Source organism: Humulus lupulus, chromosome 3, assembly GCF_963169125.1.
Source record: "Humulus lupulus chromosome 3, drHumLupu1.1, whole genome shotgun sequence".
Taxonomy (NCBI): Eukaryota; Viridiplantae; Streptophyta; class Magnoliopsida; order Rosales; family Cannabaceae; genus Humulus; species Humulus lupulus.
In genome coordinates this window covers 39,120,685-39,192,773 of record NC_084795.1, presented here as the reverse complement: position 1 = coordinate 39,192,773, position 72,089 = coordinate 39,120,685, and the positions used below count along the sequence as shown (strand labels likewise).

Below are 72,089 nucleotides of genomic sequence, written 5' to 3'. Positions count from 1 at the left end.
TGATGAGGATCACACTAGCTTTCGGACTGACACAGGACTTTACTGTTATAAAATAATACCCTTCAGTCTGAAAAACGCTGGTGCGACTTACCAGCGACTGGTCAACCACATATTTAGGGGGCTAATTGGAACAAACATGGAGGTCTATGTCGACGACATGCTGGTTAAGTCAAAGAAGGAAAAAGGGCATATAGAGGATTTTCAAGAATGTTTCAACGTCTTGAACAAATATCAGATGAAGTTGAATCCCCTCAAATGCTCCTTCGGTGTAGGATTAGGAAATTTCTTGGGATTTATAGTAAACTCAAGAGGAATCGAAGCCAACCCCGATAAGATCAAAGCCCTGGTCGATATAAAATCGCCAGCAATGATCAAGGACGTTCAAATTTTGACCGGAAGAATTGCTGCTTTCAGTAGATTTATTTCCAAATCAAAGGACAAGTGCGTCCCATTTTTTTAATCTACTTAGAGACAACAAAAAATTCGAATGGATGGATGAGTGTGAGCAGGCTTTCCAAGCATTGAAAACTCACATGGCACAACCACCAATTCTGTCGAAGCTGGTCGATAAGGAAACTTTGTTTGTCTACTTGGTGATCACAGAATACGCTGCTAGTGTTGTCTTAGTAAGAGAAGAAGAAGGCGTACAGAAGGCTGTTTAATATGTAAGCCAGGGACATGAATATAAAGTTTTGACATCTACAGTGACTCTCAGCTGGTAGTAAATCAAGTCATGGGAGAATACCAGGCCCAAGGTTTAAAGATGGTTGCTTATTTAGACAAAACAAAAGATCTATTAGTGCAGTTTGACAAGTACACCCTCCAACAAGTACCTCGCGATCAGAATTCAAACGCTGATGCTTTGGCCAAGTTAGCAAGTGCGAAGGATGCTGATACTCTAAACATAGTGCCAGTTGAACGGCCATCTGTGCCAAGCATCCAAGCAGAGGAGACCACTCTGGTCATCCAGGTGGCAGATACGTGGATGGCACCATACATAGAGTATCTGACGCAAGGCGTGTTACCAACGGATAGAAATAAAGCCAGGAGCCTTCAACGGCAGGCTTCTAGGTATATTCTGGTCGATATAATCTTGTACCGAAGGGGATACTCAATGCCACTCCTCATATGCATTTCGAAAGAGAAGGCCAAGGAATTGATGAAAAAGGTACACGAAGGCTTTTGTGGGGACCACGCTGGGGGGCAAAGCTTGTCAAAAAAGATCCTGAGGTATGGGTATTTTTGTCCAACAATGAATGAAGACTCGATGGAATTCGTGTGGAGATGCAACAAGTGCCAGAGGTTCTCCAAAATCCCACGAGCAGCCCCTAATGAGCTGAAACAGATGCAAAGTCTGTGGCCGTTTGTAGTTTGGGGTATAGATTTAATCGGATCTCTACCCACAGGAAAGGGCGGCGTCAAGTATGTTGTGGTTGCCGTCAATTACTTCACTAAATGGGCCGAAGCTGAGCCACTCGTAACCATTACAACCAAGAAGGTGCTAGATTTTATGGTCAAAAACATCGTATATCGCTATGGATTGCCAAGGAAAATCGTCTCAGATAACGGCACGCAATTTGATAGTGATTTATTCATGGATTTTTGCAAATGGCATGGGATTATCAAGACCTTTTCTTCAGTCGCTCATCCCTAAGAAAATGGACAAGTCGAAGCGGTCAATAAAATGCTAAAGGATACTCTGAAGAAAAGACTGGAAGAAGCTAAGGGGGCATGGCCAAAGCAATTTCTTGAAGTCCTTTGGTCGTACAAAACTTCCCATCGAACAGCAACAGGCCATACCCCATTTTCATTGGCTTATGGGTATGAGGCTATGTTGCCTGCAAAGTTAAATCCGCCGTCACATCGAAGAATAACGTACGACCAAGGTTCTAACAGCCAACTATTGCTGGAATCCCTGGACTTGATCAATGAGAAGCGTGAGCAGGCCCAACTCCGAGTAGCTGCTTACCAGCAAAAAGTCGGCCGGTATTTGAATTTTAAAGTGAGTGAAAGGAAATTCAATGTTGGAGATCTAGTACTGCGAAGAGTTTTCTTAAACACCTGCGACCAGGGTGTTGGAGTACTCTGACCTAACTGGGAAGGACCATACCAGATTGAAGAACTCCTCCATCTAGGCATCTATAAACTTGCTCGCTTAAATGGAGATCTTGTTCCTCGCTATTGTAATGGAGAACACATGCGCAAGTACTATCAGTGAACAATTCTTCTTAAAGAATTGGCTTGTATCAATTTTACTTTATACAAGTTATGAAAAAGGGTTGGTCATTTTATCTGACTAATCGCTTATAAATGTAAGATCTTATTGATCACTCGTACAGACACGTTTTGTCCTTTTAATATGAGAAATATAAGGGATTGTGCGCATTCTTTCCAATTATTGTATTTATTACAAGTATTTTCTCATTACGTGTGTTGTTTTGTTGTATTATCGTCTTAATTCCTTTGCTCCGAGCAGTAATGTTCGAACAGGTTTTGGTCAAGGCAAGTGACTAAGGACCTAAAGCTCCTCAATCACTTTGGGGGCATATAAGGCATCTAGTAAGCAAAGCAAATCAAAAGGTATGTAGACCCATGAGCAAAATAAGTGAAAGCATGCTAGGGTACTTAGAGTATTTTTCAAAAAATTTGCATTTTGTTAAAGCAAACCAAAGTACTATGCTAAGTTCGGTCATGCGAACAGATGTTATAATAAAATGCAAAAATTATAATATCTTAAGGAAACCTTTTACACCGCGAGCAGGTACTACTTGGATGTAATTGTTCAATTAAAAGTAAAAGCTGCCCATGCAGCAATAAAATTTTATAACTAGAAAATTAAAGTGTCTTTACATCACGACCCATAGGTCGTGTAGTCAAAAGATTAAAAGAAAAAAGGAAAAAAGACTACGAGGCTAGAGGGTCTTGAGGAGCGTCCTGGTCAACAGCAGCGCCAGCTTCATTGTCTGAGCCATCTATCCCCGTTGCCAGGGAAATCTCTGGGGAAGCAGGAACTTTATCCCTCTCTTCTTCCTCCAGGAGAATGGTACACTGGGACATTAGAGTCCGTCTTAAGCGCTCAGACAGGTAGCTGAAGTTGGCCTTCTAGTTGTGCTTCCAAAACTCGTAGAAGCAAAGATGGGTGGCATCCTTGTACTTCTCCAAGTTCTTGGCTTCAGTCTCCTCAAGCTCCTTCACACACTTTTCCAGCTCTTCCGTCTCCTACCTGCTCTCAATCAAATCAATCTCAAGCTGTTTGGATTGTTGGTAGTTGAGTTTGGCGCTTTCCTTGAATTTTTCTTTATCTTCTTTGGCTTTCTTCAGAGCGTCCCGACTCTCTAACAACTCCTCGATCAATGTGGCTTTTTTCTCGAGCAGTTCCTCTTTTAGCTTGGTCAACTCCATGTTTTGCTCGAGCAGCTCACCATTCTGCTTGGTCAGCTCATTGTTCTTATCGAGCAGGTTAGCATTTTTCCCTTCAAGCGCTTTCGTAGCCTTAGCGAACCTGGTGTCAAAGTTTCAGGTCTGGGACACCATTACACCCGCACGGCGCCAGCCAGCAGTCATGGTCAGCAATCCCTACAACCAGATGAAAAGAGTAAGGCAATGGCAGAAAATTAGACGCAAATTATTCAGCAATAAAAAGCATCTTACGCTGACTATCTCATTCACCCCTCGATTAAGTATTTGGTCGGTATCCATGGAGATGGTACCGTCGATGGCCTCTTGACTGCGTTTGTGTTTGGAGAGCTTGTATATTCTCTCCCTGGCTGAGTTGACCACGGAGTTGGACAGGGAGCCTTTGGGCTGAGTGCGGTGTGTCCGGCTGGTAGGGTCCTTAGGAGTGGGGTGCTGGTCGACAGGTGTTGGAGGAGTGGAATGTTGGACGGCCGGAGGCACTGGAGCCGGCTGCTCGAGAGGATAGGGAGGTGGAGTGTTTTCCTTCGAAGGAACAGTGGCTGAAGGATCCTCGGTTCGGGCCTTCTTTGAGGCGGATTTACTGCTCTCTCCCCAAGTCCTCTTGCTATCTTTCTTCCTGCCTGAGGAAGCAGCAGTAGCCTTGTATTGCTCGAACATGTCCTCAGACAACATATCTGCACAAAAGGGTTGAATAATACGAGTAGTGAGACAAGATATATAGATGGAGCTAAAAATGAAAGTAAATATATTATAAGTAAAGTACACTTGCTACAACTGTTGGTCGCTACATTACTTACTGAACTACTTACTGCCTGGAAGAAATCTGAACTTAAGTTTGGAATATACTTAAAGTTTCCGTCCCCGTCAAATAAGTGACAGGGAATTGGCAAACTATCTAAGAATGATAAAATAGTACATTCTCATCTGAAGACTCATCGACGGGAGTGGAAGGTTCGATGGCTTTCTTTTTTCCCTTTCCCAGTGGGGCAGGGGGAGCGGCAGCTTGCGAGATGCTGGAGGGTTCCCTGATTATCACTCCAGTCGTCCTCCTCCTTTGAGGTTGTGACATGTCTGGGTGCTGCTCGGGAATCTCCTCACCAGTAGCACTTCCCGATGTTGACTCCCTCACATCCTGGTGAGGTGCCCAAAGCCCGAACAACCTAAGGTTAGCCTCTGTGACCAAATGCTTGATGCTCTTCTCCACATCATTCATGCTGGCCAATAGGGTTGATTGAATTTCCATGTCTGGTGTGGGAGCCGGTCGTAGCCATGGGCCTGAAAGGCACTAAAAATCTAAGGGAAATACAGAGAGAGTTAAAGAAAAATAAATGACTAGGGGAGTAAAAACATTAACTCCTTGAGTGAAGGCCAGATTTTTGGCAACCATGTCTGTGGTCAGAAAGTACTCAAGGTGGTACTTCCCCACATTGGAAATAAAGGTTGTGTCAATCAGGAAAGTGCGGGACGTTTCCTGGTGACAGAAGTGGAAGAACCCCGTGTTTTCTTGGTTGGGGTTGGATTTTAGGTCGAACAGATAGTTGACCTCGTGTGGTGTGGGGACAGGACATTTCTTATGGCTGTAAAGGATATAGAGTGCAGAGAGCATTCTATATCTATTACGGGTTAGTTGAAAAGGAGCGACCCCGAAATAGTTGGCCACTCCTTGGAAGAAAGGATGGAAAGGTAGGATCGCTCCTGCCTCGATGTGATACCTCGACCAGGCGTTGAAGGCGCCTCCAGGAAAATTCGCCCATTGGTCTTTGGTGGGTTGGACTAGGGTTACCCCAGAAAGTCCATATTTTTTAATATAATTTGAAATCATCCTAACCGTTACTCGGCTAGGAGGGGCGACGTACCATTCAACATCTGGTTGAATGGCGTTTTGAAGTTGAGCTTGAATTTGGATGCTAGGGTCGGGGATATTTCTTTCTCGACCACTGGTCGACGGAATTTCAGCCTGAGGAGCAGGCTGATTTGAAGGATTGGAAGGTTTCTTTTTCTGGGCGTTAGATTTTACTCGACCCATATTTTGGAGGAGGGTCGATGGAGTGTTTGAGGTGATACGAGAAAAGGGAATTTCAGGTATTAACAACGACGGTTTCTCCTTGTCCTCGAGCAATTGGGCTAGCAAGTCGTCATCAATGGGTCTCTCACCTCCCCACGGATCTTGCATGAAAAGCTACGAACATAAAAAGGGGGAGATGAGAACTTAAAGCCTAAAAATTTGTGTTGAGAGTTGGAATAACGTTGCTCGCATATAAAGTTAAGCTTTTATACGGCCAGCAGCATTCTAGCAAAAACACTAAGTCTCTTACGAGCAGTTTGAGAAACAGATTAAAAAGCGAAAGCAAAAAGTTTTTTAGAAAAAACTTTTTCAACTCTAATAGAGCGGGAAAAACCCAGTTTTTCAACTAGCTTAAAAATCAAAAAATTTCTTTGATTTTACGCCTTAAATCTACTGTCTCGACTACCAAACTGGCTCTTAACTCCTATAAAGCATTATTTCACTACCCTATCAAGCATCGATCAATATGCCCATTTACCCCAAAACAGTCTCAGCCAAGAACATTCAAAAGTTCAGAGATAAAAACAGATGTAAGACGGTTTTGCACGGCATCTCGAACAACGGAAAGATTCGAGAAACTTACTTGGATAAAAGTTAGAGTACAAGAACGAATGTTTCGAGGCGTCTGAGCGAAAATTTCTTAAATCAGCAGTGAACACTTCAACATTTTTTGAGTTTTCTGAGCTCTGAAGGTTGAGGTTATTTAAGGTTCTTGAAGAAGAGAAGGTGAGTGAAAGGTAAAAATTAAAAATGTGATCTAGGGGTATTATTTATAGTGATCGTAGCGCCGTAAAAGAGGTAATCATGGAATTACTTTTTTCAAAGTATAGGGAAGTGCAACAGCCGTCAAAAAAAATTTTGGGAAACCAAAAAGACTTGATTAGACATGATTGATTACTTTTTTCAAGAAAGTAAGGGCGACTCTAACAGATTTGGTGGGGTAAGCGAAGAGTCAGTTTCCTAAGTTTACTTTATGCTGGTCGCAGTAAAGTAAAATTGGGGGGCAAATGTTTATCCAAAAACGGCTGCTTATGACGTGGCAAGTATTTCTCACACGTGGATGACATGTGGCAGAGTCAAAATAAGGCGGTGATGTTCGACTATCGACCAGCTATACATTGCTTCATCAAGCCTGACTATTAGATACGACCAAGTTGGTCGTATAATTCGGTTTATTTGCTTCTAAGATTGTAATCTTGTAATAATTACGTTGATTATTTCATCTTTATTGCCTTGATACATGAATATTAAGAATAGTTAAGGCCCATTGGCCCTTGTAACCCCCCTTGAGCCTATAAATATGCATGAAATAGCTCAAGGAGGGGACTTTTGGTCTTTGAAGCTTTTTTTCTGAATATTAAAATAGCATAGAGTGAAATTATCTATCGTCTTGTTGTAATTCTCTCAAGGTTTTTGAAACTCAAGAACCCTAGTTCTTTGATCATAACATTGGGATTCAATATTAGTAATAGCACTAAGTGGACGTAGGTCATTACCATTCATCGGGGTCGAACCACTATAAATCGTTTATGTTTATTCTTTACCATTAGATTACACTCTTAATTGTCATCTCATTTCTTGTTGTATTTTTGACTCCGTGTCATTGGCCAAATCGTGGGTCAACATATGTGTTAGTAGATTTTCCTTGCTGGGCATTAGGCTCACCCCTTTTTCTTTAGTGTGATGCAGGAAACTAGATACAAAGGCGGAAGCATTCTTGGTGGCTTGACTTGTGTATTGAGGACGAATGGAATGAATGGGCTGCGAGTCGATCGAGGATGACGTTATTTTAGTTTTTTTTAAATTATGTTTCTATGTATTTTCCACACTTAGTTTTGTAAACAATTTTATTTAGTTTTAAATTATATTTTATGTTTTAAACAATGGGTACCCATACCAAAATTCTATTTTACTTTGTATTTTCACAATATTATGTTGAGGTTTTAATAAAGTTATTATTAATTCTTATGTATATGTTCTTCAAAGTAATAGCTATGTTTAGTAGTTCTAATGGTCCAAGGTCTTAGAATAGTTGGGTCATTATAGTTGGTGTCAAAGCAACGGTCCATTTACATGAAGTTCTCCTTGATACACACGCTCAAGCTCCGAATGTTTTAGTTATTATGTTTCTGTGTTTAGCTAATGTTTTAGCCTTATGTTTCAGTTAAAGATATGGATGGAGCTTTAACATATAACGATATCCGAGCCATTAAGGCCTTAAAAAGGATTAGAGAACCAAGAAATATAGTAGGAATATTGGAAAGAATCACTCGGAGATTACTTTTATTCCATAGTCAAATAGTTCATCTTCAAACAACTAAGCAAATAATGATGAAAGCTACAGAACAATATATTTTAGTAATTAGGCTTTTTAAAGATTTTCCTTTTGTAATTGCTGCTTTGGAAGAAATATGGGAGACAATAGATGTTGAAGATGAAATACTAGTGGCGATGAGATATTATTTTCTCATAATTAGGTTTACCTCTAAGATGGAATTCCAATTCACAAGAGAACAAAAGAATAGAATCTTTACGAATCTTCCCCGAGGAATTTTTGAGGTTCACGAAAATGATGATTATGAAGAGATAGATGATGACATATTAGATGAAGGATCTGATGTAAAATATCCTGATTTTTAGAATAGATTAGTTTCTTTATTAATTTTATTTATTATTTTGCCTTTATGATTGTACTTAGTGAAAATTGTTTTTCCAAATTAATATCATTGTTATTTTGATGACATGTATGAGTTTGATTTGATTTTACAATCATAATAAATAATAAATTTAATAAATAATGACTTAGTTCGGTGAGGGTGAATACAAATCAATGAACCAGGGTTCTATATTGAGAGTTAGGGGGCTATAGTAGTGGGAACGATTTTACTGATCCCATCCCTCCCTCAGTATGGTTAACTTTGGAACAACGATGAGTTTTAAGCCTGAGGATTAAGTCATATAGGATAATTAGAAACACACTTAGAAAATAATAAAGATGGCTTTTTTTTCTAAGTTTAGAAACACATCCTAATTATAAAGAAGGCTTATATAATTTTTCATAAGAAGTCATACTTAATAGGTCCGAGTTATGTTTGCTTAGATTAAGTTTTTGCTTTAGAGCTTATTAAGGTAAGTTCTAACATGTTTTTCTCGACCGTTAGAACTCTGCTAAAGATGTCGCTCAGAAGATCTGCTCGCAACAATGTCAATGTCTCCAACGTCGCTCTTGAGACGAATGAAGCCCCTCCAGTTCGAAGAAGGAGAAGGCGTGCAACTAATGCTGCTATTAATGAAGGTGTGTCGTCACCGCCGGTTGACAACGCTGCAGAAATTTCCAGGCTACGGTAGTAAGTTGAGGAATTACTGCAACAACAGCGACAACAGGCTCAGCCTCCGCCGTAACCACAGCCTCAACAAATGGCGCAAGCACCCCATCAAGTAGGTCCTTATGGGGGATGGCCAATGGCGAACTATGTGCCATACCTAGCTCAGCACATGGAGCCAATCTATGAGCAATTTCGTAAGCAACACGCTCTGAACTTTGAAGGGACAACAGACCCCTTCAAGGTAGAAGAATGGCTTAGGAATGTAGAGTCGATCCTATCACATATGAACCTCAGCAACGCGGGCCGCATATCCTGCATTTCGTCTCTGCTCAATAAGGATGCTAGAATATGGTGGGACTTAGTTCAACAAATTCACGATGTCGCCACCATGACTTGGACCAGATTTGTGGAGTTGTTCCACAAGAAGTACTACAACTCAACTGCCATCGCTTCAAGGGTCGAGGAGTTTGCTAGTCTAAAGCAGGGCAACTTGGCGGTAGTAGAGTATGCTCGGTAGTTCGACCGATTAGCCAAGTTTGCACCAAAGATGGTTCCAACCGACTTTCTGAGGGTGACCAAGTTCATTAGAGGACTTAGACCAAATATTGAGCTAGGGGTTAAGCTAGCAAACCCGGGAAATCCTACTTATGTCGATGTTATCGAAACGGAAATAGAGGTGGAAAGGCTTCAAGCGAATGTTAGTAAATAGGAGGCCAGTAAGCCTGAGCCTAAACAGCAGAGTCAACCTCAGAATGGTCAGAACAACCACAACAACCAGCAGTCCAACAATAGTAAAGGTCAGAAGAGACGGCATCCTGACAATAAGCAGTCCGACAACGATATAAGGGCATGGACAAATAATGGAAGTAATAGGTCGGGTTATGTAAAACACCTGCAATGTGCTAAATTCCAAAAGAAACATCCTAGTGAGTGTCGTGCAAACACTAAGGGATGCTACAACTGTGGTCAGGAAGGTCACCGAAAGAAAGAGTGTCCCCAGCTCAAGCCAGAGGGAAAGAGAGACGACAAGATGGTCCCTGCCAGGGTTTTTGCCTTAACCCAAGGAGAAGCTGATGCTAGCAATAAAGTGGTTACAGGTCAGGTTTCTATCCTCAATAATGTATGTTCTGTATTATTTGATTCGGGGGCCACTCATTCGTATATCTCGTTAGGAATGATAGAAAAATTAGACAAACCTTGTGAAAGATTTAGAACTAGGTTTGTAACAGAATTACCTTCGGGTGAAATAGTCATATCATCACGGGTAGTACGAGGTGTACCAATCAAGATTGAGGACATAGAATTATAAGGAGACCTGATAGAACAGGAGATTAAATACTTCGACGTGATACATGGAATGGACTGGCTAGCAAGGCATGGCGCAACCATCGACTGTAAATGCAAGAAATTAACGTTCGAGACTTCTGACGGTCAGAGACTATGCTTTATGGGAAAGGTTTCAGGTCTACGCACACCGCTTATTTCGTCACTCAAAGCTCAGAAGATGATAGAAAAAGGATGCCAAGCATTCTTAGCCAGCATCACGGATGTGGTAAAAGAAACACCGCTAAAAGTTGGAGACGTTCATGTCGTAAAGGAATTTCCAAAAGTATTTCCTGACGACTTGCCAGGGTTGCCGCCGACTCAGGAAATTGACTTCACAATCGAACTAGTACTGGGCACCGAGCCTATCTCCAAGGCACCATATTGGATGGCACCTACCGAACTCAAGGAGTTAAAGACGCAGCTAGCTACAAGAAATCTTTGACTTGGGATTCATTAGACCGAGCCATTCTCCATGGGAAGCGCCGATTTTATTTGTGAAGAAGAAGGACGGGAGTATGTGGATGTGCATAGATTACCGCGAGCTGAATAAGGTGACAATTAAGAACAAGTACCCGCTACCCCGGATTGACGACTTGTTTGATCAATTCCGAGGAGCGACCATGTTCTCAAAGATTGATTTACAATTCGGGTATCATCAGCTCAAGGTACGGGAAGAAGACATTCCTAAGACAACTTTTAGAACTTGTTATGGGCATTACGAGTTTCTAGTAATGTCTTTCGGTCTTACCAACGCTCCAGCTGCATTTATGGACTTAATGAATAGGGTCTTTAAGGACTACTTGGATAAATTCATCGTAGTATTCATCAACGATATCTTGGTGTACTCGAAGGATAAAGTCGAGCATGAGAAAAATTTAAGGTTAATCTTGTTGCGACTAAAGGACCATCAACTATACGCAAAATTCAAGAAGTGCGAATTTTTGGCTTTCACAGGTAGCATTTCTCGACCACATAGTATCCAAGGATAGAATTGTTGTAGACCCATCTAAAGTAAAGGCTGTGAAGGATTGGCCAAGACCAAAGAATGCATCAGAAGTAAGAAGTTTTCTGAGACTAGCAGGTTATTATCGAAGGTTTGTAGAGGGTTTTTCTAAGATAGCCACTCCACTTACCAACCTGACCCGGAAGCAACAAAGGTTCAACTGGACGGATAAGTGTGAAGAGAGCTTCTAGTTTCTTAAGGATAAGCTATGCTCAGCACCAGTACTTTGTGTATCGACGCCCAATGATAATTTTGTAGTCTATTGCGATGCGTTGAAGCAACGATTGGGTTGTGTGCTGATGTAGAATGACAAGGTGATAGCCTACACCTCAAGGCAATTAAAAGAGTACGAACAATGCTATCCAACACACGATATGGAGTTGGCTGCAGTGGTCTTTGCATTAAAAATCTGGCGCCATTATCTTTATGGAGAACGGTGTGAGATTTATACGGACCATAAAAGCCTAAAGTATTTCTTCACTCAAAAGGAGCTCAACATGAGGCAGTGCAGGTGGTTAGAACTAGTAAAAGATTATGACTGCGAAATTTTATACCACCTGGGAAAGGCAAACATAGTTGCTAATGCGCTAAGTAGGAAGAATTACGGAAGTCTAGCACCATTAGCTGGAATGGAAAAGTTGCTACAACAGGAGATGATCAATGCTGGAATAGAAGTAGTCATTGGTATGGCTAACTTGTCCATCTAGTCAAGTCTGTTAGAAGATATACGGATTGGGAAAGGGCATGATGACACGTTAGTAGGACATATGGATGCAGTTAGAGAAGGGAAGGCCACAGATTTCTCAATATCAAGTCAAGGGTTATTGAGATATAAGGATCGGGTATGCGTGCCAAATGATCAAGGGATTAAGGTGAAGATTTTAGAAGATGCACACAATACCCCATACTCAGTTCACCCAGGGTCGACCAAGATGACTCACGATCTTAAGGCATGTATTGGTGGCCAGGAATGAAGAAGGATGTGGCGGAGTACGTGTCTAAATGTTTGTTATGCCAGCAAGTGAAAGCAGAACATCAGCGACCTGCAAGTTTATTGCAACCACTTAACATTCCACAATGGAAATGGGACGAGATAGCCATGGATTTTGTGACAGGTTTGCCACGAACGAATAAGCAGCACGACTCGGCTTGGGTAGTAATAGATAGATTAACCAAGTCAGCTCATTTCCTGCCTGTCAAGACTTCATATACAGCAGAGCAATACGTAGACATTTATGTTCAAGAAATAGTAAGATTGCATGGAATCCCTAAGAACATAGTGTTTGATAGAGGATCGGTGTTTACACGAGGTTTTGGAGAAGCTTGCAGTAAGCCATGGGTACCAAGTTAAGTCTTAGTACAACATTTCATCCTCAAAAAAATGGTCAGTCCAAGCGTACCATACAAATTTTAGAAGATATGTTGCGCGTTTGTGTACTTGATTTTGGAGGATCATGGAGTAAGTATTTTCAGCTGATAGAATTCTCCTACAGCAATAGCTACCAGTCAACGATCAGGATGGCACCCTATGAGTTGCTTTATGGAAGGAGATGTCGATCGCCATTGCATTGGGACAAAGTGGGAGAAAGGAAACTACTTGGACCCGAAGTTGTTAAAGAAGCTCAGGATGCAGTAGCGCTGATTAGAAAGCGTATGCTCGCTGCTCAGAGTCGTCAGAAAAGTTATGCGGATGCCAAGCAGCGTGATATGGAATTCAAAGTCGGAGATCAAGTCTTCTTAAGAATATCTCCTATGAAAGGTGTGAAGCGGTTCGAGAAGAAAGACAAGCTTAGTCCTAGGTTTATAGGTCCTTTTGAGATATTGGGCAAAGTGGGAGCAGTTGCATATAGATTAGCCCTACCACCAGCTCTAGCAGATAGTCACAATGTGTTCCACATCTCGATGTTGCGTAGATATGTGTCAGACCCATCTCACGTCCTCAAGTATGATACGATAGCACTCCAGAAAGACTTGAGTTACGAGGAACAGCCGGTTAGCATCCTAGATAGAGGGATGAAAGAATTACGGTCTAAGAGTATTCCGATTTTCAAAGTCCTATGGAGAAATAGTTCTGAACGGGAGGCAACGTGGGAGTTGGAGGAGGACATGCAAGCTCGGTATCCAGAATTGTTTGGTAAGTAAATTTCGGGGACGAAATTCTTTGTAGTAGGGGAGAATTTTAGTGTTCCTGAATGTTTACTTAGCTAGATAGTTAGTAGTAGTTGTAGTATTTTAGATTTCGTGGATTTTGGTTCAAACCGAGACTGAGTTGGAAACTCATAGCAACAATTATGGATTTTATAAGTTTAACCTATAGTTTAAGAATATTAATTATAACATAAGGTTTGATTAATATTGCTGGTCCTAGATATATTATTTATTATAACCTAAGGTTTAGATAGAGCCAATATGAATATGACACTCGTCATAAGCATGATTATTAAGGAATTAAGTATTTTGATGATAAAATAAGGAAATATAAGCTTTAGTATTCACCAAAAACTGTTAGGGTCGTAGTTTGACTCAGTCAAAGCAGTTATCCTACTTCAATTATGCTAAAAAAGTGCAATTACGTGTTTAAAATATTCACGTATGTCAATATATCGCAACATTTGAGTCGATATATCGCCTGACGAAGGATACGAAAAACATGTTGATGTTGCATGATCGTACGAACGGAGGCTCAGGACTAGGCCAAAGCCGATATATCGCCACATAGGGGTGATATATCGCCTGGAGTGATATGATTTTTGAAACTTAGTTTTTTTTTATTTTAAAATAAACCTTAACTACTTAGACCTGGCTCTGAATAGTTTTGACCGAGTCTTCAGCCTTTGATTGACGAATATTCAAATATTTTCAATTATTATTCATTACTTTATTCAAATCAAAATAGGGTTAGTTTCACTCCTTACCTCTATAAATAGGACCTAGTACCCAGCCCTTCCACTCACTCTTCAAGATGTGATCAGAGACTCCAAGGTGCTAGTGATTCCATAGAGTGATAAACACTTGGGTTGGGAAAAGCATTGCCATTCTTAAGCTTTATAAAATACTTGGGACGTGAGGTTTAGTGTATTTCGGTATTGGAGTTAGACCAATCCATAAGGTCAACTAAGGTATTCTTATTCTTTAAGTCCAGTTCTTTAAAACTACTTTAGATTTCCTTAGTTCCTTTTATTCAGATCCTAATATTTGATCTTGGTTTTTTATTAGGTTCTTGAAACTTAAAGATCTTCCTTGGTAAGTTTCTTCTTGAAGGTTTAGTTTCCACATTTATTCTTCACTCTTTAGAAATACTTACCATTCTTATTGTTGGTCTTAGGAGTGTTCCAAGTCCCGCATTTGTTCTCAAATATCCCAGTTTTGGTAAGGAAAATAGGATAGTTTTTGTATGCTTATATGTTATGATTATGCTATAATATGTTATGTTATGATATATATGTTTTTGGGGCTTATAGTTGCTTAAATAGCAAACCCCAACACTTTTATGTTCTTGGGGCTTATAGTTGCTTAGCTAGCAAACCTCAATGTATTTTGAGGCTTATAGTTGCTTAGCTAGTAAACCCCATTATTTACCATGTACATGGGTTAGAATTATAGTATATGTTTTGTTATAATCGTATGTTTATGTTTTATGTAATATGTGTTAGTAGATTTTCTTTGCTGGGCATTAGGCTCACTCCTTTTCCTTTAGTGTGATGCAGGAAACTAGATACGAAGGCGGAAGGATTCTTGGTGGCTTGACTTGTGTATTGAGGACGAATGGAATGAATGGGCTGCGAGTCAATCGAGGATGATGTTATTTTAGTTTTTTTTAAATTATGTTTCTATGTATTTTCCGCACTTAGTTTTGTAAACAATTTTATTTAGTTTAAAATTATGTTTTATGTTTTAAACAATGGGTACCCATACCAAAATTCTATTTTACTTTGTATTTTCACAATATTATGTTGAGTTTATAATAAATTTATTATTATTTCTTATGTATATGTTCTTCAAAGTAATAGCTATGTTTAGTAGTTCTAATGGTCCAAGGTCTTAGAATAGTTGGATCATTACAGTAGCCCATCACTTGAGAACTCCAAAGTTAAGCATGCTTGACCTAGAGTAATCTCAAGATGGGTGACCTCCTGGGAAGTTTTCCCAGGAAGCGTGCGAGTGAGGACAAAGCACGCTGGAAAGACTCGTGTTGGTGTGTAGGGCCAATCGTCATTCCAGGAAGCATCCATAGTGGCATGGGGTGTTACATGTTTATGGCCTAATGACTCATTTAGCGAGTTAAGCACTATTTAAAATACACAGTGTGACGATCTTGGTTATCCAGGGTGTTACAGAGTCCATGTACTCTAATTCCGTATGGGATCTTATAGAAGCACCTAGTGATTTTTGGGCCATTGGGTGCGAGTGGATCTACTAAAGGAAATGAGGATCTGATGGAAAGGTCGAGACATATAATGCTCGACTCGTGGAAAAGGGCTATACCCAGAGAAAAGGGGTGGACTATGAGGAAACTTTTAGTCTAGTTGTCATGTTAAAATCCATATGCATACTTCTATCCATAGCAGCAGCTCTCGATTATGGGATTTGGCGAATGGACGTCAAGACTGCTTTCCTTAACAGGAATCTTGATGAGACCATTTATATGGATCATCCAAAGGGATTTAAAGTAGTTGAACAAGAAAGGAAAGTTTGCAAGTTGAATAGGTCCATTTATGAACTTAAGCAAGTTTCATGTTCCTGGAATCTTAGATTTGATGAAATCATTAAAACTTATGGCTTTGAGCAGAATGGGGATGAGCCTTGTGTTTACCAACTAAAGGCTTAGAAAAGGATTTTTGTTGTAGAGAGAGTCTAAAACCCTAGAGTATCAAAAACTAGATGTTTTGTTCACATGTTTTCAACTCTCACTTAGCATTCCTTTTTATAGGCTCAATTATCTCAATTATTTAATCAAAAGATCAATAAAATAATAGGTTAATACAGCCCTTAGGTTGAAATTCTCATGGGCTATAGGCCCATGAAATTTCTCATTTAATTATAAGTCTGTTGGACTTAAATTCAAGACTCGTATTATTTTCTATTGATTAATTAATTAAATAATCATTTAAATCATTTATCAAATTAATTATTTATAATTTGAACCTTCATTTAAACTTATTTATTAATTTAGACACCAATTTGTCTTAATTAATAAATCTGCCATAAAATCTCTTTTCTTTTCTAAATTTCATAACTCAGTGAAATTATCCAAAATTGACCTGGTCAACTTTGATAATTCTAATTGATAATTAAATCAATTAATTAAGACTATCTAGATCATTTTATCCAAGGTATTGTGGGGGCCATGTGCCTATGAAATCAAGCTTCAATAAGTTATCATAAATTTACTAACTTAATAATTCATCGTGACTCTACAAAAGATTCAGAATTGCACTCTTGAGTTCATAGAACGCTCTATAAGCAATATAGATACGTTATTAGTAATCTTCTTCTCTTTTTGTGTGTTGATTTAATGTATAGATATATGTATTGATCCTTGCTCGGTATTGATAATTTTTAAAACCACCATCCCCTTCCGCTGCGTCGCTGATTTTATTCAAATTAATACCAACACCTTTGGAGTTGTAGAACCTTAGTTACATAAAATCATAAGACTATTTTATGATTTCATGTGAATCAATGGAGGTAACAAAAGCTTGACATAAATGAAATTTGTTGTCCAAAAATCTCTATTCGTAGCCTCCATTTAGAGATTGCTTGAAGCTACCATAAGTGGAATGAGATTGAGATTTACAAGCCTTGAATCTTCATACAAGTCAAGTTTTCTTGATAAAGATCTAGAAGAAAACTAGTAATCTTGAGAGCTAGATAGAAATGGGGTTTTAGAGAGAGGTGAGTGGTCAATTCACCAAAAACTCAAATGACCCATTTAAATAGTATAGGAACCCTCATTAGTCCCAATCAATGAGATTAGAGCGTTTTAAATTAAGTTTTTGAGACAAAACACGTATTGTACGGTCCTGTACGGACCGCCCAGGCGACGTGTCGCTTGCATTCAGCTGCCAAGCGATGCGTCGCCATGCATGGGGGTGTCACTCCCAAGCAACCCGTCACCTCCTAGAGGCGACGCAATGCAGGTCAACCTGACTTGGCACCCCAAACTTTCCCCCAAAACATCTCCAAATGCCTCCAAACTTTTTGGGTACTCTTATATTCTCCAAAGAAACACTTTGGACATAAAAAGATAATTTATAGATGCCTATATTAAAAGTCAACCCGCGCATGTTGACTTTGGTGAAATCGTTATGATTTTTGTAATGCTTCATGTCTAACTAATTTCACCATATATTTAACTAATCATAACATCCTCAACAAATGAACTTCATATCTATTTGTATTTGTAGTGAAGCCTAGGGGTAGATTGATAATTAAAGAGATACAAATATTTAAATTCAAATATAGATTATTTGAATTTTGGTTACAATAATATTAACTAAATAATTAAAAAGAATATCCTCGATTATATATGTTAACAAAAAAAATATTTTAGAGAATTTTTGTTGACTCACGATCTGCTTTGTCATTACTTTGTCGCATGCTTGCACGTATCATAAATTTTATGTGATATAAATGTGTATTTTTTGCACACAACAAAAACTATCACTGATCTTGCACAAAAAAATGGTTAAGACGAGAAGGCACAATGTTTATCCATCAGTTTACTAGCGTATAATTGGCATTAATTCCAGTTACTACTGCTACTATTATGCTATTCTCCTCTAAATTTTTTGAAGAATCTCTCAAACAATCGAATGGATGATTAACAGATGAGAGATAATCTGCTTTTTTATATTCGGAAATATATTTTAATAATCTTGATAAAGAGCTTATGTAAAACGATTTCAAAATATGGGCCACGATTCAGTCCCACTCGATACGGCAATGGAAGTAATTTCGTTTGAGAATCTCAGCCGTCCAATACAATTAAAATGATCCAATAATTATGGAGCTTCCATATTCTTTTAATCTTGACCCTTTAAGTAACCATTGGTTGGGGAGTGGCCTGCGCAAAGAGACTGTGCAACTATCAGTAATTTGACAGTTATAAACTAGGGAGTAGGAGTATGGCTACAATTCCATAGTGTTATTGCTGGAGAGAGAGAGCTGGTTCCCGTCTCCAATATCTCTCTTAAATTATATTATCTCTATTGAAATGTTTCATGACCCTCTTCTTAGGAAGAAAACCCCTGCATTTTTTTTTCTTGTTTTGGTTTCACCCTTTAATACTCATTTTGTGATCAGCTGCTCGAGTCACTTTCAGTCTTTGTTTCTCGGTCGACCGTTCTTGCCGTTGTAGGGGCATTCAATATCCGGTGTAGAACTTGAGAAGAACGAAGTATTAGAGCCTACTTAGGCACAAAATTCGGGTTTAAAGTTTTGTATGATTTTGTTCATTGTTCTTTACTGTTGTAAAGGTGATTCACTCGTAGAGGCTTTTCGTTGAAAAGCTTTTTTGTATTTTGTGGAGTATTTTCAAAACCCATTCTTTATGCGAGTAAAAAATGGGTTTCTGTAAAATAATTTGAGTCCTTGCATATCAGGTTGAGGACACTCGTACAGATACTTTGAATTTTTGGAACAAAAAATGACAATCTAATTTAGTTTACTAAAAGCATAGCTAATAGTAGTATACTTAATATGAAAGTGGAAGTTCATTTTTTTTTATTTTGAATATTTTATGCAACTATATGGATGAAAACAAAAAATTAGTTCACATAAAACACAGTTATCAAATTTTGTATTTCCTTTCATAATTTTGAAATCAAAATCATACTTGTTTCTCTCCTGTCACATCTGGTTTCCTGTGTCTGGGTTGATTGTGTAACAGGCACGGTGCGATTGGGGGTTTCGCCATTGAACATACGGCAGAGAAAGTGGAACTTAAATTAGCATTTGATGTTCTTGAGGTACAAAACTTAAGTTTGTAATTTGAGGAAATTACTTTAACTTCAACCATAATGTCGTTGCATGTGTTGTATCACCAAAACCATATTGGGATTTACATGCCAAACAGTAATCATTTTGTATTCATTTTGAAGCTGATGATTTTAATTCTAATTTATAAGCAGTATACTATCTTTTTATGAGTAGATTTTGTATAAAGGGAAAATTGCAGTGACAATTACTTTTAAAAAATGACCTTTTAATAAATCCTGTAATTAATGGTTAGTTCTGCAACGTTAAATCAATATGCATAATAATAATGTGTGATTAAACTTTTTGAATGTTTGGAGATGTTGTACTGTATATTTAGTTCATGAGTCGAACTCTTAATTTTGGTATCATTCTAATTTTGGTTTATAGGCGTGATATTAATAATATATCTTGAGTTTTAAACATGCACATAACCTATTTGATTGAATGCTCTAAAAAAAAGGTACAACTACTACTTATTGTTATATTTTATAGACTTATTTTGATTGTGAGATGCCCAAGCTTTGGATTTCGAGATTTAGTTGGATTTGGTATGTATGTAGAAACTAGTTTATTTATTATTTCTAATTAATTATTGCTATTGTGTTGAGTGTCTGACATTTACTTGTTCGCAATAGTAAGAAAATTTCTTGATACATTGTCAAGTAGAGTGACTAATTTAGGGCCTAAGTAAAATAGATACTTGAAAGTGAACCTTTAACTAGTTGCTGACCTAAATATCTTTTTCTTTTACTTATGTAAAATCAGATAATCTAAACTTGGGGGCATCATAGACATCACATTGAAATTATAAACTTTTCCCCTATGACACATTATCAACTTTGTCAATTGTTAATATTTTTTCCTTGCATAAGTCAAATTTTTTATATGAATACTTATTTGGATTGGCTAACCATCAGGTTGATTTTGTTACTTTGAGGAATTAATTGATGCAAATGAGCATTGTTCTTGGTATCATTATTTTTCATGAGTCCGAACTTCAAAATGGAGTTGCACAACTGAGTCATTGCTTTCTTCTTGTTAGCTATAATAGAACTTATTAATTATAGCTTGGCTTAGCATGCCTTGAGATATGTATATTTTTGTTGATAAGGACATATGATTCTCAAATAAGCTATGCAAGTTGTGAAAATTATTCTTTAATACCTGTCTAGAGCACTAATTTGGTTTTCCTTTTATGTTTAGTATCCTATTATTTACATTGCATTCATTATTCATAGGTTCATTTCTCTTTTCTGTGAAGGATCATTATCTTCAGAAAAAATAATAATCCCCTTACTCTTTGTTTCCATTTTTCAAGACTAAAAATAACAAATAATCTCCAAATTATGTTTGAAAACAGAGAAAGCCTATAGAATTATCTTAATGCTTCATAAATGCTCCCATTGCAACTTGTTTTGGCTGCCCAATATTCGTGCCTCGACTCATTTTCTTAGCTAGTCAACTCGCAACTTCCACATTCACAACTTGATGCTGATGCAAGGCTTAAAAACTATAAAAGATATCCACTAAAATGTTAGTAAATATTAATTACTGCAGTACCATCCTCTCTTTGTTGTTAAATTGTAATCTATATTTTTTAAATGTATCTTTTGTAAGTAGAAATTTATTGGGGACAAATTATTAAAAAAACTAATATATTTTTTTAAAAAATGCTGGCAACTCTAATAAAACAATGGGGAATAGTTTATTATATGAACTAGAGGTTGTATAAGTTTACAAGTAGAATTCTCCTTAATTTTGGAGCTAATTCTTGATTTTTTGCAAGCTAAATTATTTAGTTGTTGCCTAAATCCCTATGCTAGCCATAACAGATTAATCACTTTTCAAATGACGATTAAACGGAAGTACGGTGTTGTGGCTGGTAATGATAAGGTGGCTAAGAAGGGTGTGGTTAAAAACGAAAGGGTCGTTGCTAAGAAGGGCAATGTGATTGATTTAATGTGGGTATTTGTTAACATTGTCTTTTTCAATTAGTATGTTGAGTATTGATTATCTGGCCACATTATTTTGTATTTAATGTTTACTATGTTCTATTATCTTAGGAGTGTTACAATGGAGAAAATGGCTGCAGAAACAACCCGAAAAATGGAGGTCACTATAAGAGAGCAGAATCGACTTCAGCTTTCTGGGGTATGATACTGTACTTGGAATATAATCACACTTTGTATTTTTCATGTTTTATTTATTAGCAATGATTAATGGTATTATTTGGTTTCATGTCGATGCAGAAGGAGCTTGCTGGAAAGTGGAGGGTTGCTTTCAATACAGCTTCCCCAAGCAAGTCTCTGAAGAAAAAAAAAATTAATACAGCTTCTTGTAGCAAGTCTAAGAAGCAGAAGGAAGCGACGTCTTCAATTGATGATGACAGTACGGAAACTAAAAAGGGGGATAAGTCTGAAGAAGATGAGGTTGGCTTAGAGGTTGATTCACGTGACATAGTTACTAGATGTTCTTTTGAACAGGTAGTTAGGATAGTGAGTTTCTTATCTAATGAACAAAAAGCCATGGTAGTAGCTGTTGGATTTGGTTCATATCTACGGTAGATTTTCCACATGTTTACACTCCACTAGTTCAGTGGCTTGTTAAAGGGGTTGATGTGGGTAGTAACAGTCTCAATTTGTATGGGAAGAAGATTCCATTATCAAGTAGGAATTTACAACGTGTCATGGACATTCCCAATGGAAACTTTCCAATTGAAGCTGATGAAAGGGTCCGTAATAAGGATTTGAAGGCTAGGATTTTGGGTGGCAAACCTCGAATCACTCTTGCATATTTGGAGAGAAGTCTTATTAATTACAAGCTGGCTGATGATTTTTTCCTAGGGAATTTCATTCTTATGATTGTTGGGAGCATCTTGGTCCCTAGTGCTAGACCGGATATTCGAGCCAGTTACATAAATTTAGTAAGTGATGCCACCAAGATTCGGTCTTACAACTGGGTCGACCACTCGTACAGTACACTAATGAAATCCATTGGCAAGTATCATTCTAATTCTACATATCACATAGACGGATGCACTGCTTTTCTTCAGGTAATTATTCTCTTTAATATTTAACTTATCCACTTTATCATATTTTATTTAAATTTACTTTGCATACATTGTTTAATTGGTTACTCGCCCATATTTATTTTTCTTTATAGCTTTTGTACTTTAACCATATTGATGTACCTTAAACTATCTATGCACAAAATTTATTAGAATAAAATTGTGTTTAGATATAATTATAGAATATTAAGAACAAAAAAATAATTAATCATAGAATATTAAAAACAAAAAAATAATAATAATTAGAAAATTTTAAAATACATTATTACTTACCCAAAACCATTGTCAAAAAATATTAATACCAAGTGCTGAAAGTACATTTGAATATCCTTTTTCCCAACTATTCATGGCCTAGCAAATATGAGTATTACTAAAAGTACAACACACATAAATTGAGCCCATTTTCATTTAAATATGTAGCCCAATCACAATAGCGTGTCAAAATGCCCAATAATAAATGGGCTTATTCCATATTCCATATTTATTTAAACTGAACAAAATATAACATGGTAAACTTAAGAAATTTTACAATTTCCTTACCGATGGTAGACGTTGATACAAGTTCAAATCCTGAGTGGGCTTCGATAATACATGAGTTAAATATAACTAAAACAATTAATGAACTAGAAAAAATGGACATTGTTGGTAAGTATCTAGATTCGGTTGATAAGTGGGAGTCGTTCTACGAAATACATGCAAAATGGATGGGGTTTGGAAAAAGGTCAGATGACGTGAAGAGAAGAAATGGGGTAGTATCAATGAGAATGTGGGTTTGTACAAGAGAAGGTTATAGACGGAGCGAATATGTGAATGTGCCCAATCGCAAAAAACGATCAAGATCAATCACAAGATCTGGATGTCAGGCAGCTCTCAGAGTGGTTCATATGAAAGATAATGACTTATGGTTGGCAAAAGAATTTAGCCATGAACATAGTCATGAAATGGTATTGGTCCCTGAGTTGCAATTCCTCAAGAATAATCATGTGGTATCCGATGGTTTGCTTGCACAAGTTCATTCGATGAACTCAGTCAGGATAAAAACTTCTCAAATTATGTTCCATATTTCTATGCAGTCGGGAGGTTATGAGAGAATGCCATGTCAAGTTAGAGATGTGTACAATAAAGTCACAGGAGCAATTAGGGAAGAAAAATTAGAAATTGATGCAGAAGGTGCATTAGGATTCTTGGATTTTCTTTCTACACGATAACCAAATTTTTTTGTGTACCACCAAGCTGACATAGAAAACAAACTCGCCAACGTATTCTGGGCTGACGGGACTGCAAGAATTGACTACCGGGCATTTGGGGATGTGATAGAATTTGACACAACGTACATGACCAACACGCACAACAAGCCATTGTGCATTTTGATGGGTGTGAACCACCATTTCTCCACTTTTATTTCTGGGTTTGCGTTGCTCGTAAATGAGAAAATGGAGAATTACTCATGGATGCTAAGAGCATTCTTAGAATGTCACCATAAAAAAAAAAAAAAAAAAAAAAACTTCAGTCGTGGTCACAGACGGGGATAATGCAATGCATGAGGCAATAAAAGAAATACTTTCGAAATCCACACATCGATTATGTTCTTGGCATCTAAGCACAAATGCATCAAGGGTTCGTAATGATCCTAGATTCACAAAAGCATTCAATAATTTGTTGTACTCATACTACAACGAGGAGGTGTTTGAGAACAAATGGAAAGAGTGGATGGAGACATATCAAATGGAAGACAGTGAATGGTGCCAACTCTAATACAGAAGAAAGCGAATGTGGGCAGAATCCTACCTCCATGGGCAGTTTGTTGCTGGAATGAGAACAACACAGCATTGTGAGTTAATGAATTTCTGCCGAAAAAAATTCCTTTTGAAGAGATACACCCTACGTGAGATCGTTACAGCCATTGACATCGTGGTGACAAAAATACAGCACATCGAAAGAGAAAATGACTTTACAATGAAGCACACGCTCCCTAATCTCCCATCCTCAGATGCTCTTAGTATTTATTATGATCAGTGTGCAAAATTCTACACCCGAGAAATGTACTACAAAGTTGAGTCGGAAATCAAAAGAGAAAATGCGTATTTCATCAGCAACTATGAAGATCATGCAAATCACACTATCTTCAATGTTGAAAATTTTTTAGACGGTCAAACGAGACATAAGGTCACTCGTACCCTTGGAACGAACCATTTCGAATGCAGTTGCTTATTCTATGAGACTAACGGTTACCCATGCAGATATATTTGGGCAATGATGAAGTAATGTTGCGTAAGAATAATCCCAAAATCCCATCCGGAAAACATGGAGATAAGCCAACCTATTCAAGAAGAGTCTATGCATTGCGAAATGTCAAGATTTGGTGCACTTAATTCAGATGCTACCATGATAAACTTCTACGCGTCTAAGTAACCACAATATTATAACACAGCAAAGGAGGAAATTGCTCATCTCACTGCCATTTTCAAGGAAGTTATGGACATCCAAGGAGTATCACAAGACGCATCCATGAGGAGATCGTACCGAGAAAATCCTAACATAATGCAAGACCCAGTTAGAGTCAGGACAAAAGGTCAAGGAAATCTAGGGCAACGAAGGGACAATGGGCATGGGATTCCAACAGCCGGATTAGGTTTCAAACAAAGGTCATGTGGAGCATGTAGTGCCCTTGGTCACAATAGTCGAACATGTCCCAATCGCGGCCGCAAAAATGGAAGAGGAAGAAGGGCAAGCACAAGCAGTGTTAGTATCGATCGGTACACATAATCAAGGAATGAAAACGCGAGAGGTGAAAGTGATATGCCTTATTCAACGCAAGAGTTTTTTGGGAATGATTATGATAATCATGTGTAATGCACAACCTATTGGACGCAACGTTATTGTGTACAAGATATTATTTATAAGATCACTATCTCTCAATAGTAAAATCATGGAATCATTTTGTAATAGTTATTACTACGTTTATGTATTGATCATATTTTCAAAATCAATCCACCTAACATACTGATCTATATATGTTTTTTTTATATGTTAAATTCAATGAAAATAAATATATTTGTTATTATTATTATTTAACACTATCATTGCATGAATAATAATTATCTTATTTTCAGTTGATTATGGAACTCACGTTCCCAATCAGATCACGTCTTCGAGAGCATGTAACAATACAAAACCTGCGGATAGGTTATAATGACTTCTTCCTTCGAGGTGGTCTAGATCCAAATACCAACTGTCATGAAACGCATACCTATGATCGACGGTACTTTGGAAGTACACAGGCAACTTATGCAACAATTTTAAGATCAAGGTCAAACCAAGCTATGTTCACATATGATGACAAAACATGTTGATTATTTATCTACAAGCAAAACAAGGTAATTCAATTTTATAACATTTTATATTTAATTTCAATATATATAACTAAGAAAAATTATATTCACTAACAAATATTTTCTTTTGTGGCAAAAATATTCTATCCATCAGACCAATTCAATTCATGTTGCTGGAGTAAGTGTTGGGAGATAGAAGCGATGGACACCGATAGAACTCCAACAATTTTATGGAAACATCTTCCTTTTCCACGTGGGAATAGGATACTACTGAATTCAAAGCAGGGATAATACACCAACAAGATGATCCCGATCTACCGTGTCCAATATCCACCACCGATTACCACGCTCCCTCTCGAAATGGTATGTTATACGGGGTGGCTGGTGGGAATAAAGTAAGACTATACGACGTAATTAATGGAGATAGGATCTTGTAGTGGCATCTAGCTCAACCATTACATGATTTTCAATTCTCATGTGCAATACACTGGAGAAACAATCATCTCGTTGTCACTACTAGCAAAAGAGTTGTAACTGTCTAGGATGTGAATTCTACCACACCAAAACGTGTCCTCACATCAACAGTAGAGATTGGGGAAATCATGGCCACTCATGTCCAGCACCAAGAGGGTGATATCACATTGCCTGATTATTATAGGTAATTTATTTTCAATTAATTATTTTTATTAAATGTAAAATATATTCCACCCTACATATGAATTTTTATTGCCAAACATATCCAATAACAAATTAAGTGAATCATTATAGGGCACCGAATGCAAATGGAATAGACGGTGTCAACTGCACAAACCATATTCTCCATTTTTTTGATCTTCGATCATGCACTACACGTCAAATACAACTTTCTCACTATATATCCAAAGTAAAGTGTGTTCATTATAATGAGGACACCGTGGTTATGGGATATGAAACTGATGTGCTAAACAACAGGGGTAATGAAATTCAAATGAAGGAGGACCATGTGGTGGTTATCCCTGTCAGAACACTAACTCCGATGAAATATTAAAAGGTGCCGGTCCAAAGAAATAGTTTTTACAACACAGGAATTTCAAGTGTTAGGTACAACAATGGAAAAGTCTACGCTCTCAATGAGGTGGGACTATATGTCATATACGAAGATGTCATGTACAATGAACCAACAAGCATTTGTAAACTCTTTGAAGGTCCAATCCTACGCTCTCCGAACCTTACATCAAGGGACTACGAATTTGTTGTCACGTCAGCCACAGATCGACCATTTTGGTTCGGTACCTAAATTCACACAAAAAATTCATTGTCTCTACCATCCATGGAAAACACTATCATACCACATGTTATAATGCCTTAGTTAATTTCGGGTATCGTAAGTTCTAGATAGCTACTACCTATTTTACGAACTTGTTGAATGTTGTGTTACTTACTCAATTATTTAATATGATACATTGTTATTATATAACTTTGTCAAATTTAAGCACTATGTCTTTCATAAATATATTGCATACAATATAAACTAAATTTTATTTTTTTAAAATAACCCCAATTCCCATATGATTTTGAACATTGTAATTTAAATAACTAGAATTTTTAATTTTAAAATAATAAGTTTACAATCAAATTCTCATTATTAAGAAAATAATTTAACCATGTATTTCCAAAAATTATAAAAAGCTAAATAAATAGTTGATAATCATATTTCAAGTCAAAGAAATTAATATAAATGTTGAAGGCCATGAGTTCTAGCAACAATATATATATATATAAATGTGAATCCTAGAGCAACAGCTGTTTAACTTTTATTAAATCTCTGTGCTAAATTTTATAAATAATGTGCAGTTGGATATTACATTGTATGCATACTAACCCGCTCAACATACTACTTTTATATGGAAAGACATTTATATCCCTATTCAATTAATTTTTTAATATAAAAAAATCCAACCGGTAACCAAAACCGGTTATCATGAGTTGAAATTGTATATTAAAATAAAAAATGGGCCTTCACCCTATAAATAAATAGTCAGAATAGTACACAGAAGTGTACTTATGGATAGCACTTGCACAACACTTTTACATTAAAACAATTGATATATAATATTTATATAATAAAGTGCAGAAGCAGGAGTCATTCCGCTTATATGCCAAGCGGTTTGGAATCGTTGGCCTCAAAATATAAAATCGAATAATTGTAAAACCTATTATTATTTATAGTTTTATAATTTCAACCCCTAATAAGGAATTGGCTCTGTGGCTATTAGGATTGGTTAAATACATAATGACATTGGTCATGTATAAAGAGGTGCAAAATCATTACGATTTCAGTAAAGTCAACATGAGCGGTTTGACTTTTCTTGTAGGCATTTAAAAATTATCTTTTTAGGTCCAAAGTATTTCTTTGGAGTATATAAGAGTATCCAAAAAGTTTGGAGGAATTTGGAGATATTTTGGGTTGATGTACAGGGTGATAAGTCAGAGAAGACTGTGTTGCATCGCCTGTCTTACAAAAGTTACGACAGGCGATGCATCGCCTACATAGGAGTGACGCATCGTCTGCATGGAGGTGATGTATTGCGTGGGCTGTCTATACAAATTCGTACAATTACGTGTTTCTGGCTCCAAAAATTATTTCAAAATGCTCCAATCTCATTGGTTAACACTAATGACTACAGCTCCTACACTATTTAAGGGGTAAATTTAAGATTTGGTGAACTGATCACTCTCCACTCTCTCTCTCTCTAACTCACCTAGATTACTAGTTTTCTCCTAGATCCACTACTAAAAAAAAGGCTTTTTAGGGCTCGCGCCCTGCGAACCTTTTATTTGAAAGCCTTAAAATTGAGATTTGAGCTCTAAAATAATATTTTTTAGGGCTCGCAATGCGTGTCCTAAAAGATTTCGTTGAATGCCTTTAAATAAAGTTTTTAGGGCTCGCAATGCGTGTCCTTAAAGATCTTGTTGAGTTTCTTTAAATAAAGTTTATAAGGCTCTCTTCATGTGCCCTTAAAAGTTAAATTTTTTCAAAAATAATGCAGCTACATTTTTCATTTTGCTTTAAAAAGTATATCCCATTGATTGTCCAAAATGTATTGTATATGTTAGATTTCTAAAATTTCAAAAGAAAGTACTGTAAAAATGCAAAAAAAAAAAAAACCCAAAAGAAATTTAAATTTCTCATATACCACATGTGTAAGCTAGCTTATAACATATTTCATTTTGCTCTAACCAATTGTAAAAGTGACATCGCTCATTCTTCTCTAACTTCTTCAATTTCTTGAGTAGCATATGGTTTGTCAAAGGTGAACTGAAAAAAACAAAGAAACAAAACTTTAATTAGAATTATATTAGTAGAAATAAATTCAAAACATATAGAAAAATTATACTATATTTTTCATCTTGGACCCATTTTTGGTTCTTTGACTTAGATGAATATTTTCTCGAATCCAAACTAAATGATCCCTTAATAAATGTATACAAAATTAGTATGAATCAATACAAATATCACAACAATGTTTTATCATATCGTACTGTCAAAAATAACTTACTCGATGTAAGGTTGAATATCATCAATGTTTTTCAATACAAGACAGTGTATTTCATGTCTTTCATCTTGACTTATTAAGCATACAATACCACATTTTCCACCATAACCACCATTACTTTTGAAATTCCGTTTTTTAAGATTACCAACTTAATTATTTAAATTAAATAATTAATTGTTAAACTGTTACAGAAATATTTAAACAGATACCTGATATGTTTAAAACAGTTTGTGACCAGAAGATAAAAACGAACATAAAGTAAAGAACACACGAATTTTTACGTGATATCAGCAATCTTTGCAGATTGCTACTAGTCCACGAGGCCACGCCCAGAGAATGAAATTTATTAGAAGAATATCTAAATGATTACAAAACCAAATTGACTTATACAAATAAAGACCCCCTCTTGAATTTGTCGCAACTGTTGTAATCTAAACTTCTAATCAAATTTATGAAGTGCTAAGATCTTGAACTCCCTTCAAATCATAACACTTGCACTTTTCCTCCCGAAAAGTGACTCACGTACAAGACTTCTCCCGAAGCTTGATGACCAATGTCCAAGTGTGTTCAACCTGCACAATTAACACAAAGAAAACAATACAGAAGTACACTGTAATAAACCACTAAGAACTTGTTGGACTCAAGTTCTTCACATAATAAAAAGTCTCTCTAAAACTTGAAAAATATTTGGAAAATAATACACCAAGAGAGATGATCAAAAACCAACGACTTAAGGATGATTATATACTGTTTAGAATCCCTTTAGGTCGTGGAAAACAAATCAGAAATCAAACAGCCCATAAATGAAAAATCTTCCAAAACAGGAAAGTCAGAATCTGTTCAAACAGACTGGCAATCCGTTCAAACAGATTCATTGAACCTGGACAGTTTTTCCACCCAGTTTCCTTAAATAAATAAGGAAACAATATATCATTTATGATTGCAAGCTGTACACGATTTCTGGGCAACCAAATCAAATAAATAAAATAAATACTAATAATTTCCATTTCAAGAAAAAGATAATCTTTTATAGGAAAATATATATATTTATTTTATTTAACACATAAATAAAAATCTGAATATAGAAAGACATATTTCACCAAAACAAGAAACTACCCATTTTCGAAATTCACCACAAAATATTACAAAAGAGGAAACTATTAATTTCGAAAATACCCTTTTAATTAATTTTGTCTTTATTATCAAAAATGCCAATAAAAGATTTTACAATCTCCCCCTTTGGCAATTTGATAGACAAAATTAATTCAGAAAACCTGCAACACAAATGTTAGTGATAAGTAAAGAGAAGGAACTCCCCCTGCAAACATGCATGAACTTATAACAAACATGTAAATAAACTAGACTTAACTCCCCCTCAAAATAAGAAGGTCCAGAGTTAAACAAACAAACAACCAGACAGGTTTTGGAAATCTACTCTCCCCCTTTGTGTCTTTCAAAGTAGCCAAAGAACCATAAAACTAAAACAAGAGTAGCAATGTTTAATGGACAAAAACGAAAATAAAACTAAACAATTGGAGCTTTGGACAGAGATTGAACAGCCTCCAACACAGAACGTTGCAGTCCTTCAATTGACATCACTCGAGCAGTCAAAGAATCAACAGAGGCTCGAACAGCAGCTATTTCGGTTGCAACAAGTCCTGAATCTGTGGCAACAGAGGAGGAGGCATGAGGGATGTCATCCGAGGCGATCTTCAGAGATTGGGGCTTGACTTTCTTGGAGGACGGAGCAGCAGTGGCTTTAGTAGGAGGGGCAGAGGCCTTGTAGGAAGCAGCAGTAGTGGGTGCCACCAAGTCTTCTTGATCTCGTTGGAGATCTTTTTTCTGCATACTCAACACTTTATAAATAACATGAGGAAAAGGAAGATTCAATTTTTTCCTGTTACCTTTGCGAAACCCAATGATTTGATCATGAATGACCGAAGCCAAATTTAAACCAAGATCGGTCCCCACTTTGTACAAAAATGATGCCATATCAAAAGAGATAGTGGCCGTGTGAGATGTGGGCTTCCAATTTGTTGTTGCAAACTTATGGAGGACAGCATAAGTGTAGGTGAGATTGGAGACTGAGATGACTGTGTTAGATGGCCATACCATTTTTTGTCCGACCAACTCAGTGATAACCATGTCCTTGTCAAGAGAAGCACCATCAACATCATCCTCGACATCAAGGGGAAGATGCAAAGCAAGAGCAATGTCTTGAGGAGAAAAAGAGAACCAAAGGCCCCTAACAAACACTTTATTATACAGAGGAGATGAAGGTTCAATAATTTCATTAGTAAGATTGGCATAGAATTCCTTGACTGTTCTATCCACAAAACCAGAAAATTTAACCAAAGAACCTGTCCATTGTCGATCTTGAAGCATTGTCAGCACACCAAAAGGACGATGATCACTCAAGACATAATTTCTTTCAATGATAAATTTTCGTTGAGCATATAGAATCATATCACGTGCATTATCATTATAGCAAAAAATGGAAGAATAAGGTTTGAAATTTACATCTGAACGTTTTGGTGAAGGTGTAGAACCAGAAATAGGTTTCTTCCCTTTAGCTTTGGATGGCAAAGGAGATACAATGTGGTTTGAGTCAGATTCGGCTTCTTGTTCAGAGGGGATAGTGTCTTCTTTTTCTGGCTCATCAGACTCAGCCTCTGATTCGGCAATGTCAGGAACCGTTTCATCAGACAATGTGGTATCATGAGTTGCTTCAGATTCGGACTTATCTTCCTCAGGATCAGATTCGGAGGAGGACAATGAAGGGGGATGAGCCTTCAATTTTTTCTTGGCAGCAGACAAAGGAGAAAGAGATGCGTCCAACCCCAATTTCCTTTTGGGAGTCACAGAATTTTTCTTGGACTGACTCGGCTTCAAGGGCAATTTGAGCAACCCAGCAGCAGCAGCTTTGGAAGAGGAGGAAACAGATTTCGATTTTGCCCTAGCCTCCAAAGACGAATCAAATGGAAGAGGAGAATGGTCCTTGGCTCGAGAGGGCACCACCACTTCAGATGGTGGTGCAACAATGTCAGCAGAGATATCTGGAAACACCATAGGATGTTCATGAGAGAGCGAAAACACCTTCTTGCGAGCCTTGGATTTGCAGGACTTTCCAACAGATGTGGGAGCTGATGGAGCAGAAAGAGGCGCCATTGATACAGACGGAGGAGGCGAAGGAGATGGCACCTTTCGGGATTGAGAAACAGGGATCTTCTTGGAGGAGGCACCACGAGTTCTCACCATTTTTTCTCTGAAAAACAGAAAACACTTACAAGAGAATGAGAGAAAAAAAAATGAGAAGGAGAAGAAATAACTGAATGAAATCGTGGGTGAGAGGAAATAGGGTAATGGCATGCCTTTTTAAATATATTACTTACCCAAAATGAATACCCACGGCAAAAAGAGGTTTCCCTTTTTTATTAAAAAAATGTTTTAATTTAAACAAGAAAAGGAAACAAACTTGAAGACACACGATCTTCAAACAACTTACCCTCTTTTTGTTTTTAAATTTCAGTTTATTCATAAACTCCCAAACCAAAAAAGGTAACCAAAAAAAATACCCCACACGATCTCCTTATTGACTTTTTCTTTTATTTTTTAAAAAAAAATATCCTAAATAAAGTACAAGACAATAAAGATACAAATCATGAAATTCCAAAAATGAGAAAGAAGACAAAAATAAATTCCTTGGAGACAAAGAATATATTAAATCACACAATTAAATGCATAATTTCTCATAATCACCACAATGATTCGGTCCACCATGAATTTCCTTGATTATCATTTTTATTATTATTATTATTTATTTTATTTAATATATATACACAAAAATAAGAACTCAACCCAAAAAAAAAAATATTCTTTGATCAAAGAGAGTCATCCTGATAAGAATAAAATCAAGCAAATGAAAATAAGTGTTAGTGTAAACCAAAGATAAGAACCCTTGTGAAAATGAAAGATTAGAAAGAATATTCGAGAGAAATAAAGCACAATTCAGTCACAAGCACATATTCTTAAGTGAATCAATCAACATGTATGAGTCTTACACACATTTTTTTTATAAACTGTGTACAATTTTTATTGCATTGTTTCAAGCATAAGTGTGTGACAGTGCATGCAAGGGAACATTGCCCAATGACAAATAAGCCTTTTTCGAAATTAAAATAATTGTAACCCATGAAGACGCTGTCACACTACACCAGTGGTAGCCCTTTTCTATGGTAGTGTATCCTCTTCATAACTCCGAATTACAAAGTTCCAACTTACTCAAAAGACGGCTTTCACACACTGATGCAGGTAGCTCTATTCTAGCACAGGAGCTTGAAACAATGCTACACAAAAGGAAGCTCAAACATTAAACATTGATTAATTTACTCGAATATGCCTAGGAGGAACAGATGAAATTTCTCTCAAGAATATACAACCAAAGATTCATAAACACAAGACAGATTATCCAGCTTGACACACAACAAAATTTTCAAATTGATTGACAATTTTCTTAACCAAAAATAACACACATTAGATCAAGCGGACAACATAACGAGAGAATTTAAAGCGAACAAACCCCCAAAGATTTTCGGAGGAAATCAAAGCGAACCGAATCAAGAGCTTTAGTGAAAATATCTGCAATTTGTTTATGTGTTTCAATATATTCCAAGACAAGAACTTTATTTTCAACTAATTCTCTTATGAAATGATGACGAATATCAATATGTTTAGTACGAGAATGTTGCACAGGATTTTTTGAAATATTGATTGCACTAGTATTATCATAAAAAATAGTTAAAATGTCAAGATCAAACCCATAATCCATCATCATTTGCTTCATCCACAAAAGTTGTGCACAACAACTTCTTGCTGCAATGTATTCAGCCTCAGCTGTTGAGAGAGAAATAGAATTCTGTTTCTTGCTGTGCCAAGAAACAAGATTATTTCCCAAGAAGAAACATCCTCCACTAGTGCTTTTTCTGTCATCAGTGTTACCTGCCCAATCAGCATCACTAAAACACACTAGATTAGGGTTATTTTCTTTTGAATACCAAATACCATAATCAGCAGTCCCATGAACATATCGAATGATTCTTTTGACAGCTGCAACATGAGACTCCATGGGATTTCCTTGGTACCTGGCACACACACCAACACTATAACTCAAATCAGGTCGACTAGCAGTGAGATAAAGAAGACTACCAATCATGCTCCTATACAGTGTAGGATCCACTTTGACACCATTTTCATCTTTGGATAGCTTTACAGTTGTTCCCATTGGTGTTTTGGCAATTTTTGAACTTTCAAGTCCAAACTTTTTGACCAGGTTCTTAGCATATTTGCTTTGAGAAACAAATGTGCCTTCATCTAACTGCTTGACTTGTAAACCTAAGAAATAAGACAATTCTCCCACCATGCTCATTTCACATTCCTCTTTCATTTGTTTCACAAATACCTGCACCTCATTGTCAGAAGTAGAACCAAACACAATATCAACATAAATCTGAGCAATAATTATGTTAGATTTAATATTTTTGATAAATAACGTTTTATCTACTCCACCCCTTTTGTATCCATGAGAAACAAGAAATTGAGTAAGTCTCTCATACCAAGCCCGAGGGGCTTGCTTCAAACCATAAAGAGCTTTCTCCAATTTGTAAACATGATCAGGTGCATGAGGATCTTCAAATCCTTTGGGTTGTTCAACATATACCTCTTCATTCAAGATCTCATTGAGAAATGCGGATTTGACATCCATTTGGAACAACCTGAAACCAATCAAACAAGCAATAGACAATAATAATCTAATTGATTCAAGTCTTGCAACAGGTGCAAATGTTTCATCAAAGTTTATTCCTTCCACTTGTGTGTACCCTTGTGCCACTAATCTTGCTTTATTTCGCACGATTGTACCAAATTCATCAGATTTATTTTTGAAAATCCATTTTGTGCCAATAATATTGGTATGCAACGGTCTTGGCACAAGGATCCACACTTTGTTTCTAAAAAATTGTTCCAATTCCTCCTGCATAGCTTTAATCCAATTTTCATCAGTTAAAGCTTCTTTCACATTTTTAGGCTCAATTAAAGATAAGAAACAAACAAATTGAACAACATTACTAAACCTTCTTCGTGTTACCATACTGTCTTTTGGATTTCCAAGTATTAAATCTGCTGGATGATTTAACTTAACTCTGGTTGATGGCTCCTTTTGGACTTCATCCAAAATAATATCTGGAAATTTCTTTTCTGTCTGTCCAGAATCTGTTTCATCGGATTCGCGATTTGTTGGAACAGATGGACCAGACGTTGCAACAGTAGTATCACTGACACAAGCTTCTTTGTGTTTTTCAGTAGGCTCATCAATAAACCTTTCAATTTCTTCCTCAGTAGAAAACTCAGAGAAATCCCTGGAATCATCAATAACAACGTTAGCCGACTCCATTACAGTTTGGGTTCTCATGTTATACACACGATAGGCCCTACTGTTAGTGGAGTATCCAATAAAAACACCTTCATCACTCTTAGCATCAAATTTACCAAGATTTTCTCTATCTCTCAAAATGTAACAAACACATCCAAAAACATGAAAGTAAGCCACGCTTGGTTTCTTACCTTTCCAAATTTCATAGGATGTTTTAGATGTACCTGGACGAAGAAAAACACAATTTATGATATAGCAAGCAGTGTTAATTGCTTCTGCCCATAACCGTTTAGTCAATTTTTTGCTGTTTAGCATCACTCTAGCCATTTCTTGAAGAGTGTGGTTTTTCCTCTCTACAACTCCATTTTGTTGAGGAGTTTTGGGAGCTGAAAACTCATGAGAGATACCTGCAGACTTACAAAAATCATCATAGACAGAATTCTCAAATTCTTTACCATGATCACTTCTTATACGAACAATTTTTCCAATGTTGCAATCTTTTTCAACTTTTAATTTCAAGCAAAGAGTTTTAAAGGCATCAAAAGTGTCAGATTTTTCTTTCAAGAAATCCACCCAAGTATATCTAGAAAAATCATCCACACAAACAAAAATATACCTTTTGCCATTTAAACTCTCAATTTGAATTGGACCCATAAGATCCATGTGAAGAAATTCTAAAACTTTCGAAGTGTTTATGTCAGAAACACTTTTATGTGTAATTTTCAATTGCTTACCAAGTTGACAACTCTTACACTTACCATCAGATTCTTTACCTAGCTTAGGTAAACCACGAACACTCCCTACATGTGACAATTTTTTCAAGGTTTTGAAATTTATGTGACCAAGTTTAGCATGCCACATATCAGTGTTATTACTCACAACAGATTGACACATAATAGATGGCAGAAGAGTGTAGCAATTGTCATTAGATCTATAACCTTCAAGAACATTCTCACCATTCTTGTTTAGCACAAAACAATTCTCTTTATCAAAGTTAACAATATAACCTTGATCACAAATTTGACTTATGCTTAGAAGATTAGCTTTAAGACCTTCCACAAGTAACACTCTTTTGATTCTAGGCAACCCTTCAAAGTTAAGAGTACCCATACCAAGAACATTACCTTCAATTCCATTGCCAAAAGAAACAGACCCACAATGCATAGGTTTTATGTCTGTAAGAATAGACTTGTCACCTGTCATATGTCTTGAACAACCACTGTCAAAATACCAAAAATATGAAGAAGCAGATCTATCATATTCACTAGTAAAACCAGCAAAACAGTTATTCTTTTTAATCCATATTTTCTTTGATTGAACATTTTCCTTTTTTACTCTTTTGAAATCATCAAAATAATTGAATTTTTCAAAATATTCATTTTTAGCAAAATTCATAAGAGTAAAACATTTAGGACGAATATGACCCTTCCTACCACAAAAATGGCAGATTGGAATGAATTTTTCGAATTTACCATTGGATTTACCTGCTGACTGTGTTCTTTCTGTTGGAACAAACCGAGTACTGGATACAACAGATTTCACTGAGGATGCAACAGGAACATCAGACGATAACATCCCAGCCGAGATAAAGACAGTTTTCTTTGATTTTTGAGAACTTGAAGCACCCAGTCCCACATGACTTCTTTGACCTGAATTATGTATATTCTCAAAAATAGTTGAACCGGGGTTAAGCATTCTAACATTTTTCTCAAGAGTATCCAAATCTTTAGACAACTTATTAATTTCAACATTTTTTGAAATTATTTCTTTTTCCAAATTTTCATTCAAATCAGTAAGTTGTTTAATTTCAAGGGATAAATCTTTATTTTTGCTTACCAATGACCGATTTTCAGAACACACTTTCACCCATGAACCATACATTTTTTTGTAAGATTCACTCAAAGACTCATCATTCAATTCAGATTCATCACTATCAGAATTTTCTTCATCTTTTGAAACATTATTCAAGCAAACAATTTTTTCATTTTCAGATTTAGAACCACGTAAAATAGAAGTGAGAGCGGCATTACCTTCCTCATCTTCACTACTTTCAGAGTCATTATCACTCCAAGTAGCAATCATACCTTTTTTGTTCTTTTTCAAAGTATTTGCACATTCAGACTGGATGTGACCAAATCCCTCACATTCCCTGCACTGAATACCCTTTTTATTAGTTTGAAAAGGTTTAAGAGACGAAGGGTTACCTTTTGACATCTTGCCATTGAATTTTTTGTTTCCTATTTTATTCATATATTTTCGAAAATTCTTTGCAAGCATTGCCATTTCATTATCACCATCTTCATCATCTGAGACTTCCTTTTCAGTGCTCTTGAAAGCTATGGTTTTCTCCTTTTCTTTGGAAGAGCTTGGCTTGTCTTTTTGACGAATCTTTTGATTTAACTCAAAGGTACGAAGTGACCCCATCAGTTCTTCTACCTTCATAGTACTGAAATTTTTTGCCTCTTCCATAGCAGTGAGCTTAACATTGAACCTGTCAGGAAGAACTCGAACGATTTTTCTAACAAGAACAGAATCATCAAGTTTTTCACCAAGTGCAAAATACTCATTAGAAATATCAGATAATCTCTCATAAAATTCAGATAGTGTTTCAGAGTCAGACATTCTAAGATCATCAAACCTGGTTTGTAACATGATAAATCTAGACCTTTTAACATCTACAGTTCCTTCAAACTGGGTTTGAAGAATTGTCCAAGCATCTTTAGCCGAGACACATGTGGAAACAAGTTTTATAAAACTTTCTCCAACACCATTAAATATGGCGTGAAGAGCTTTATTATTATAGCTGGATAATTTTTCTTCTTCTGTGTCCCAAACAAGTTCAGATTTTACAATTGTGCTTCCATCTTCACCTTTTTCAGCAGGAGGTGACCATCCAGACAAAATTGCTCTCCATGCTTTCTCATCTTGAGCTTTTATGAAAGCTCTCATCCTAACTTTCCAGGATGGATAGTTTGAGTCATTTAGCAATGGAGGTCGAGACACCGAACTACCTTCTGCAAAGAAAGACATTTCACACAAAACAAATCAAACGGAAAATAACCACAAGATCTCACTAAGAGTTTAGTGAACTGCTTTGATACCAATTGAAATTCCGTTTTTTAAGATTACCAACTTAATTATTTAAATTAAATAATTAATTGTTAAACTGTTACAGAAATATTTAAACAGATACCAGATATGTTTAAACAGTTTGTGACCAAAAGATAAAAACGAACATAAAGTAAAGAACACACGAATTTTTACGTGGTATCAGCAATCTTTGCAGATTGCTACTAGTCCACGAGGCCACGCCCAGAGAATGAAATTTATTAGAAGAATATCTAAATGATTACAAAACCAAATTGACTTATACAAATAAAGACTCCCTCTTGAATTTGTCGCAACTGTTGTAATCTAAACTTCTAATCAAATTTCTGAAGTGCTAAGATCTTGAACTCCCTTCAAATCATAACACTTGCACTTTTCCTCCCGAAAAGTGACTCACGTACAAGACTTCTCCCGAAGCTTGATGACCAATGTCCAAGTGTGTTCAACCTGCACAATTAACACAAAGAAAACAATACAGAAGTACACTGTAATAAACCACTAAGAACTTGTTGGACTCAAGTTCTTCACATAATAAAAAGTCTCTCTAAAACTTGAAAAATATTTGGAAAATAATACACCAAGAGAGATGATCAAAAACCAACGACTTAAGGATGATTATATACTGTTTAGAATCCCTTTAGGTCGTGGAAAACAAATCAGAAATCAAACAGCCCATAAATGGAAAATCTTCCAAAACAGGAAAGTCAGAATCTGTTCAAACAGACTGGCAATCCGTTCAAACAGATTCATTGAACCTGGACAGTTTTTCCACCCAGTTTCCTTAAATAAATAAGGAAACAATATATCATTTATGATTGCAAGCTGTACACGATTTCTGGGCAACCAAATCAAATAAATAAAATAAATACTAATAATTTCCATTTCAAGAAAAAGATAATCTTTTATAGGAAAATATATATATTTATTTTATTTAACACATAAATAAAAATCTGAATATAGAAAGACATATTTCACCAAAACAAGAAACTACCCATTTTCGAAATTCACCACAAAATATTACAAAAGATGAAACTATTAATTTCGAAAATACCCTTTTAATTAATTTTGTCTTTATTATCAAAAATGCCAATAAAAGATTTTAAAACTTTTATCTTATGTAGATTGATTGCTCACGGTTGTCACACCATGCAAGTATTTTGAACAAATTCAATGGCTTCTTCTACAATATAACATTCAACAATACATCATTCGAATCTACTTCTATTTCTAATATAACTCTTAAAAATCTTCATGTATCGCTCAAAGGGATACATCCATCTTAGGTAAAAAGGTCTGCATAGAAAGAACATTTAAATATTAAATAAATGTAGATCATTATTAATTCAAGACATACCCAAACTAAAATTCAAGAAAATATACATAATTTAGAAAGAAAATTTAAATATTAAATAAATGTAAATCATTATTAATAAAAATAAACAAATAAACTTATATACCTGCTGTCGCTGATGCCCAATCTAAGACCACCGTTGCGTCACCGTCGTGCCGAGAATGCAGCTAGCTCTGACCACCTTTGCAGTGTCGCCGAGAAACATCACTGTTAATGTCCAGGCATAGAGAACCACCTGCAGTCGTCGCCGAGCAATAAGGACACCCAAGAGCTATGGTATCGTCGTCATTGAGCCCTAGGGTCGTCGTTGGCAAGAAGAACCTAGACGAGCCCCTGCGTCGCCTTCGTTGTCGCCTCATCCTTTCCTTCTTCTTTGTGGTGCTGGAAAATATGAACCCTAATGCTTAGCTAAAAGCCCTAATTCAAATTTCTCGTCATAAAAAAAAAAAGCCCAATTCGAAAATATATGTGTCTCTTATCCATTTTTTAATTAAAAGTTTTTAGGACATGCTTTGCAAGCCCTTAAAAGTCACTGACCAATTTTCTTTCATCGTGATTTTTTAGGGCTCACATATTTTATTAGGACACTCATTGCGTGTCCTAAAATGTATTTTTTAATAACTCTCAGTGAGTGTCCTAAAATCTCCAAAGACTTGCATTTAGGTGCGTGTCGTAAAAAAGTGACACATAAGGGGTATTTTGTAGTAGTGATCTTCATCAAGAAAGCTTGACTTATTTAAAGACCAAGGCTTGTTAATTTCAATCTCACTCCATATTGTAGTAGTTTCAAGCAATCTCTTATGAGATGCTAGGAATAGAGATTTTTGGACAACAATTTTAATTGTGTCAAGCCTTCTTGTTATCTCAATTGTCTCTCATGTAAAATACCTTATGATTTTATATAAGTATGAAATCTCTCTACAAATGTTTATTATTCCTCTTGATCCAATTTGTGTTTATCTTCTATTAAATCTACTGCTATATGGAGATTAATTCTCTTAAATTACCATATTCTTTGTTGTGTTATAAGCAACCCAATATATCTTGAGGGTTAGTTCTATTAGCTACCGATATATATCTTTCAATATTATCATGCCCTACTATTGCTTTCGGTTATATAGTAAGGGTCTAAGGTGTTAGATGATTGGTCAATCTATACGTAGTTGTAAGAAATAAAGACATAATAAAAATACTTTTGCTGACAAAACTATGAAGATAAAGGAGCTGATAGTGTGTCTAAATCCTTACCATCGACCCTTGACCCATAAGAGACAACACAACGTATAATTTAATTTTATACACCTGTGTATGTTATTTACCATCATGGACAATGCACACCTATTTTTTTTCTTTCCTTTTTCTTTATTGAAAAGTATATGTTGATTAATAGACCACAAATGCACATACACAAGCATTTTGTGTTAGTATAATATTAACTAAAGGAGACCAATATTTGTAGTGCATATGGGCCATCACCAAATATAAATAAATATTTAATTATAATTTAATGTTATTTTTAGTCTCAATAAAATATTATTTGTGGCTGAAAAATGATACTTAATTAAGAAGTTGTGACTAATATAGTCACAACTTATCATATATGACCATAATAACAAAGCAACAACAAAATTAATTAGTTATAACTTGAAGTTGTAATCTAGGCCATATTATGCAAACAATGGCAAAAAGAAAATAGACGATGATGATAGATAATAAGAAAGCTAAGCAAAGGAGTTTGGTATCAGACCAGTCCGGCCCGAGTTGGTGTGTACAGCTACATTTCTCCAATCAATATTTTCTCTAACTTTCTATTCATTACTTTTGGTGCTTTATTTTCTCTCTTTGGAAGTTACATGTATTTAGCACAGAAGGAAAGAAAAGTTACAAGTACACACGTAAGTGCACTTGTCAAAGGGCAACATTACTAACTTCTCTTTTTGAAAGAAAAAAAGAATTCATTCCATACATTAATAATCATCATTAATAAGATGAGCAATACAAAGTACAAATACATTATAACATAAATGATTATAATCATCTTGTAGATTGAGTTTTGCCAATAAATGAGTCACTATTTGCCGCGCAAGGAACAAAAGTTGCAAAAACCAACTTGACAAAGATACATAAAATGTTGGATATCTCCAACAATTATATCATCTACATAATAGCCCGTACCTTTCAGATATCCCCGACAACTATATCATCTACAGAATGGTCTCTAGAAATAATTAGCTTAATTAGTATTATATAATATGTGTCTAACTTAAAAATGTTGTTACAAGATATTATATATTGTCTAATACTACTAAAATATATATAGTTGAATTTAAAATCTGATCTCTAATAAATGGCAGACTACCTATAAATCTAAGGGGGCTAGTGCCCCTCCCAATTTTGTTTTTATATATAATTTCATTTATATTTTGTACTTTACACTTATATTTGTATTAATATGCCTTTTCTCATATACAAGTTTTTGTAGTTATATTTTTTTATTAATATATTCTAATTAATTGTTTATACATATTTTTTATAATTATATATTTTACACATTCGATAAACTAAAATTCTGACTGTGCATCTATTACCACCTATTATAATTTAAAATATTAAAATTATTAAATTTAACTACATGTCACTTTAAGTGGCCGGTTGTGTCCTGTAACAATGCTATTAACTAACTTAAATATAATATTTTAACATTTAATTCTTGGTAATATTATTGGTTCCTAATATAAGCTATAGCAAAAAGGTAGTTACTTACATTTCCACTTTTAACAGCAATGTTTGAAATTGGTCAAACTCGCATACCTAAAGAACTGATGACCGGTGACGCTTTTTCATTAGCGGAAGGGGTTTGACTTGAAAAGAAAGATTTATTAATTAATTGATTGTCTTTGACACCACTCTAAAAAGTTGTTCCAACTCCTATTTATTAAAATAACCATTCAAATCTCTATCTGTCTATTTCAATGAACAACAAATATTATATACACCTAATTAATTAACGAAATAAGCCTAGATTTGCCTGCTGATATAATCATCACCAGATTCACCACTACTATAAATAATATACACTACCCCAAAGCTTTTGGACACAACACAATCAAAAACAAGCTATCTGGCTAAAAGGAGTAGTGTCGTGGGACTTCTTTTCTTTTATTGTTTTTTCTTTCTTGCTTAGTAAAGAAGAAAACATGGGTGCTCCAGATCTTCCTTCGAGGCCGGCATTACTCCTCAGAATCTTTCTCTTCACCTTCATAACCATGGCAGCTCTTCCCATGCATGCATTTGCAGGCACAACCAGGCATTATAACTTTCACGTAAGTTAATATTATTAATACAACACTGTCACGTGCATAGATTCAATTGTCTTTCCTCTAATTTCATTTTGTTTTGATATTAATATATATATATATACACCCTTGTCTTATCATTTGTAGATCAAGCTGAAAAATGTGACAAGACTTTGCCACACAAAGAGCATTGTGACAGTAAATGGCCAATTTCCAGGGCCTCGCATTGTGGCCAGGGAGGGCGATCGCCTTCTCATTAATGTGGTCAACCATATTCAAAACAACATTTCCATTCACTGGTAGATGGGAAACACTTGTGTGTTTGTTTGTTGTGTGTGTGAGTGTATGTATATAGTGATCATATAAATAAGAAAGGCATATATGCATGAGAAAATTGAGTTGGGACATAATATTTTGTGATTTTGTTTCATACAGGCATGGAATTAGACAACTTCGAACAGGTTGGGCTGATGGGCCTGCATATGTGACCCAATGCCCCATCCAAACAGGGCAGAGCTATGTGTATAACTTCACCATTGTAGGTCAGAGAGGCACACTGTTTTGGCATGCACACATATCATGGTTGAGAGCCACTGTTTATGGCCCCTTAGTCATTCTTCCCAAGCGAGGCATTCCTTATCCATTTACTAAGCCTTACAAAGAAGTTCCCATCATCTTTGGTAACAACAATTTAATCTCATTATTATAAATTTTGTTAGACCTTCCAATGCTCTAATTTTAAGTGTATTCTTGAATATATGTATATGCAGGAGAGTGGTGGAATGCAGATCCTGAAGCAGTCATTAACCAGGCCTTGCAAACTGGTGGAGGCCCAAATGTATCTGATGCCTATACCATCAATGGGCTCCCAGGGCCATTATACAACTGCTCTGCGAAAGGTAAAAGACAATGATCAAACAAATAATGATGTTAACTTAAAAGGGATTTTTTCATAAATATGGTTTTTTAGCCATTAATATATAAAAATATGGTAATTAAACTTTTCTTAGTTTGTATGACAAATTTAATTAAAAAAAATTAGATTATGAGAAAAAAAATATGGCATAACAATGATTTTTTTACAAAAATATGGGAAAAAAATCTCATAGAAGGGAATACAAGTTTTAAAAAGCCATAAAATAATACTTGTAAAAAAAAACCATATTTTTGAAAACTTTATTAAAAAACCCATATAAAATGTAATTTTCACTAACTTAAAAGTGGTTGATCTAATGATGAAAATTACACTATTTGCAGACACATTCAAGTTAAGGGTGAAGCCAGGGAAGACTTACCTTCTTCGGTTAATCAATGCAGCTCTAAATGATGAACTCTTTTTCAGTATAGCAAATCATACTCTCAAAGTGGTTGAAGTCGATGCTGTGTATGTTAAACCATTCGACACAAACACCATCCTCATAGCCCCAGGACAAACCACAAACCTTCTTTTAAAGACCAAATCCCATATCCCAAATGCCACATTTTTAATGTCTGCTAGACCATACGTGACAGGACTTGGCACATTTGATAATTCTTCTGTTGCAGGAATCTTAGAATATGAATCCAGTGCTTCCAATTCTCCTCATTCAAATCCCCTCTCGGTGAAGAAACTTCAACTCTTCAAACCAAACTTACCTGCTCTTAATGATACTTCTTTTGCAACTAAGTTTGCAAACAAACTTCGTAGCTTGGCTAACACTCAATTCCCAGCTAATGTCCCCCAAAAGGTTGACAAACATTTTTTCTTCACAATAGGACTAGGAACTAACCCATGTCAGCATAACAATACTTGCCAAGGACCTACTAATAAGACAATGTTTGCAGCTTCAATAAACAACATTTCCTTTGCCCTCCCGAACATTGCCCTCCTTCAAGCCCACTTCTCTGGCCAATCAAATAGAGTTTTCACTACTGACTTTCCAACTAAACCTATAGTTCCATTTAACTATACAGGTTCTCCACCAAACAATACAATGGTCAGCAATGGAACAAAGCTTGTGGTTCTTCCATTCAACACGAGTGTGGAACTTGTCATGCAAGACACAAGCATTCTGGGTGCAGAAAGTCATCCTGTGCATCTACATGGATTTAATTTCTTCATCGTCGGCCGAGGGTTTGGTAATTTCAATCCCAACAAGGATCCTGCAAACTTTAATTTAATCGACCCTGTTGAAAGAAACACTGTGGGTGTGCCTTCCGGTGGGTGGGTTGCAATTCGATTTTTAGCAGATAACCCAGGTGAGTTCATAATAAAAATAGTTTAATTGATGAAGAAAATATATATAGCAAGGGTAAATCTATACTATAACTTAATAATTGTATTTCTTTAGATTTTCATGATTGAGAATTTGTTCAACAGGTGTATGGTTCATGCATTGTCATCTAGAGATTCACACAAGCTGGGGCTTGAAGATGGCTTGGGCGGTCCTAAATGGTAAGTTGCCCAATCAAAGGTTGATTCCCCCACCAGCAGATCTTCCCAAATGTTGATATGCCTCCTCTGCTCAAAGATTGCTTCTTATGAAAAAACCACAAACACAACAAGCAATTTTGTGTTGTTTTAATTTATACTTTGCATTAAATTTTATGAGAGGAACTGGGTATCGAAAGAGTTCAAAAATTGTTGTCTTGAATTAAGTCGGCGTGAAGGAAACTATTTTTTGAGTATGCAATAAAACAACCGAACATTTTAATTTATTTCACTTGTAATTTATAATGCATTTCTTCTAGCTTTCTCGCTCATAAAATCAAGTGTTGAAAAACGACGACACTATAGCAATGGCTGACATATCCCTACCTCCTACAATGGCCATAGCATACAAAATTCAGACTAGCTAACCAAATCAGTCCTTATTTGTTCTCTCGTCCTATTGAATATTAATGGGGTAAAGAGTGTCAATGCTCGCAATAAGTCCAGCAAATTATCAACTTATATATAATATAATTTTATAAAGTGTTGTTATAAGTCCAGCAAATAATCAACTTATATATAACATAATTTTATAAAGTGTTGTTGTTTAGCACTTTAACACCACATGAGGTGGCAATCATAAGTTGGTTAGCAATACTCATAATAATTGTTAAATTCATATGTGTGGAACCCAATATTGTATTGCACCAATAACAGTATGTCACAAATACACCTCTTAGCATTTCTCAATTTTATATATTCAGAACCCTAAAAGAATGGGAAAAAAATCATGTAAAAGTTATCAAATAAAGGCAAAGAGAAACGAGCATACTTTCACCAACAATAACTTTGTAATTAATTTTCAGAATACAAAACTGTCGTTCCATTCTCCAAAACAGGCTTTTTAGGAGCTGCCCAAATAAACTCAACAATAAAAACAAAACCTTATCAAAAATGTGTCTATCAAACCTTATATCACTCTTCATTCCTCCACTTGGATACATCCCTTCTCGCTAACATAAATACCATCGAGAAACTTACGGATATCTTTGTTCTTGACATGGCATTTCTGTTCAAAACAAAACATATTGAAATCTTAGAAAATGCAGCAATTTAAGGTAAAACTGTTGTGAGCATAGACAGTTACGCGCTCGAAAATGCATAAAACTGTTGTGAGACAGATCTATTACATAGATAAAAAGATAAATATGTAGAGGAAGAAACAGAGACCTGGTTTATCAGGGCAGCAGACCGAGAAACGAGCTCAATATCGTTGCCATCCAAAACAAGTTCATCTTTAACTTTTTCAGACCTGAGAATAGAAACTCCCTCAAGCATGTCTACCTTTCTCACCTGATTAGCAAAAAGAACATGATCATCAGAGTCCACTCACGAAAGGCAGGAGTAGAGGTTAAGATATACAGTCCACATATTTAGGATAATCACTTCGCCATTAGAATGCCAAAGAATTCCAAAAGTTTCTCCAGAAAAATAAATGTTTAGTAAGGAAAAAACGATGACAACAAGTGTCCTTATATTTTCTTCTATGGGCACAATGATTCAGATGCATAGAACCAATGTAATCTTCCACTATGTTTTAGTTAATGAAAATAGTTCAGGACAATATGAAAACAACATATCAACTTCTCTATCTAACGAGTAACTAGACTCCAAAATATTACCGTGATGAATGATACAACCGTGGTCGATAGACAATGACAGCCTTCTAATTCTATACATAATAATAGGATGATGTTACGTTTGAACTGGTAATGTTAACCAACTCGTTTCACAAAATGACCATCAATATTTATGATTTAGAAAAGTTTTGGCTTTTACGATGCTATATGAATTGTAGTCGTTGTCAAACAAACTAAATTTTCGGCAAATTAAAATGCCATAGGCAAACAGAACTTCAACAAAATCAGCCTCCAAAGGGGTCACTCATGAAGAAAACAGTCACTTAGACGCTTACAAGTGACAATGAAAGCAACATACTACAATTGGAAACTCAATTTCAATAACAAAAAGGCATTTTCAAATGATAAGAAGTCAAAATGCAAAAGGGTAACAGTGAAAACAACCCATTTCAAATAGAATCAAGTAAAGTCAAAATGCAATTACATATACACATGCCATATCTTCAAACTAAGCTTGAGACTAAAATCCAAGAATCACATTGAAATATAAATATATATATAACAAAGCAAAGCCATTTAAAATGAAATGATAGAGTACCTTCTTCTCGCCCAAGAAGTTTCGAATCTCAATAGACTTGTTGGTATTGGAAATAGACGCATTGATGGGAAAATGGGCGTAGACGAATCGCATCTTGTAACGGTATCCCTTAGTGACGCCGGTAATGAGATTCTCGACGTGGCTGAGAGCCGTACGAATAGCGGCGCTGGTCTTCCTGGAGCCGAACCAGGACTCGATCTTGAGCTTACGGTCTCCGGTGGCCTCATCAGTGATGAGCTCAAAATCGAGGTTTAGATGCTTGAAATTGCGGACGAGCTTTCCCCGTGGACCTTCAACCTCGATGACCTTGGCGTGAACCCTGATCTGGACTCCCTCCGGAATGTCCATCGTCTCCGATGAGAGAATTGTCTTCATTTTAGCCCTTCTTCTTCACTAACTCTCTCTCACTCTCTCTACTTGGAACAGAGAAAGAGCGGCACCTTCTCCTTCTAGTGCTGATTCAATGAAAAACCCTAACAACCCCATGTTTATAGACTATAGTCTTGCATTGTATGCTCCCGCAATTTTTTTCATTCTCATCATATTATACTTTCGCCCTTAAATTATGTAAATATTACTATGGGGTCCTCTATACAAAATTAGTTACAACAACATTCTTTCACAAGTACTTAATTTGTGCATATTACCAACAATAACAAAAACAAACAAAAAAATACTTGAATTTGTGAAAATGCAATCCTATTAATGTAAAATAGAAGAATGGAAGATAGAAATAGTTTTATCTTTCTCCATTAACTCTTTTAAAATGAAGATTAAAGATTAGGTATAGATGATTTGTTTCCTATTAAAAGAAAAATAAAACAATTAAAACAAATAAGTTTTCAACTCTATCCTCCTGTCATTGTAATTAAAAAGGTTATATCTAAAAATTAGTTCACTCGCAAACTATTTAAATGATTGCTGCACAATAATCATAATGATTAATAACATTTTCAAAATAAGATACGCTGGTTGGTGTTAGGGTTGTTCATTAAACCGCCAACACCATACAAACTGCCTACACCGCACCATAATTTATGGTTTGGTACCCTTCGCGGTACGGTTGTGGTTTGCATTTTTTCCAAATTACGCAATACATCGCTATTATATTAAAAAAAAATTGTGTATTTTTTTAATTTTTTTTTAGACCTTTACTTAAATATTAATGGAACCCAATACCTTGGTTGTGACTAGGTGCTAAAGCTAGGGCTCGGGAACGGATCGTGCTTGAGGAGCATCGCTCATGATCAGTGAACATAAAAAACTAAAGGTAGGAAAACTGCACCCGGTTGTGTATTTGTAATGGGACTAAGGGCTCCCTAATATGTATACTTAAAAGGATGGTATTATGTCATGTAAACAGTGAACCAACGACCTAAGAGTGTCAAGGGTTACACTAGCGAACAGGGTGCGACTTGGCCACTAGTAGCCGAGGACAACTTATTATGCACTGAACTCGGTTTAAGCGGGCTGGAGTCAGTGGGGTAAACAGAGGGTGCGGCCTAAGTTGTCGGCCCTGACTATTATGTGACTTGGTTATTATGAGACTTGAATGTTATTTGTGATTAGTTGTGATGGACCCAAAACAGATGTGTTTTAAATATTTATACTCGCAAACGCACGAATCGTATTTATAGAATAGTGTTCGTGTAAGCACGAGGTCGAACCCAAAGGAGTTGTCTAAAATCGAAAATAAAACTATTTTAAATCAAAATTAATAAGTTCTAACCTAGCTCCAAAGATTGAAGAGATTTTTGAATAATGAAAATACAATAAAAGACAATAATATAAAAATGAAAGACAATATACATAAATATAAATTAAAAGTAAAAATCAAGATAGTAAAATAAGATTATTAAGATAATAAAATCCACAAAATATAAGTTCAATAATATTTATAAGTATATTGATTCTCAAGTTTTAGTGATAGTTAAAATAAATCAAACTATCATTTTCCAAATAGATTTATAATTTTAAGCATAAATTACTTCTTAAAAAGATAAGATTTTTCTTCACTTTTCAAAATTATAATTTCAAAGCATTTAGTGTAAATCAATCTAATGAAATAACAAATAAATCAATGAACATTATTTATAAGGCAAAACATAATATTTTTGTTCTAAGTATGGATGTGTACAATTTAATGACACATCTTACACAAAGAATATTATGGTTTTGCACTAATAAAGAACAAAGTGTAAATATGTGCTAACAATCCAAAATACATGATATTTAAGATGAAAGAAGATATTTGAAGAAGAAAATTCCATAAACTTTGTTGCACAAAATGGGAAATCAACATACAAAATAAATACTATCTAGTTACATATTGTTTCATCATCACCTTAATAATCTTAAAAAGATTAGAAACTCATAACTAGAATAGCAAATACAAACTAAAAATTACAAACATAAATAGGAAAATTTGGAGGAGAAACCCCCAAATTTTTCCTCTAAAAATACATAGAAATTAACCAAAAAGAAGAAGAAGATGAAGAGAATTGAGAGGTTTTGAATGTGTAGAAATTATGGTATAGTAACCTCCCCCTCAAATGATACCCTAAATGGTCTTCAAAACTCCCTATTTATAGCCAAAATGAGGTATTAAAATAATCAATTTAAATTGATTAAATTAATTTAATTAATTATAATATGGCAAATAGGGATAAAATATAGGGTGTAATAATGATATTTTTTGGTAAAATGTGTAGAAAGTGGGGTAAAAAGTGACATTTTTTAATATAGGGAACAATGGTACTTTGTGGTATTTTTATGGGCTCAAGAAAATTGCTTTGTGGCTGTTGCATAGTTGTGTTGGCAGCTGTGAAATGGCATTGGGCGTGGGTGCATCAAGTGGAAGCTGGAATGGGCTTCATGGGCCTTGGTGGTTTGATTGCTGAAGGTGGTCTTGGCTGAAGCAAGCTGGTGGAAAGGAGGCAAGAGATGCATCAGGCGTGGCTGGCAAATGAGAAGAAGATTGATGTCTTCAGTTGGGCCTTGGAGGTGGGCCTTTACCAAGGCTTATGGCATTTTAAAAATGCCAAGCTTTTCATTTCTTTCCTTGAAAATGCCATATTATCCTTCATTTTTATTTCTTTTCAAGAGCATAAATTTCCTACAAAATAAATATAAAATAAATCATAATACAATATTTTCAACTATAAAATAAATCAATTTCATTCTTTGAAAATATTAATTATAACTTAATTTATATTTTATATTTAAGTTCAATAATACAACATTTTTTTTACCACTAACTTAACAATAATAATTCAAATAATTAACTACAACAAAATAATTATAAAAACACACAAAAGTATATAAAATCATGATAAGACTAATAAATTCAAAATTACTTAAAAACTTAATAACTTACTTAAAAACTCAAGAATTAAGCAATAATTTGCACATAAAAAGTGGTAAAATAACTCTATTTTGTAGAGTTATCAAGTTGCATCGCTGATTCTGAGTATGTGTTGAATGGTTAATGTGGGATATTTAATGATTGATCATGCTTAAAGAATTGACTAATTGTTATTGATGTTTGTGTTGCGCATTATGTTTTCTTGTTGGGCCTTGGCTCACGGGTGCTACGTGGTGCAGATAAAGGCAAGGGCAAGCTTGATCAACCCTGACTTGGAGAGCTCTGCGAGCTGAATGTACATGACCAGTTGCTCAGCCGCCACGGTTGGGGTTTAGGCAGGGACGCGAGAACTAGAAATGTCTATTTTGCCTTAGTATGGCTGATGGTTGTCTGTATTTTGGGAATTCTGTAAACCAACTTTTAAACTCTATTTCTTTTTGGGATCCCATGTATTAAACTGCTTAATTATATAAAATGAAACTTTTGAGACCAAAACATTTTTAACCCCAGCTCATACATGTTTAGTGACACGTTTTTAAACTAATGACTTGATTAGCAAGTCTTGCACCTTTATAAGTACACAATGTAGCGGTCTTGGCTATCCAGGGCGTTACAACTTGGTATCAGAGCGTCCTAGGTTTAAGGGTTCCTGAAGACCGGCTGGACATGTACATTCGCTGCTAGAGGCAAGCTCAATTCAGGGTTTGGTAATGTGTATATGTGTTTATATGCTTATATGCCTGAAATGAGTTATGAATGATGTTATTTATTGGATTAATAGAAAGCATGAGATACTGATAGGACTTGGCCCTTGACTGTTGTGTGAGAATATTGAGGCATGTTTATTAGCATCGCCGTGCATATAAATGAATATTTGGATGATTAATTATATATTGTGTATGGATGGATGCTTGTTTCATAGCTATTGTGTGATGAGATCAGGGGCATGCTTATTAGCAGCCGGTGCATGTGGATAAATGCCTATATGTTGATTGTTTGTGATTGGTTATGTTCCATTGGTGGATTTTGGAGAAGTTTTTTACCCTGTCATCACGGTCTGACTACCGAGTCGTTAATTGCAGATTGACTTGGATAGTTATGCGTCCAAGAAAATCTACGCAACTAGCCGGCACTAGGTTTAGGACCGGGGGTGATGACCAGGGCCAGATTCCTCCGCCAGTCCCTGAGAACTGGCAGCAACTCATGGCGGATATGCAGGCTCGACTATAGAGCCAGGATGAACATATCCGTCTATTGCAACAGCATGCTCCATCAGGGAGTGATGCCCCTATTGTACCACCTGCAGTGGTACCAGTTGTATAGCCTGGGGAGGTTGGGAACAGGTGGGAGCCGTTATATGAGCGGTTCAGGAAGCAACAACCTCCAATCTTTAAGGGGTGACCAGATCCGCTAAAGGTCGAGCAATGGCTGACTATGATCACTACTATCCTGGATTTTATGAGGATAGAGGGACATGACAGAGTGGCCTGTGCCACGTATATGCTGAGAGAGGATGCCCGCATCTGGTGGGAAGTGGCTTCACAGACCAGGGATGTCACTACTCTGAGTTGGGAAGGCTTCAGGGACTTGTTCAGCCAGAAATACTACAACGTTGTCATCAGGGCAGCAAAAGTTAATGAGTTCATGAGTTTGGTGCAGGGAAATATGATTGTTATTGAATATGCCCTAAAATTTGACAGGCTTGCAAAGTTCGCACCAGATCTTGTGCCTACTGATGCTGCTGGGCAAGATAGATTCATCAGGGGGCTTAATGATATGATAGCTCGGGATGTTAGGATTACAACGGTACCTGGAGGAACAACTTATGCCCAGGTCGTTGAGAAGGATCTTACCGCTGGGGAAGCAGAGAACAAGATTTAGAGGGAAAGTGCGGTGAGGCGCGAGGGGCGCAGAGTGGTGCCTCCTTATTCAGGGACAGGTAGGGGCGGAGGCCCCAGTGACTTCAAGAGGAAGACTCCTGACACTTCGACCGCTGTTGTTCCTGATAGAAGGGGTCGGGGTGGACAGGGTGGCCGTCAGGGTGGCGGCGAGGCATGGCGGACTTATCCGGAGTGCCCGAGGTGTAGAAGACGCCATCTGGGCGAGTGTCGGGCCAAGGCTTGCTTTGTGTGTGGAACAGTGGGGCATCTCAGAAAAGACTGCCCAACAATGAAGAAAGGTGAAGCAGGGAAGGTGGATAGCTTGACTCCAGCTCGAGTATTCACCTTGACTCAGGCAGAGGCCGAGGCTAATCCCTCGGTAGTTACAGGTCAGCTTTCTAGCGCTGGCTCTCCTTTTACTGTATTGATTGACTCAGGTGCAACACATTCCTTTGTTTCTAGTAGAGTGATTGATAGATTGTGTAGACCTAGTGAATATCGGACTGCAGGGTTTGGGACTTTATTGCCTACTGGGGAACTGGTAGTTTCTAGGAGATGGATTATGGCACTGCCAGTGATGGTTGATAGAAGGGAACTTTCGGTGGATTTGATTGAGTTAGACATGGAGGATTTTGACATGATTTTGGGGATGGACTGGTTGGTCAGATATGGGGCTACCATTGACTGCAGGAAGAAGATGGTGACTTTTGAGCCTGAGGGCGAGGTTCCTTTTGTGTTTTGTGGGTGCGGTATGTGGACCCTGCGTACCCATGATTTCAACATTGAGAGCCAGAGATTTGTTACAGGGAGGATGCATAGGTTTTCTGGCCAGTGTAGTGGATACTACTAGGGTTACGCCGGTAGGGTCGGGAGAGACCAGATTGGTGTGTGAGTTTTTGGATGTATTTCTCGAGGATCTACTAGGGTTGCCACCGCGCAGAGAGATTCAGTTTGAGATTGAGTTAGCACCGGGGACAGAACCAGTATCAAGGACACCATATAGGATGGCTCCAGCTGAGTTGAAGGAATTAAAGATACAGTTGCAGGAGTTTCTGGATCTGGGTTTCATCAGACCTAGTTACTCACCATGGGGCGCACCAGTGTTATTTGTTAAGAAGAAGGACAGGACGTTGAGGATGTGTATAGACTACCGAGAATTGAACAAGTTGACCATAAAGAATAAGTAGCCTCTACCAAGAATTGATGACTTGTTTGATCAGCTGCAGGGAAAGACGATGTTCTTAAAGATTAATCTACGATCTGGTTATCACCAGCTGAGGCTCAAAGATGAGGATATACCAAAGACAGCCTTCCAGACGCGATATGGGCATTATGAGTTCTTGGTCATGTCTTTTGGTTTGACCAACGCCCCGGAAACTTTTATGGATTTGATGAATAGGGTGTTCAAGGACTTCTTGGATCAGTTCGTCACTGTCTTCATCGACGACATCTTGGTATACTCCAGTTCAGAGGCAGAGCATGAGAAGCATCTTTGACAGGTTTTACAGAGGTTAAGGGAGCATCAGTTATACGCTAAGTTTAAGAAGTGTGAGTTTTGGTTGCCAGAGGTGACTTTTCTTGGGCATATAGTTGGAGCAGAAGGGATTAAGGTAGATCCGTCCAAGGTAGAAGCAGTAAGAGATTGGTCGAGGCCAAGGAACGCCTCGGAGGTGCGAAGTTTCCTTGGATTGGCAGGTTATTACATACAATTCGTAGAGGGGTTTTCAAAGATTTCTTCACCAATGACAGAGTTGACGAGGAAGAACCAGAATTTTGTTTGGTCAGAGAAGTGTGAGAACAGTTTCCAAGAGTTGAAGCGACGACTTATTTCTGCACCTGTGCTGAGTCTTCCTTCGGAGGAAGGAAAATTTGTGGTTTACTGTGATGCATCAAGGATGGGTTTAGGCTGCGTGCTGATGCAGAATGAGAAAGTTATAGCCTATGCATCGCGACAGCTGAAGGAGTATGAGCAGCGGTATCCTACTCATGATTTGGAACTGGCGGCAGTGGTATTCGCACTGAAGGTTTGGCGGCATTATTTGTATGGAGAGAAGTGTGAGATATACACTAACCACAAGAGTTTGAAATATTTCTTCACTCAGCTGAACATGAGACAGAGGCATTGGTTGGAACTGATCAAGGATTATGACTGCGATATTCTTTATCATCCGGGGAAAGCCAATGTGGTGGCAGATGTGTGAGTAGGAGGGGCGCAGGACAATTGTATAGTTCCACCCAGATCTCAAGAGAGTTAGCTGAAGAGATGGCCAGGGCAAAGATAGAGCTGGTGGTGGGCTAGTTAGCTAATATTACCTTGCAGTCGACCCTGTTAGAGAGGATTAAGGAGGGACAATTGGTGGATGCGCAGTTGCAGGAAGTCAGGCAGCATGTTTTAGCAGGGACAGCTAAGAAATATTCTATCTCTGAGACTGGTATGCTTCGATACCAGGGGTGGATTTGTGTTCCAACAGATGAGGGGATCAGACGAGAGATACTGTATGAGTCTCACACTACGCCATACTTGCTTCATCCGGGTACCACAAAGATGTATCAGGATCTACGGACATTATACTGGTGGCCCGGGATGAAGAAGGATGTGGTAGAGTATGTGTCTAGATGTTTGACATGTCAGCAGGTAAAGGCTGAGCATCAGCGACCAGCGGGATTGCTTCAGCCTTTGGGTATCCCAAAATGGAAGTGGGAGGACATCACGATGGATTTCATGAGAGGATTACCCAGGACAGTGGGACTTTGTGACTCGGTGTGGGTGATAGTAGACAAATACACCAAGTCAGCTCATTTTCTACCAGTGAAGTCGACCTATACAGTGGAACAGTATGCAGAGTTGTATGTGAGGGAGATAGTTCGTCTCCATGGGGTTCTAAAGTCTATTGTGTCTGATCGAGATCCCATCTTTACCTCTAAGTTTTGGGGAGCTCTGCAGAAAGCTATGGGGACTCAGTTGAAATTTAGCACAGCTTTTCATCCTCAGACTGATGGATAGTCTTACAGGACGATTCAAGTATTGGAGGACATGCTTAGGGCATGTGTGATTGATTTCGAGGGGTCTTGGAGTAAGTACTTACCATTGATTGAGTTCTCGTATAACAACAGTTATCAATCCACGATTGGAGTGGCTCCTTATGAAATGCTATATGGGAGAAAATATAGATCACCCATACATTGGGATGAGATGGGTGAGAGGAGGTACCTAGGGCTAGATATGGTTCAGAAGACTAATGAGACTATTGAGAAGATTCGAGCCAGAATGCTTGCTTCGCAGAGTAGACAGAAAAGCTACGCTGATCCTAAGCGTAGGGACGTGGAATTCCAGGTTGGGGATCACGTGTTTCTGTGAGTTTCACCATTGGGAGGGGTAAGGAGATTTGGAGTAAAGAGCAAGCTGAGCCCTCGGTTTGTTGGACCTTTCGAGATCTTAGAGAGGATTGGACAGGTGGCTTATAGGTTGGCCTTGCCACCGTCGTTGTCAGGGGTTCACGATGTGTTCCATGTCTCCATGTTGCGGAAGTATGTTTCAGATACAATGCATGTGCTGAGGTATGAGGACTTAGAGTTACAAACAGATTTGTCCTATGATGAGCGACCAATCCAGATTTTGGATCCGAAGGACAAAGTCTTACAGAATAAGACAATTCCGTTAGTGAAAGTGTTGTGGAGAAATAACAAGGTCGAGGAAGCGACCTGGGAGTTAGATTCAACGATGCGGGATCAGTATCTTGAGCTATTCAGGTAAATTTCGAGGACGAAATTCTCAGTAGAAGGGGATAGTTGTAACGACCCAAAATCACTAATATGGCTTAAGGGCCCTGATTAGTGTGCCGGGAAGGCATAATTGACTTATGAGTGAATTTATTGATTTAATGCATGTTTGTATGATTATTTGAATGTAAATGTGGTTAAATGTTATATCTGTGAGAACCATATTATAATGTGGGTAGGTTTGCAGTGAACGACTTGAAGCGATCCAAGGGAGCTAGATAGCGGGAAAAGTCACAACGGGGCTTAGTATTTGACTTTGGATAAGTCAGGGGTATTTTAGGTATCAGGTAGTTATTTAGACTATCGGGTTATGGAAATAAATATATGGAGATATATTTGAGGATAGGAAGCTTAGGCGGGAATATTGGGGAAATTTATCGTTTTGCCCTCGGGGACGTTTCCGGCACCCCGAGCCTCTGGATTGACTTAACTGATTAGGATTAGACTAAGTTAATGAAAAATAGGGGAACAAAACACAACCGACCTCAGCTCTTCCTATCTCTTCTAATCTCTTCCTTCTCTCTTCTCTTTCAAGGAAAACACAGAAAAACTTAAGAGAAATCAGCTAGAATTTAGTGATTTGGGCTGGAAACTTGTAGGTTAAATCCAGTGCTCAGCTAAGGAAACTCAACCAGGATCAAGGTAAGAATTGAGTTTGTTTTTGGGAGTTAAAATTCTGAGTTTTGGCTGAATATTAAGGTGTTTATGGTTTTAATGTTTAAGGATTGAATTAAGCTGAGAAGCTTGGATTCTAGCTCAGGAATCTGTCTAGGAAGTGGTTCAGCAAAAGAGGTAAGCTTTAATTCGTAATTTAGAGGTTTAAATTCTAGTTTTGCATGACTAGTTTTGGTGTTTAGAGTTGTTGGGTTTCAAAGAATCAAAATGGGGTTTTTGGGATGAATTTCTCTTGGATTATGTTGTTAGAGTCGTGATAAAAGTTTTATGATTAATGGATTTTGAGTTAGGATGCTTTGGAATGGTTTTGGATGGGGTTAGGATGCTAGAAATGGTGGTTTTTTTGGGCACGAAGGGAAGGGCCGCGGCTCTGTTCTAGAGTGTTGCGGCCCTACGAAGCAAAAGAGCCAAGGAGGCTCGGCCAGGGGAGAGCGCCGCAGCGCCCTTTGGTAGGGCCGCGATGCGTGTTTGCATGCAGGGGGGCCTTGGGCTCTGTTTTAGAGGCGGGTTGCGGCTAGGCTTCAAGGGCTGCAGCCCTTGGGTGCATTCTTGAACATTTGGGGATTTTAAGCACGGGAGTCTAGCCTAGGGTGCTCGGGATCGATTTCCCCACCGTGCTTGGTTGAATTCGATGCCCCGAAAGTTAGCATTGTACCTGGAGACCTTTACTTGAATATTAATGGAACCCAATACCTTAGTTGTGACTAGGTACTAAAGCTAGGGCTCGGGAACGGATCGTGCTTGAGGAGCGTCGCTCGTGATCAGTGAATGTAAAAAACTAAAGGTAAGAGAAACTGCACCCGGTTGTGTATTTGTAATGGAACTAAGGGCTCCCTAATATGTATACTTGAAAGGATGGTATTATGCCATGTAAACAGTGAACCAATGGCCTAAGAGTGCCAAGGGTTACACTAGCGCACAGGGCGCGGCTTGGCCACTGGTAGCTGAGGACAACTTATTATGCACTGAACTCGGTTTAAGCGGGCCGGAGTCAGTGGGGTAAACAGAGGGTGCGGCCTAAGTTGTCGGCCCTGACTATTATGTGACTTGGTTATTATGAGACTTGAATGTTATTTGTGATTAGTTGCATCGTTGATTCTGAGTATGTGTTGAATGGTTAATGTGGGATATTTAATGATTGATCATGCTTAAAGAATTGACTAATTGTTATTGATGTTTGTGTTGCGCATTATGTTTTCTTGTTGGGCCTTGGCTCACGGGTGCTGCGTGGTGCAGGTAAAGGCAAGGGCAAGCTTGATCAGCCATGACTTGGAGAGCTCTACGAGCTGAATGTACATGACCAGTTGCTCAGCCGACACGGTTGGGGTTTAGGCAGGGACGCGAGAACCAGAAATGTCTATTTTGCCTTAGTATGGCTGATGGTTGTCTGTATTTTGGGAATTCTGTAAACCAACTTTTAAACTCTATTTCTTTTTGGGATCTCATGTATTAAACTGTTTAATTATATAAAATGAAATTTTTGAGACCAAAACCTTTTTAACCCTAGCTCATCCATGTTTAGTGACACGTTTTTAAACTAATGACTTGATTAGCCAGTCCTGCACCTTTATAAGCACATAGTGTAGCGGTCTTGGCTATCCAGGGCGTTACAACTTAGTGTTGTTATTAATGTATTATGAAGCCTACGATCAACAAATGTAGAGTCCCATAACTTTACTTAGCTAGTTAGATAGTAGTAGTAGTAGCTAGTAGTAGTTATAGTATGTTGATTACTGTGGTTTTTGGTTCAAGCCGGGACTTAGTTGAACACTCATATCAACACCTATAGATTTAACCTATAGAGTGTGTTTTCAATATCGAGGTGTAGATCGATTCTAGTACATCCAAAGGTATTCTTATTCTTAAGTTCATTTCTATATGGTTCTTAGTTTTCTTTACTCAAGTCCTAACTTGTTGTTTCCAATTCTTGGTTAGGTATTTAAGTTCTTTGAACTTAAGGTTTCTTTTCGGTAAGCTTCTTTTTGAAGGTTTAGTTCTCTTCTTTATCATCTATTTTCTTTAGAAATACTCACCATTCTTATTGTTGGTTTTAGGAGTGTTCCAAATCTCGTCCTTTTTCTCAAATATCCCGGTGCTGGTAAGGAAAATAGGATAGATTTTATGTGCTTTTATGTTTTGATATGTTTATGTATGACATGTTTTTAGATCTTGAGTATATGTTTTGTTTAGACAACAAGCATATAATTGTTTAGACAACAAGCATATAATTTGTTTAGATAACAAACATACAACTTGTTTAGATAACAAGTCCCAATAATATATTTTTTTGGCATATGATTTGTTTAGATAACGAGTCCCATAAATTTATATGACTTGTTTAGATAACTAAGCCCCGTAAATTTATGGGCATATGATTGCCTAGCTAGCAAGCCCCAAGAAGTATGATGGCCATTGTAATACTTGTTTTATTTATAGTCATATGTTTTATAGAATATGTTTATGATATAGTTTTATGTTTATATGTGTTAGTAGATTTTCCTTGCTGGACATTAGACTCACTCCTTTATTTTTATGTGATGTAGGAAAATAGATATGGTGGCGGAAGGATTCTTGGTAGCTTGGCTTGTGTATTAAGGATGAAGGGATTCGATGGACTGCGTGACGATTCGAGGACGACGTTATTTTTAGTCTCTTTAAATTATGTTTTTATGTATTTTCCGCATTTAGCTTTGTAAACAACTCCATTTAATTTAAAGTTATGTTTTATTTTAAAACAATGGGATCCCTTACCGCTCATTTATGTATATCAATATTTACTTTGGAGTTTTTAATAAAGTTATGAATATTCCTTATGTATGTTTTCTCAAAAATAGTGGCTATGTCTAATAGTTTTAATGGTCCAAGGTCTTAGAAATAGTTGGGTCATTACAGCAAACGAGGGTTTATTGAGTTTCACAAGCTCCAAAAAGGTACAAATTTTTGTGTATATAAAACACTAATTCTCTCTCCAAAAATCCATCCCCTTTCAAAGAGTCCCTTGAGTCCTATTTATAGGCTCAAGAATCTACTTATGGGCCGATGGGGCCCAATACACATTGATTTACGTATATTTGAATGATAAGAGAAAATGTAATCTTTACATAATAATAGGGTTAAATATTTTTAAAATATCTAACTTAATCTGAATTTGGAATATGGCTTCATATCCACGACCAGTCCTAGTCGCACCTTCAACACATCTGTGGTACGGTTATCATCCTTAACTCCATTGAGCAACTTCTCTCCGGGTCGTTGGTCGACCTGAATGTAATCACTAAGTAGTCACGTGCAACCCACATGTACACGAATCTTGCCACATCAACGAGTAGTATTTTTTAGGGTAAACATTTATATATAACAGAATATTATTATATTTAACGATAGATTGTAAATACGATTTAAACTTAAATCAAATTAAATTAATAAATAATTAAACAAATTAAAATATGATATTTTTGAGATATTTTACAATGATAATTATTTAAAAATAATAAAATCATACTTTTTATAACTTAAATAAAATTTAATTAAATTTAAACTTAAACTTCACGTATTAAAATAAGATCATATTAAACATATAACATAATATAATCTACTATTAACTAGAAACAATTTTTTTTTTTAAATAACAACAAACTTAAATTTAAAATTCATGTATAATATTAATATTATATTAAACATATAATATATAATCTCTTGTTGTCACTGACAAATTTAAAACTAGAACAAACATAAACTTAAACAAAAATAAATTAATTAATTAACTAAAATATGATATTTTTAAGATATTTTATGATAATTTAAATAATTAAATCATATTTATTTAAAAATAATAAAGACATATATATCATTTTTCAATCTTATAAATTTGTGTGATGGTTTATTTTTTATCAAGTGATTTGAGCTATTTTTCTTCATCAAATTCACCAAAGGACATTGCGAAAAACATTAGAAACTAAAAATAATTTATGCATGTATACTACTATACACTATGACTTTTTCTATTATTATTTTATTCTATTATTAATTTCTTTTTAAATATTATTGTAATTTATATGTATGTCATGTATTTATGTAAATATATATGACAAATTTACATTCCTTACTATTTTTAATAATTTAATTACAAAAATCACCTACAAAATTTTATTTACAAAAATACCTTACCATGTCATCAAAAAATACGTGATTCTAAAAGTAATATACCTGAATTTGAAACTTTTCCGAAATCCCGATTTTCTTGTTTTTTTGGGTTTAAAAAAAGTAACATTTTGGTTACTTAAAATGTTAATAAGTTACTAATTAGTTACTTTTTCATGAATTTTTTTATTTTTATAACATATTATTTTATATACATTTTGGTTACCTCCAATACTTATTTTTTGAAACTTTTTATCTTAAGATATTGATTAGTCATTTTGAAGTTATATTATGGTGTCTTATTACTTAAGATACTTTTACGTTGTCGGTTAGTCATATTTTAGAAACTAATGAGTTACAATAAAATATAGCAAATTACTATATAGCTTATTATTAAAAGTTACTTTTAGTATATTATACAATAATTTTTTTATATTCTATTTAAAAGTTACCAAACAATATATTAAATAATTTATTTTAAAAAAGTTACTTGGAATATTTTTAAATAAATTTAAATTGTTTAGAGTCCAATATAGTATCTTTTAAATGCAAAATAAGAATACAAATTTTAGTATATTAAATTTTAATCAAGTTTAAAATTTAGGTCAACACAATATAAAAAAAAAAAACTAAAATGTTGCTTTTTATTCTGGTCATCTTCCCCGGTGACGACCAAAAAACATATACTTCCCACATATCAAAATGATCACCTTGAAGAGTATGTCGCGTGGTACCACTTTTGAGCCCAACCGACTAATGGTGTGGCCAAAAAATATTTTTTAAATTAAAGATAAGAGAGAATATAAGAAATTAATATAAAAAAAGAGTATAGTTGAGAGAGAGAGAAAGAGGGGCCCTGTACCATGAAAAAAAATAAAAAAAATGTTGAAAAAAGCAGTATAAAAAACAGTGAAAAAAGTAGCTAATTAGTAACTTATTAATATTTGAAGTAACCAAAATGTTACTTTTTTAAACCCAGAAAAACGAGAAAATTGGATTTCGGGAAAGTTTCAAATTCAGGTATAATATTTTTAGAATTCGGTATTTTTTTATGACGTGACAAAGTATTTTTGTAAATAAAAATTTGTATGTGATTTTTGTAATTATTTTATATTATAGGTATATAATTGTAAAGATTCAAATGTATTTCTATGTCAATATTGTGTTTAGATGTCATATATGTAGAGATTATTGATATAAATATTGGACAATTCTTTTATAGGGGCTTCACTTTAAGCCCTACCGGTAGGGCTCTCAATGTTTCTCGACTCGTGAACAGTTTTCGGCGCGACTTTTTTTTATGATCGTGTATATTGTAGGTTCAAACATGTTGTTTTCCACACGCATAAAAAAAATTAGTCACGCGTGCAACAACATGTTTGAACCTAGTTTTCGGTACTGTAAACTATTCAGAATTTTCTGAAAATTTGCAGGATGCTCTAAATAGCTACAATATACACGGTCATAAAAAAAAGTCGCGCTGAAAACTGTTCACGGGTTGAGAATACTGAGAGTCCTTTCGGTAGGGCTTAAAATGAAGCCCTTATAGGAGAATTCCCCTATAAATATTTATATATATATATTATACAACTATAATTTATTCTATTATATATTGAAGAAAAAAAGTGAACTGGATTTTATTAAAATTATAAACAATGTTTTGCCATAATTTTTTAATACATATATGCCATACATTATATTAAACATATTTTATTTATTTTATGATATTGTTTATTTATTTAAAATTTATATGATAATTAAAAATAATAAAAATAAATACAAATTTAAATAAGCATATTAATAAGTTTGAAATTAAGCAAATGTTTAACTTATTATATATATACACACATAAATAGGGAGGGGAGGGAAATGTCGCTCTATCCTTGCCCCAATTCCGCTTTGGAGACATGAAATCTTCCCACCCCATTAGGGACGAAATCCCATTGGGATGATGTCACTATTCCACATCATATCTAAATAAAACTCTCATTAAGTTTCACAATTCTTTTTTCTATATCTTCTAAAATATTTTTATAACTATTCATTAGTAAATCATTTTACTTTTATTTTTTTTCACTTCTATAATAAATTATTTAAAAATAATTAAGGCATTTTGGCTCTCAATTAAAAATAAATTTTTTTCAAGGAAATTTTTTTATCATAATCTTTAATTTTATTTTTTAACTCCAACCAATGATAAATATAAACATAAATAATTAAAAATATATAATTTTTTAATGCTTGTAAAAATTAATGTACGTAAGATTTTTTTTTGTTAAAAATAATGTTAATTAATATATATATAAGTGACATATTAGATGTTTGGAAAGTGTGCTAAAAAAAGATAATATTTTTGTTGATTTAGTAATAATTAATTAGATAGAAAATATTACATTTTGATAAAAATATCATTACATTATATTGATCTATCGATAAGAATTAAAATATATATTAAAAATATTTGTATCCTTGCTTGTCGACTAAGTATAAATATCATGAATATTGGTGGTGAAAGTTTTTATTTTATTTTGAAGTCAAAATATCTTCTTCCCTCACTACATTAATCTTTCATTGCTAATTAGTCACTTGACTAAAACCAAAATAAATAAGGGGCTTGGTGTAAAATGTGTAGGAAATATTTATTATAGGAACTTTATTTATTTTAATGCAATTTATATATTACCAAACAAATATGCAAATTCCTAAAACATGTTCTTATGAAATTGATATAAATACAGAGTAAAGTAAAAACTTACATTACGCAACGGAACTAGAACAACTCATTCATTCAATCTCTTTAACTATTGATTCATTTATGTAACAAAGTATTATCAAGAGATTGAACTAGATCAGCAATACAGTCTTCCTCACCAAGTCTTTGATCAACCTATAACTAGTGCGGACTAGTTCTCAACACATGAGATAGAGATCTAGAAGAGAAGAAGAAGAGAGAGTGGCTAAGAAATGTTACACTGTTTAGGTTTTCACTTACCCAATGAATCAACTGAAACTGACTTCCTTATAAAAACCCTAGATATCATACTCCTTATATAGGTAACTTAATGAGTTTTATTTAAATTAATTAAAAATAATAAACAAAAAATAAAAGTCTTAGGCTGCCATAAATGAACTTGGGCATAATCTCTTTGTTTTGAATTTAAATCTTAATTGGGCTTAAATTCAAAACATTTTATTTATTTATTTTTAATTAATTAATTAAATCCTTATTCAAATTAAATAATTATAATTCGAAACTTGATTTAATATTATTTATTTATATTGATCCCAATTTATCAATATGAATAAATTTACCCAAATATTCTCTTTTATTTTCTAAATCTCACATCTCTATAAATTTTCCAAAATTGACCTAGTCAACTTTAAAAATCCTAATTGATAATTAAATAAATTAATTGAGACATTCTAGATAATTTACTCAAAGGTGATGCAGGGACCATGGATCCATGAAATCAAGCTTCAATAAGTTACCGTGAATTTATTTACGAATAATTTCACTACCTTATTAATTCCTCATGACTCTACTATAGACTTAGAACTGGACTCTTGAATTCATAGAACATATTTTCCAAACCATAAATATTTTATCCATTGTTATAACTATTATAGTCAGTCAATCCTTTATCGATGACTTACTAACGAGTTGGGTGCAAATTACCGTTTTACCCCTCATCAGTATTTTATCCTTAACTCCCACTAAGTTCCTTATAAATGATATTTCTGTGAACTTAATCATAGAAATGAGGTCTCAATCATTTAACCTTTTGAACAAAGCAATTAAGAAAATCATCTTTTCACTTCTCATACGGAAGTTATAGATTTCATATCTATGAATAATACTCCCACTCAATTACACTACTAAATCTTCAAGATGTAAGTATAGGCTAGACTGCATGGTAAGCTGGTAATGAACAAGTCAAATTATTTAAATAATACAATTAGCATAATATTATCACTCAGAATTAAGATTGACATAACCTATGGTCAACGTTGTCACATTGATTAGATTTGATAACAACGATACTTATTTATCAATCAATAATCAATATCGGTCCTAGTCCGATGTAACCAAATACATCCGTTCTTATCTAATTGGTCAATGCCTTGGACAAGACATCACACCTCGAATGTGTAAGTAGATCATATCGTAGATTTCCTAATCAGTGAAAATCCAATGTACTGATCTAATCTTAGGACTTGTTCTTTTGAATATATAATTACAATTAAAAATCACTGTGACCTAGTCACTATAATTGTAACTATCCATATGTTCGAGATTTTATAAATGTATGTATTATTTCAATAATCATGTCATAAAACAAGCAAGCAACACGGTTGTCAAACTAAATGGTTTCTACTACTTTTATTGACAATATGAAATCGTGTTACATATCCGACATGGTTTTATAAGGGCATAAAACCCAACAAACTCCCACTTGCCCTTTTAAAACAAATGGGACATGTTTCTCAAAACCATCATTCTACATGCTTCACAATTATGCTCTCTGCTTATATCTTTGTTAAGGGATATGAAAGATTGCCTTCCAATGCTATCTTCATCACCTTCATATCACGCCTTCGCCACACAACCTCAATAATGTGGTATTTTCTCTCTATATGTTTTTCTCTTTTGTAGCTTTGAGGTTCTTTCGAATTTTGTATTGCCTCATTGCTGTCACTAGACAAAATAAGTGGTTTATCCATTTCTTGAATAACATAGAGATCCATATAGAACTTCCTTAGCCAGTGTAACGCCCTAAATTCTCATAAATTATCGAGAACACAGTGTTGGGTCATAATCATAAATATTGCTCTTTTATTGAATAAAAACTTGAAAATAAATACATGGATCCATGGTTTTACAAAAATAAAATAATTGTCTTTAACATAAAAATGAGCAACATTTAAATAGAACTTTAAAATAACATGCTTTTATATATAAAAAAAAAAAATAGGCCCGCTAGATCTTCCTCGACTATATGGTCCCCATGAATACATCACGAAGCTCCTAGGTCCCACAATCGCCACCGACCATTATATCCTTAATTGCCTGAAATAACAACATCATAAGGGGTGAGCTTCTAAGCCCAGTAAGGAAAATACAAATAAAATTTAGTCATATAATCAAACATATCATAAATTCACAAGAGTCATACAAACACAAAACTCTAGGTCATATCATAGCTTAAGTCATAATACTACATCATAATCTAAGTCATAAATCATAAATCATACTCTAAGTCATAAGTCATGGGTCATAAGTCATAATCAAAATCGTAACTATGGGTCATAAGTCATAACTATAGGTCATAGGTCATAAATCATAATCATAACTATAGACCATAATAACAAGTCATATATAATAAAAAGATAAGTGCTTATACAACGGGGTGGTAATTAAGCCCCGGACAAAAGTCTGTCATACATCGGACATCACTTAGGTCCGTCATAAAATTTTGGCAACCGAGCCTACCGGACATAATTTGTCATACATCATTGGACACCTTAGGTCCAGACACACTTACCCCTTTATTGTACCTGAAATGTTAGGTCATAAAAACATAAACTATATCATAAACTACATAAACTAGGTCATAATACTAAACTACCTAATTTTCCTTACCAAAAACCGGAATATTGGAGACAAGAGCGGGATTGAAACTCCTAAAATCAAACATAAAGAAACCATAAGTTTTCTAAAGAAAATAAGATGAAGAGAAGATCTAAACCATTGGGATAGAAACTTACCGAAAACTTTATGTTTCAAAGAAATTGAACACCTAACCAAAAGTCACTATCACAAGTTAGGATTTGAAGAAAAATGAAAGAATAATAGAAACTATAGTGAACTAAACCTGAAGATAATGAATACCTTGGATAGCTTAGAACCTTGATCTATACCTCGAACACCAAAATCTTACTTCCCAAGTGTTTATAAAAGCTTTAGATTTGAAAGCTTTAACCCCAAAACCCTAATGTTTCTCTCTAGAATGAACTTAACAGCTTGGAGGCTCTGAACTGTGCTTGAATGATGGATATAATGGCTGAGTGAAGGGTCCTATTTATAGAGTTCAAGGAGTGAAACTAACTCCCATTTCAATGAATAAATAAATGATTAAAAAAAGAATAAATTTTAATTATCTGCTCAACAGATGCCCAGAACTCGGTCAAAAACGTTCAGGAATGAGTCAAGGTTGTTGAGGGTTGTTTCTAGTTCAGAATTCTACGAAAATTCAAAAATAGCGTACTGGAGCCGATATATTGCCTAGGGTAGGCGATATATCGCCCCTACCATGATCCCAAGGGTCTGTGGTTTTGTTCGTGTGAAGTCGACGTATTTTTCCGTATCATTATAGGCGATATATCGGCCCTTACAGCTGCGATATATCGACATACGCTGATATTTCAAACACGTTTTTGCACATTTCAGAATAATTTGAAATTGATTAAAACTACTTTGACTCAGTAAAACGTAATCCTAACAGATGATGGAAGATTCTAGAGCTTCTAGATCTTTATTTTAATTAAACTATCCATAAAAAATACTTAATTCCTTAATAAACATACATGTGACAAGTGTCACGTTCTTAATTAGTCTATCTAAACCTTAGGTTATAATAAATAATATTCTTAGGACCAACTATATTAAGCAAACCTTATGTTAAAATTAATATTTCTAAACCATAGGTTAAACTTATAAAATCCATAACTATTTCTACGAGTTTCTAACTAAATCTCGACTTTGACCAGTATCCACGAAAACTAAAATTCTACAGCTACTGCTACTACTACTATCTAGCGAAGTAAAATTCGGGGACGCTACAGCCAGACTATTTCCTTAGCCGCCATAGACGCAACTATGTACTCAGGCTCCAAGGTGGATTCTGAAATGGCAGATAGCCTAACGCTTCTCCAAATCACAGCTACTGAGATGGCAAACAACCTATTGCTTCTCCAAATCATAGCTCCACCCCAAGAGTAAACACCTTTTTCAGAAGTAGACTTCCTGTCATCAGTCTAAAATCTGAATCTGTGTTGCCAAACAGGTTCAAAGATCCACCTGAAAAGACTAACATATAGTCTCTAGTCCATCAAAGATATTGACCTCCATCTATTGTTCATTTCCAAGGTTTTACTAACACTTGCTCACCACTCCCACTGCATAGCAAATCTCCAGTCATAGCATGCAACATAGTATGGATTAGACTTCTAATTGCAAATGCATAAGGAATTCGTTACATCTTTTCTTTCTCTTGAGGAGTCTGTGGAGACTGCTGCTTAGAAAAATAAATTCCATGTGAAGACGTTAAACATCATTTCTTGGAATTTGTTAAAGAGTAACGACCAAGCACCTCACCTAAGTAGGTCGCCTGAGTTAGAGCCAAAATTTAGTTATTTTTATCCTTGATGTTCTGGATACAAAGAACATGACTTGCTTACAATGAAATCTAGATTTTCATTTCCCACCAGTTCTTTATGTTTGATAATGTCTTGACATTGTTTCCAATGAGTAAGATATCATCTACATAAAGGATTAAGAACACCATAGTGTCTTTTTCCCTAAGTTTTTAAACACAAGGGTCGACTACATTTTGTTCAAAACCACATGTAACGCCCCAACTCCAGGGACCGTTACGGTGTGCCTTGTAAATAGTGCTAAACTCGCTAATCGAGTCATTTGGCCAAAATCGTGTAACTAAGTATGATTAGCGGTTTAGGGATTAAAAATTTTGGTTAAGATATAACGTTTCATTAGAATGTTTAATATATATGTTGGGATCCCAAAACTATAATTTCAGAGTCTACTACAAGAAAATATTTACAACAGGCCGTTCTATGCGGCAAAACAGGGTTTAACCCTAGTTCCTCTTTAAACCTCGGCCGTGGCGGACGAGCAGCTGCTTATGTACAAGGCATCACCCAAGCTCTCCTACTCAAGGATGGTCCAACTTTCTTTTGCCTTTACCTGCACCACATAGCACCCGTGAGCCGAAGCCCAAAAAGAAAAAACAATATAACATGATAAAATATCAACAGTGATTGTATTAATTATTCAGGACCAAAAGTTCAAACAAATAGGTGACTATCACAAAAAGTCACAAATATGGGGACAACACCCTTTAGCCATGTGACGATAGGATCACCAGGGCTTAACAAATAAGTGAGCATCTCACTAGCTTTAACAGGATAGGTGCATGGTGATTAGTCACCAACACAACCTTCCTCCTGACTCTAGAGTCATAACTATGGAACAGTGTTCCTTAGCCATGTGACAAACAGTCACCGGGGCCATATGCCCTGGCTCTGAATAACTAGTCTCAGACTAGCCAAGCGCTTATAACTTTCATCGACCTTCTGGTCGGTCCAGCATTAATACCCCATATGAGTCATTCAATGCTGAAATCGATTAATCTAATCTTCATTTGGCTTGGCGTTCATAACGTTATGCCATTTCTGACTCTTAGGTCAGTAAAACACGACTAGTGTTCAACCCACTGTGAACTTGACTAATAAATCACAGCTTCACAGATGGATCTAACACCATTGCCGATTCTGACTAATAAGTCAGTGCCATACACAAGTAAGCCATGCCACCAAACATATATCACATGTCCAATATCCATATACAAGGTATTTAGCATGCTTACTTAACTAGTGCAAGTACAATTAGGACCATGCACGAACACAGAGGCTCAAGCTCTGAACAATATCATACTCAGTATACAAAGCATGTCTTAATCACATATTTCTCGTGCATCATATGCATTATATTTAACAATCCAACATGCACCAATAATAGCCATGCATGTCTCATTTAATAACCAACCAACATGCATCAAGAATAGCCATGCATGTCACCTATACACAGGGTGCAGTTTTCTTACCTCCGGTTCGAGTGAGAGTTAGAACAAGAACGACCCTTGAGAACGATCGATCCTTAATCCTTTAGCGGTCACCTATTCATAACCAAATACAATCTCTAATTAATGAAAATTACCGAAGATAGGGTCTTAACCTATACCCCACTCTCGGGACCTCGAAACACGCCCGCATGGTGAGTAGATTTGATCCCAGGCCTTAAGGATTGAAACCCTGAGCCAAAAACCCTTAAAAACACCCAAAATAGGGTTATGAAGAAATAGCGCTGCCCTTCTAGCGCCCCAGCGCTCAAGACAGAACCACAACCGCCCTACTGAAGCCTGTGTAGCGCTATAGCGCCCTCAGATGGGCGTTGTAGCGCTACCCCCAGACAGAGCCACCCCTGAAACTTTCTTCGATTCTAACTCGATTCCAATGCTTCCAAATCCCACTTTTAGTGCCAAATAAACCCAAAAATGTCCTAGGGATCACAACCCCAAGAACCCTAGCCAAAACTCCAACCAATTCCCAAGTTCCAACCCAAAAACCAGCTGAAACTTAACTTAGAAAATAGAGCAAAAGCATGAGTTTTAGTGGCTAGAAACTCACCTCAATCTCAGCAACACACCCTCTTCAATGGTGGAGTATAACCCTAGCTTGGCTAAGCTTGGTTCCTTGGCTTAATTCCTCAAACTGAGCTTGAAAATCCAAAGAGAAATGAGGAAGAAAATCTATCAGGAGAGAAAGAAAAGAAGCTTTGTTTTTGTTACTCTTCTACAGCCTTAATGGCTGATATATATCCTTTGAGGGGAAAGGACCTAAATACCCTTAGGTCTAAAATAAAATCTTAACAACCACCAAGGGCAAAACCGTCCTTTCGCACCTATTTCATTAATCACAATTAACACCCTCCAATTCCCGCTATTCTCAATAACCTCAAACACCAATAATCCATATCCCATTACCCTTTAATTCCCCGGTAATGCTCTAATCATTAAATTCACCCCAAGACTCACCTCGAGCCCTGGACTTAAACCCCTTATGACTAGACCGAGCACTTACATCTCACGATCGTCTCATGCCGAATAGCTCGAACCAATCCATCTTATAATGTGGCTAAATTAATTAATCACAAACATGCACCCAAAATACACAATTACGCCCATAGCGACCAAATTACCAAAATACCATTATAATTATAAATACTCCCGTATGCACGCTTTTATCAGCATATAATAATATAATTCACATTAACACACATATGATCATTAAATAGCATCATAATTCAATTATGGCCCTGCCGGCCTCCTAATCAAGGTCCTAACCCTTATTAGGAATTTCGGGGCATTACACCACAGGTCTTAATATTTCCATTTAACCTTAAGTTCCAGGAGCGCGAAGCTTGTTTAAGTCCATAGATTGACCTACTCAGCTTGCCAACTTTCTTGTCCAACTACTTTAAATCCTTCTAATTGATCCATTTTAATGGTC

General features: G+C 36.0%; 4 protein-coding genes across 4 annotated transcripts; 2 read left to right on the top strand and 2 right to left on the bottom strand.

Annotated features, from left to right (window-relative positions):
* Nucleotides 1-22,816: 22,816 nt before the first annotated feature.
* Nucleotides 22,817-23,392, top strand: LOC133823958 (uncharacterized). Its single transcript, XM_062256813.1, has one exon. It carries the CDS (start codon nt 22,817-22,819, stop codon nt 23,390-23,392), a length of 576 nt encoding a protein of 191 aa, XP_062112797.1.
* Nucleotides 23,393-30,576: 7,184 nt separating this feature from the next.
* LOC133823957 (uncharacterized) lies at nt 30,577-32,310 on the bottom strand. Its single transcript, XM_062256812.1, has one exon. It carries the CDS (start codon nt 32,308-32,310, stop codon nt 30,577-30,579), a length of 1,734 nt encoding a protein of 577 aa, XP_062112796.1.
* A 10,735-nt stretch (nt 32,311-43,045) lies between these two features.
* On the top strand, nt 43,046-45,931 carry LOC133822551 (laccase-17-like). The gene is made up of 6 exons (XM_062254922.1): nt 43,046-43,261; nt 43,382-43,533; nt 43,670-43,914; nt 44,005-44,133; nt 44,492-45,472; nt 45,594-45,931. Exons 1-6 carry the CDS (start codon nt 43,136-43,138, stop codon nt 45,722-45,724), a joined length of 1,764 nt encoding a protein of 587 aa, XP_062110906.1. The 5' UTR covers nt 43,046-43,135; the 3' UTR covers nt 45,725-45,931.
* Nucleotides 45,932-46,476: 545 nt separating this feature from the next.
* On the bottom strand, nt 46,477-48,350 carry LOC133822550 (large ribosomal subunit protein uL6-like). Its single transcript, XM_062254921.1, has 3 exons — nt 47,883-48,350; nt 46,875-46,997; nt 46,477-46,713 (listed from the first exon to the last, which is right to left on the bottom strand). The coding sequence occupies exons 1-3, from the start codon at nt 48,255-48,257 to the stop codon at nt 46,627-46,629; spliced, it is 585 nt and encodes a 194-aa protein (XP_062110905.1). The 5' UTR covers nt 48,258-48,350; the 3' UTR covers nt 46,477-46,626.
* Nucleotides 48,351-72,089: the final 23,739 nt, after the last annotated feature.

Bases quoted from the DNA above. Each gene is read 5' to 3' on its own strand.
- LOC133823958 (XM_062256813.1), top strand. From the start codon at position 22,817: ATGGACATTGTTGGTAAGTATCTAGATTCGGTTGATAAGTGGGAGTCG.
- LOC133822551 (XM_062254922.1), top strand. From the start codon at position 43,136: ATGGGTGCTCCAGATCTTCCTTCGAGGCCGGCATTACTCCTCAGAATC. The intron at 43,262-43,381 runs GTAAGTTAATAT...TATCATTTGTAG, and splicing joins CCAGGCATTATAACTTTCAC to ATCAAGCTGAAAAATGTGAC. The intron at 43,534-43,669 runs GTAGATGGGAAA...TGTTTCATACAG, and splicing joins AACAACATTTCCATTCACTG to GCATGGAATTAGACAACTTC.
- LOC133822550 (XM_062254921.1), bottom strand. From the start codon at position 48,257: ATGAAGACAATTCTCTCATCGGAGACGATGGACATTCCGGAGGGAGTC. The intron at 46,998-47,882 runs GTACTCTATCAT...TTTGCTAATCAG, and splicing joins ACTTCTTGGGCGAGAAGAAG to GTGAGAAAGGTAGACATGCT. The intron at 46,714-46,874 runs GTCTCTGTTTCT...TGTTTTGAACAG, and splicing joins CTGCTGCCCTGATAAACCAG to AAATGCCATGTCAAGAACAA.
- LOC133823957 (XM_062256812.1), bottom strand. From the start codon at position 32,310: ATGGTGAGAACTCGTGGTGCCTCCTCCAAGAAGATCCCTGTTTCTCAA.